The 72,089-nt window shown below is 42.3% G+C and overlaps 1 protein-coding gene across 3 annotated transcripts; it reads right to left on the bottom strand.

The window, feature by feature from the left end:
- Positions 1 to 43,657: 43,657 nt before the first annotated feature.
- LOC149315326 (hemojuvelin-like) lies at positions 43,658 to 52,937 on the bottom strand. 3 transcript variants are annotated; one of them, XM_089522968.1, is made up of 4 exons: positions 52,912 to 52,937; positions 51,389 to 51,554; positions 48,577 to 49,079; positions 43,658 to 46,476 (listed from the first exon to the last, which is right to left on the bottom strand). In XM_089522968.1, exons 2-4 carry the CDS (start codon positions 51,480 to 51,482, stop codon positions 45,853 to 45,855), a joined length of 1,221 nt encoding a protein of 406 aa, XP_089379094.1. In that variant the 5' UTR covers positions 51,483 to 51,554; positions 52,912 to 52,937; the 3' UTR covers positions 43,658 to 45,852. The 3 variants fall into 3 exon arrangements, with proteins under 3 accessions (XP_089379094.1, XP_089379091.1, XP_089379092.1); XM_089522965.1 differs by having other exon boundaries at positions 52,323 to 52,931; XM_089522966.1 differs by having other exon boundaries at positions 52,445 to 52,931.
- Positions 52,938 to 72,089: the final 19,152 nt, after the last annotated feature.

The following is a 72,089-nucleotide window of genomic DNA, read 5'->3' as shown; positions in this document are numbered from 1 at the left end:
AAGAAAACATAAGTTACAAGAGCAAATCAGTTCAGCCAAACCAAGAAAAGAATCAAAATACCCTAATGCAATTGGCTGGTACACTCTCCTCATCTTACTCACAGATCAGATGGGATTTGTAGTTCTTGATGTTCATGGGATAGCTGGAAGCCACGACTCCATTGTCTGGCTTTGACTAGCCTTCACAAATCCAGAGCCAGGGTCAGAAGCCCCTCATGGTCTGGTTAGAGAGAGCCAGAGACAAAGGCAGAAGAAAGTCTCATGGTGCTTTCAGGCTTCATTTAAAAAAAACCCCAGCTTCTGCTCAGAACTACCTTGAAGGTTCACGCTTCTGATCAAGTGCCCATCTCATTGGCCAGTTGCTATCTTGTCAGCTCTGTGATGCTGAAAATAATTCAAATATAACAATACCTCTTCACACATTTTAATCCTTTGTTATCTGGAAAGAAGGTACTGATAAATGGAGGGATTTATCACACCTCCTTGACCCTGACATCTGGTGAATCAGGGTACCTGAAAATAATGTCCATCCCTTGGACCATCTTGTTTACAATTCCTGAAGGAGGTCAAGGAAGAGGCATCCAGGAGTTCACAATGGCATGCCAACAGTGTCCTAGCCAATCTCCTTGCCACCTGTGGGGGTGGGAGGTTGAACTGGGTCACTCCAAGGACCTTCCATCTCTGGGAGTCTTAGCCTACCATAGAATCATAGAATCATAGAATCGTAGAGTTGGAAGAGACCAGTAAGGCCATCTAGTCCAACCCCCTGCCATGCAGGAAATCCAAATCAAAGCATCCCTGACAGATGGCCATCCAGCCTCTGTTTAAAGACCTCCAAGGAAGGAGACTCTAACACCTTCCGAGGAAGTGCATTCCACTGTCGAACAGCCCTTACTGTCAGGAAGTTCCTCCTAATGTTCAGGTGGAATCTCTTTTCCTGTAGCTTGCATCCATTGTTCCGGGTCCTGTTCTCTGGAGCAGCAGAAAACAAGCTTGCTCCCTCTTCAACATGACATCCTTTCAAATATTTAAACAGGGCTATCATATCACCTCTTAACCTTCTTTTCTCCAGGCTAAACATCCCCAGCTCCCTAAGTCGTTCCTCATAGGGCATGGTTTCCAGACCCTTCACCATTTTTGTCGCCCTCCTTTGGACACGCTCCAGTTTCTCAATGTCCTTTTTGAATTGTGGTGCCCAGAACTGGACACAATATTCTAGGTGGGGCCTGACCAAAGCACAATACAGTGGCACTATTACTTCTCTTGATCTAGACACTATACTTCTATTGATGCAGCCTAAAATAGCATTGGCCTTTTTAGCTGCCGCATCACACTGTTCACTCATGTTCAACTTGTGGTCTACTTGGACTCCTAGATCCCTTTCACACGTAGTTTCATTCAGCCAGGTGTCACCCATCCTATATCTGTGCATTTTATTTTTCCGCCCTAAGTGCAATACCTTACATTTCTCCGTGTTGAATTTCATTTTGTTAGCTGTGGCCCAGCTTTCTAGTCTATTCAGGTCATTTTGGATCTTGATCCTATCCTCTGGAGTAATAGCTATTCCTCCTAATTTGGTGTCATCTGCAAATTTGATAAGTATGCTCCCAATTCTGTCATCCAGGTCATTGATAAAGATGTTGAATAGCACTGGGCCCAGGACAGAGCCCTGTGGGACCCCACTGGTCACTTCTCTCCAGGATGAAAAGGAGCCATTGTTGAGCACCCTTTGGGTTCGGCCGGTCAACCAATTACAGATCCATGTAACAGTTCCTTTGTCTAGCCCACATTTTACAAGCTTGTTTGCAAGAATGTCATGGGAAACCTTGTCAAAGGCCTTACTGAAATCAAGATATACTATATCCACAGCATTCCCTTCATCTACCAAGCTGGTAATTTTATCAAAGAAAGAGATTAGATTTGTCTGGCATGACTTGTTTCTCTGAAACCCGTGTTGACTTTTTGTGATTATGGCATTGCCTTCTAGATGTTCACAGACTCTCTGTTTAATGATCTGCTCCAGAATCTTTCCTAGAACTGATGTCAGACTAACTGGACGATAATTGTTGGGATCCTCTTTTTTCCCCTTTTTGAAGATGGGGACAACGTTTGCCCTCCTCCAGTCTGCTGGGATCTCTCCTGTTCTCCAGGAGTTTTCAAATATGATTGCCAATGGCTCCGATATTACTTTTGCCAGTTCTTTGAATACCCTTGGATGGAGTTCATCTGGTCCCGGAGACTTAAATTCATTTAGATTAACAAGGTGTTCCTCTACTATCTCTTTACTTATTCTGTGCTGAAATTCCCCTATTCTGTCCTCTGCTCCATTATCCTCAGGTTGAGCACCCTTTGCCTTTTCTGAGAAGACTGAGGCAAAGAAGGTGTTGAGTAATTCTGCCTTTTCTCTATCTCCTGTTAACATTTTGCCATCTTCTCCACGCAGTGGCCCTACCGTTTCCTTCTTCTTCCTCTTGCTGCGGACATATCCAAAAAAGCCCTTTTTTTCTTTTTAACCTCTCTAGCAAGCCTGAGTTCATTCTGCGCTTTAGCTTTTCTGACTTTACCCTACACATGCCTGCTATTTCTTTGAATTCCTTTTTCGTGATTTCCCCCTTTTTCCATTTCTTATACATCTTCCGTTTCAAACTTTGCTCGGTTGAAAGTTCCTTAGTCATCCATCCTGGTTTCTTGAGACACCTCCCGTTTTTCTTTCTCACTGGAACTGTTTGAGATTGTGCCTTCAGTATCTCTCTTTTGAGAAACTCCCATCCATCCTGAACTCCTTTATCTTTTAGTATTTCTGACCATGGAATCACCCTCAATACTTCTCTAAGTTTACTGAAATCCGCTCTCCTAAAGTCTAGAATGCGTGTCTGACTATGCCTGGCTTCTCCTTTCCACTGTATTACAAACTCCAGGAGAACATGGTCACTTCCACCTAATGATCCCACCACTTGCACCCCATTAACCAAGTCATCCTTGTTGGTTAGGATCAGATCTAAAATAGCTGACCCCCTTGTTGCCTCTTCCACCTTTTGGACCATGAAATAGTCTTCCAGGCAAGTGAGGAATTTGCTAGGCCTTGAGGATTTTGCTGAGTTTGACTTCCAGCAAATATCAGGATAGTTGAAGTCGCCCATCACTACTACATCTCTCTTTTCTGACTGTGTGGTCATCTGTTCTAGAAAGATATCATCCAATTCCTCAGTCTGACTTGGGGGTCTGTAGTAGACTCCCACCATAACATCCTTGTTGTTTCCCTCCCCTTTAATTTTTATCCAGATGCTCTCCATGCTACCCATGGAGAGTTGTGGCAGTACACTGCACATTAGAAGGCAACCTCTTCCCCATCAGTGCACTGGGTGGCACTCCCTCTGTGGCATCACCCAGTGTGGTCTACACTGCCTGCAAACCCCCCCCCCCCCAATGATGTCCTGTGTAGCAGCACACTGACTGTGGAACTCCCTGCAAAGGAAAGTTAGGTGGCTTCAGCTGTTCCAGCTGAACCTCCTGTAACCAACTAAAACTGTGTTCTTTCTCATGGCCTTTGGTGTTCTGTTTAGGTATTTAATTAGCTAAGAGACGATCCATAAATTCCATAAATAAGTGGCATCAATCAATCAGTCAAGTGTATCAGCAATGGTCTATCTGGGTTAGTTCTATCTTCATAAAAACATAAAGGGAGCTCTGAAGAAGGATTTGACCTAAGGTCTCTCTTGGGCAGTGATTTGTTCAAACAGTAACCAACCAGTTTGTCCCAAGAAGAAGCCTACAAGGCTTTTACTTAGAATCACACAGTTGGAAAAGATCCCAAGGGCCATCCAATCCAACCGCATTTTGCCATGCAGGAAGATGCCAGCAAAGCTCTCCCAACAGACAGTCATCCAGCCTCTTTTTAAAATCTTACAAAGAAGGAAAACAACTATGCTCCTCTTAACCATCTCTTCTCCAGGCTAAACATACCCAGCTTCCTAAGTTGCTCCTCAAAAGGCTGGGGAGTTTCCAGACCTTTCACCATTCTGGTCACCCTCTTCTGGGCACACTTCAGCTTCCCAACACTGCTGTTCCACCACCCATGGGGACCTTTCCCTTGATCCTATTCACTGTCACCAAACATGGGGCTCTTGACCTCATGGACCCCATAAGTGACACTTTATTCCTTTAATCTTGCCACTTGGCAGTACAGTGACCCTTTCTTTATGCGGGGGATCCATTCCAGACCCCCTCATGTAAAAGAAAAGCACGTAAGCTCGAGCCCCACTGCACAGTGCCACATGGCCCGTCATGTGCCCCATTACTTCTTCTGGGGCGTGCAAGGCTTTTTTTCCGGCATGACGTGGGCACACTGTACCTTTGAGGCATACATTTGAGAGACTCTGCCACACTGTGGCACCTATAACTTGGTGACTCTTTGTGAATGGATTTCCTCTCTCAAACCCTCCACCAGGCACACAAAATTAAACACCATCATTGAACTACTGCTCCTGACACCATATGTATGAACTTTTTATAGCCACTTTAATAACACTGTGATAGCCTCCCAGAGGGTAACACAATGTAAAGTCCAGGGTATATATCCCTGCTCATCCACAAATATCCAGTTGATGATCTTGTGCAAATCACATTCTCTCCGTCTCAGATGAGGGCAATGGCAAAACAGATCTTGTCAAGAAGACCTTTGGAAAAGGTCTGTCATTGTTAACAATGTGAACATAGTCAACTAGAAGGCATGTGACAACAAAGCCTCCCAAAATATCTGTTTATGCTACTAAAGATTTATTAAATGGAAGATAAACATACAGGTTGAGATTGTTTCATATAAAGAAGCTTATGGTACCAGGGTTTTAAGGCTTAGTGGTTACAGTGGCTTACTTAAATCTAATTATGAAACATTTGATAATTTGATTCCATTGATGGATTAGAAATCCTGGAGACCAATAGTCAAGTCCAATAGTCAAGTCTTCACTCAGCCATGGCAACTCCCAGGGACTGTTTGAGCAAATCACACTCTCTCACCCTCACGGAAAGGCAATGGCAAAACATTTTAGAAGAAATCTCACCAAGAAGACCCTATGGGAGGGGTTCCATAAATAGAAGTCAACTTGAAGGCATGTAACAACAATTGCCTGGACCACTTTTATATTACACCACTAGACTTACGCTGAATAAAACCTGACATCTAACTCCTGCTGAAAACTACCTGGATAAAGAGCTCTCATATTCTTTCTGATCCTGCTCTTTCTCATCTAAACCATAACTCTCATTAACTGATGCTTTTTCTATCTCTTCATAATCTTACCTGAATTCATCTGTTCCTTCAAACTGAGAGAAGGGAGTGAGACACTGAAAATTGCTCACAGCTATGGCTTTTTATATTGGCTGTGTTTACATTCATAGAAACTATAGAATCACAGAGCTGGGAGGGATGGATCCCAAGGACCATCCACTCCAACTCTCTTCTGCCATGCAGGAAGACACAAAGAATGCCCTCCCTGTGACTAATGGCCACCCGTCCTCTGTCTGAAAACCTCCAAAGAAGGAGACTCCACCACTCTCTGAGGGAGTGTGTTCCACTCTTGAACTGCTCTTACCCTCAGGACGTTCTTCCTAATGTTGAGCTGGAATCTCTTCTTTAGTTTGCATCCATTGCTCAGGGCCCTAATCTTTGGAGCAGCAGAAAACAAGCTCGTTCCATCCTCAATATGATAGCTCTTCAGCTAGTTAAACATGGCTATCATGTCACCCCGTAACTTTATCTTCTCCAAACTAAACATATCCATCTCCCTAAGAGTATTATCCTAAGGGCAATTCCCTTGGTCACTTTGCCTGCCCTTTTTCTTTGGATGCCTTAATGGTATTTCTAAATGCTCAAGTGATTTTTTACGTTGCTGCAATGCTCGTAGTTGGGGACTGAAGGTAAATTTTAGGGGGGTTGTTATTCAGGTGGGGCAATGCTGCCATTTTGCCCCCTGCACTTCTGAGAAAGGAGATGCCATTGACATTCCTAGACACATCCCCTGAACTAAGCCATTTTCATAGCAAACCTCTGTATTTGTTGTTTCTGTCATGAGATAAGTGCTGGCAGTCGTGAATACAACATTTTGTGCCTCTCCAATTATGTCCCGTCTCCACCAGAACAAAGCAGAACACCGATCGGTGCGGCTGCAAGACGCTGTCATTAGAAAGCGTTGCTACAAGGGCTGATCTGAGTGCGAGATCTGTGTCAACATGCTGGAAACTGGGGCCCTGAACTGCAGGATGAATCCCACAGTCTGGATAGCAATTAACAGGGCTGTGCATTCATTAGGAACTAAAAGGCCACCAAAAGGCCTCATCTCCCCCAGCAGAGTCGGTCCCACAAATGGGGTGATTTTAAGAAGCCAATTAACTCCCAAAGACTCCCTGGTTCCCTCCATCTGGGTCAATATATCCTCATTTGAGTTAATGAAAAGTACATTGGTTTGGAAACGAGGAATGAGGCGGTGAGCATCCGGAGACGGCGTTCCACGCCGAATGGAAATTAGCCGCTTAATAGCCCCAAACTACTGGCAGCAATAGCCTGACTAATTTATAATCTGCTTTTTAGAAATCACCGCCTGCTTCGTTGGCGCTAGGAAAGGTTGCCCTCTCTGCAAAGGGAAGGGATTAGAATGGGTCATGATCACAGCCAATCGATCCAATCGATTGGATGCCTAATATATTCAAGAAGCATTTGAGAGATCTAATTAAGTCACTCTTAGGCCAAAGGATGGGGTATTTTTCCGCTCCCTTGTTTTCTAGGGCTAGGGATTGAAAAGAATGCAGCTTTCTATGAACACTCTAAAATGAGGCATGGGAGGTAGCCATGGAAAGCCATGCCAAAAGTGCAACTACACTGTAGAAATAATGCAGTTTGATACACACATTTGAGATAAAAGATGAGTATGAAGCAGGCTGGAAGAAAATAACTTTTCAAAAAGAGAGGGGGGAGGGAGATCAAACTCATATGTGCAACACCCAGATTTCTGCTGCTGGAGAAATGAATCCTCCATGCGTTAAGCAGGTGGAGAAGATTGAAGCCTGGAAAGCACCTTAGCACTGATCTGAAAAGAGGATTTTGGTAAATCTCCTCACTCAGGTTGTTGGGAAGGGTATAAGGGAGAGAGTGGGGAATGACACCCTCCAAGGCCCAGTTAATTGATAATCACACTTGTGTTAAATCCCAGAGAGTGAAATCATCAAAGCTGAGCGTGAGAAGAGAAAAACCACACGATCCAAGTCCCTGGAGAAGCAGCTTTGGAGAAGCGCAGGGATTTAATTGTCTGCTTATACCTTAAAGAGAGAGCCAGTGTGGCTTAATGGTTTCAGTGGTTTCAGTGTTGGACCAGGACTCCAGGTCCGAATTCCCACCTGGCCATAGAAACCCAGTGAGTGACCCTGGGCAAGTCACACTCGCTCTGCCTCGGAGGAAATCAATTGCAAACCTCCAAAGACTAATTCTGACCAAGAAAACTCTAGCAGAGATTTGCCATGTAGAGTCAAGTTGAAGGCAATTTCACATTTTATATCTTACAAAAGAGGCAGGTGTCCAGGGTCCTTTTCACACTTCACCATTATAGCATTATAGCACTATGATTCCATCTTAAATGCCATGGCTGCATGCTATGGGATCCTGGGATTTGTAGTTTGGGGAGGTGCTACAGCTCCATGGCTGAGAATTTTAAATATCTCACATCCCAGGGTTCTACAGTACATTGCCATGGCAACAAAACTGGGATTGGACTGCTGTGACTGTGCAGTGTGAATAACACACACACCCAGGTCTCCTGTCTCAGAGCCCTTTCACATGGCCCAGTTATAGTGTTAAAATGTAACTGTCCACTTTAACTGTCATGGTTCCATCCTATGGAAGCCTGGGATTTGTAGTTTAGGGAGAGGCATTTAGAATTAGCAGTCAGAGAGTTCTAGTGCCTTCCCAAACTACAAATCCTAGGATTCCATAGTATGCAGCCATGGCAATTATGATGGCATGATAGTGCTATAATTTTACTCTAAAGGGTCCCAGGTTATTCAGCCTGACTCGCTGGTTCCTGTCCTATGATCTGGAGAAACAGGAAACAAGCGTGTGCCATCTTTTACACACCATCCTTTCAGATCTTTGATGATGCCTATCATGTCTATGAGTCAGCATGGCTGGTGTGGTTTCAGTGTTGGACTACAACTCTGAAGACCCAGTTCCCTAGGCCTCTCCTCATATGGCATGGTTTCCAGACCCTCCACCATTTTAGTTGCCCTCCTCTGGACACACTTCAGTTTCTCAACATCCTTTTTGAATTGTGAGGCCCAGAACTGGCCACAGGATGATTCCAGGTGGGGCCTGACCAGAGCAGAATAGAGTGGCACTATTACTTTCCTTGATCTAGAGACTATATTTCTATTGAAGCAGCCTGGAATTGCATTGGCCTTTTAAGCTGCTACACCACACTCTGGACTCACGTTCAACTTGTGGTCTACTAGACGTAGTCTCATTAAGCCAGGTACCCCATCCTATATCTATGCATTTCATTTTTTCTGCGTAAGTGTAGTACATTACATTTCTCCCTGTTGAAATCCATCTATCTTTCTAATGTATTGAGGTAACTCCAAATTTTTATTCTGCCCTCTGGAGTATTTGCTATTCCTTCTAATTTGGTATCATCTGCAGATTAGATAAGCATGCCCTCTATTCTTCCATCCAAGTCATTGATAAAGTTGTTGAATAATGCTAGGCCCAGGACAGAACCCTGTGGGACCCCACTGGTCACTTCTCTCCAGGATTAGAGACTGCTATAACTGTGTAGTGTAGCTGCCCTCTTGCTTTCACCATTCCATACATGGGCCAATTTTGTCATTTCTGCTAACTAAGTGATTTCCCCGACTGTCAAGTTCAGCCTTGTTCCTCTCCCCCATCCTTTGGCCCTGGCAGCTGCTGCTCAGCCGAATCACTGAGCGTGACGGAAAAATCAACCAGAGACATTTTAAAGAAAATTGGGCTGAAGCAGCTCCGTGCCGCTGACCGGCCAAGAAAGCAAGATTTGCTAGCAGCCTCTCGACTGAAGCGCTCCTAATTGTGGTGTCATCCTGCGCCCGTTTGTTCCCAAGCAGACTGACATCTGTTTCATCGACAGCAGCCGCCTCCCCCAGTATAATTGAAATTACTGTTTTTACTGTACGTTGTCAAGGGGGGAAATGACATTCTTGCTGATATGACAGAAGCAGCTTAGATTCATCGTTGAGCTAGACAGACTATTGTCAGGTGCAAGAAGGTATCTGTTTCCGCCTTGGCAGAGAAAAAAGTCTCATTATCGCCAGCAGTAATGAATTGTTCTCCAAACAGCAACTCATCCTAGCCCAGGTGGAGGGTTGTGATATTGTGGCTGATGTTGTTGTGTGCCTTCAAGTCACCTCTAACTGAACATGGCCCAATCCTAAGGTTTTCTTGGCAAGATTTCTTCAGAGGAGGGTTGCCATTGTCTACCTCCAAGGCTGAGAATGTGTGACATGATGACCAAAGTCACCTAGTGGATTTCCATGGCTAAGCAAGGATTTGAATCTTTTTTCCTGGGTTTCTTTTTGAAACCTCGTCCGAAACCTAATCCATCGTGCCATGCTGGCTCTCATTGGCAAGACTTCTTCAGATGAGTGTGCATTACCCAAAGTCACCCAGTGGGCTTCCATGGCTGAGCAAGGATTGAACCATATTCATTTGTTCGTTCATTCATTGCACTTATATCCTGCCTTTCTCTCAGTGCAGGATCCAAGGTGGCTTACAATTGTTTAATAGGTTTTTTTTAAAAAAAACTGATAATGGTAGATACATTGATTACAAAAGCTAAAAGAAAATAATCTTAGTTTGATACCCAAATCACTCCCACAAACTAGTTCATAGGATTTATCCAGGGAGGGTTTTCCATAGCTTTCTTCTGAGGCCGAGAGAGTGTGAGTTGCCCAAGATCAGCAGTGGATTTTCACAGCTATGCAGAGATTCAAACCATGGTCTCCCATAATTTTAGACCAATACCCAAATCACTACATCATACAGGTTCTCTGATGTTCTGGGCTTCTGTAAAATTGTTGTTTTGTTTTATAATATGTTCCTGTGTTTATTATTATAGAAATAAGTTAATGGTTTTTTTAGGTACAGTCATGTATTTGTGCATTATATGAAATGAGATAAGTGCTGGGAGGAGAACAAGATCATGGAAAGTTGGAGATTATTGGAGATTGGTAGGCTGTCTAAGGCTACATCTGCACTGCAGAATTAAATACTGTTTGATACCACTTTAACTGTCATGCCTAAATGATATGAAATTATGGGAGTTGTAGTTTTTTGGGTTTTTTTTACATTTTATTTAGAAATATACACACATTTAAGACAAAAAAAACCCCCATCCTCATAACATCTCACAAATATCACAATTACAAATTAACAAATAAAACAAATATATATACATAAGATAATAGATATCAGTATCCTTCTAGTTCTACTTCCTTAACAATCCGACATTCCCACAATTTGTAGTTTAGTTGTTTACTCCTAATACCCAATATAAATCATTTGTGATTCCATGGTATTATTTCTATTAAAAAGCAATTCTAATATCTATCACATATTTTAAACAAGTGTGATAGCAAGTATCTATAATATAATATAATTTTAACAGTAATTTAAGTTTGAGTTCAGATTTTTCCAAGACAACTCCATTCTGCTTCTAAATTTTCCTTTGACTTCCCTCTCAAGGATGCAGATAGTATATCCATATTTCTGGCTTCATATAATTTAATCAGCCAGTCTTCAACAGAGGGGATGATCGTAGTTCTCCAAGTTTGGGCAAATAAGATTCTTGCACATGTGACCATATACAAAGCAATTCTGCTGTACTTTGATATTTTTATACTATGGGTCATGTTTAATAAAAACAGCTTTGGATTGAGGGAGATATCTATATCAAAATTGCTTTGCATAATTCCATGAATTTTTTGCCAATATTCTTTAGCTTTCGCACATGTCCACCACATGTGAAAAAAAATTCCCTCGGGCTTTCCACACTTCCAGCATTTAATGTTACCTGTTTTATATATATAGTGAATTTTTGGGGGGGTTAAGTACCACCTGTGGAACATCTTGATATAATTTTCTTTATAATTTTGACATAAAGTAAATTTATTTGTTTCATTCCACGACTTTTCCCATTCTTCTATTGATATAATTAATTAATAATAATAATAATTTGTTTTATTTATATACTGCTATTCCAAAGATCATAGCGGTGAACAGCAAGTAAGCTAATTAGCAAGTAAGCTAATATACTTTGGTTTAGGTCTTGTGCCCATCTTACCATGCTATGTGTCACAACTTCATTTTCTAAATCCCTTTCTTTAAGTAGTTTATAATATTTAGATATATGCTTATCTTTTTTGTCCACCAGAATTTTATCTATTTCGTTGTTATCGATTGTCAGCCCTGGGCTCTTGTTATCTATCTTAAAGCGGCTTTTTAGTTGATTATATAAAAACCAATCCATCCCCTTTCCTTTTAATTCTTCCATTGTTTTCAAAGTATATTTTCCTTCTGAATCTTTATTTATTAATTCTCCATATTTTAACCAATGTGTATTTTTATTTCTAGTTCTATTATAATACGCTTCTTGCACTGAAACCCATGGAGGAATGTTCTTATAAAATTGATATTTCACATTATACCACACTTTAAGTAAAGATCTTCTCATTACATGATGGTTAAAGATATTATTATTTTTTGGTTTTATATACCACATATAAGCATGTATACCATAACTTAAATTCGAGTTCTCTATATTCAATACGCTTAAATTTTCTAAACTAAACCATTCTTCTAACCATTTAAGACATGCGGCATAATAATATAATTTAAAATTCGGCAAGTTACATCCTCCCTTTGATTTTTCCTCAGTCAAAAGTTTCCATTTTGTCCTTGGTTTTTTACCCTCCCATAGAAATCTTATCAAGTCCCTTTGCCATATTGCAAAATATTTATCATTGGAGATGACTGGGATATTGGCAAATAGGTAATTCATTCTGGGTAGGATATTCATTTTTATTATTGCTATCCTTCCTAAAAAGGATAGTTTACATTTAGTCCATTTTTCTAAATCTTTCTTGATTTCTGTCCATGTTTTAACATAATTATTTTGAAATAGTTCAATATTTCTTTTAGTAAAGTAAATACCCAGATATTTCACTTTATTTTCAATGCAAAATCCGGATGTTTCTTTCAGTTCCCTTTCCTCATTTTGGGGAAGGTTTTTAGTAAGGATCATTGTTTTTTCTGCATTGATTCTAAGTCCTGCTAGAAGACCAAATTCATTAATTGTTTGAATCAATTTTTTAATGCTTTTACATGGATCATCTAAGAAAATAACTATATTGTCTGCGAAGATTTTAAGTTTATATTCAAATTCTTTAACTCTCACCCCTCTAATTTCTTCTTCGTTTCTTATCTTGTTGATCAAAACTTCCAAAACAAAAATAAACAATAGTGGAGACACGGGACAACCTTGTCTTGTGCCTCTTCTGACCCTAAATTCTTTTGATTTTTCATTGTTAATCAAAAGGTATGCTTTTTGTCCATTGTATATCTTTTTTATCCAACACGTGAAGTTTTCTCCCATATCAGCTCTGTTAATTGTTTCAGACATAAATTTCCAGTCTACCTGGTCAAAGGCCTTTTCTGCATCTAATAATATACAGGCTAGTTTTCTTTCATTATGCTGTTCATAATATTCCAGTATATTTATAAAGGTTCTAATATTATTTTGGCCGTATCTTCCAGGTAAAAACCCATTTTGGTCTTTGTGTATATATTCAGCTAAGATTTTTTTTAGTCTTTCGGCTAGTATTGATGAAAAAATTTTGTAGTCCACGTTTGTGAGAGAAATGGGCCTATAGTTTTTTATTTCAGATTGGTCTTTTTCACCTTTAGGTATAACTGTTATCAGCGCTTCCTTCCATGTTTCAGGGATCCCATGCATATATATTTCATTAATTGTTTGTTTTAATGGTTTAATCAGTTCTTCCTTTAACTTTTTATAGTAAATGGCTGATAGTCCATCTGGATCCGAGGCCTTCCCCACTTTTTGTCTCTGTATTGCTTCCAAAATTTCTTTATCAGTAATTTCTTTATTTAGTATTTGTTTCTGTGTTTCTTCTAGCTGTTTGATATTCTGTTGTGCCAAATATTGTTTAATTTTCATGTTCTTATTTTCTATTTTTGTATTGTCATCATATAATTCTTCATAATATTTTACAAATTTTTCTATAATCTCATCTTGAGTGTTGTATTGTTTTCCTTTATATTTTATTAGATTGATTAACTTTTTTTCTTTAATTTTTTTTATTTTTTGTGCTAGAAGTTTTCCCGCTTTATTTCCATATTCAAAGTTTTTTTGTTTAATCATTTTCAGTTTAGTAGCAATTTCTTTAATAGCCAATGTTTTAAGTTTTTCTTGTAAAATTTCAACTTCTATTTTTAGTTTTTTATCTCCCTTTTCTCTCCATTCTTTTTCTTTTTGTTTCAGCTCATTCTGTAAGTTCATTTCTTCAAGTTTTGTCTTCTTTCTTAGTTCAATATTTATTTTGATAAGTATCCCCCTTGCTACTGCCTTGCTTGCGTCCCATATCGTTTTCATAGGTAGGTCATCTGTTATATTTTCCTTAAAGTACCATTTCATTTCTTCTTTCATCCGTATTACTATTTTTTCATCCCCTAGTAGATCATCATTTAATCTCCAAGAGTATCCTATTTTCTTTTCTTGCAAATTCATCACAATTGGGTTATGATCTGATAGTGATTTCCCCAATATCTCAGAAGATTGTACATAGGGGAGCAAAGCCTTAGATGCTAAAAATAAGTCTATTCTAGAGAAAGAATTATATACCTCTGAAAAAAAAGGGAATTCTCTTGTCTCTCCATACTTAAATCTCCAAACATCGGAGAGGTTTAGGTCATCCATCATATGAAAAAAGTTCTAGGCAGTTTACCTTGGTGTTTCTTGATATTTCTTCCTGTTATATATTTCCTATCTATACTTGGATTTATTACGGCATTAAAATCGCCTAGAAGTAAAACATTATCATAAGATAACTTTTGAATTTTTTTATGTAAATTGGAGAAAAAGATTTCTTTGTTTTCATGAGGTGCATATATACCTATAGCCAAGACTACAAGATTCCTTAGTTTGATTTCAACTGCTATAATAGATCCATTATCGTCACAAAATATTTCTTTAGAATTAAATTTTTTGCTAGCAAAATTTTGCTAAAAAGAGATTTGGAAAAAGAAATAATAAAAGAAAACATGATAAGGTGGGCGCAAGACATAGGACATAATATAGCATATGAGGAATGGTTAAAAACGTGGGAAAGAACAAATAGCTTCACTGCCTCCCAAGCTCTCAAAGAAAATTTTTTCAAAATCTCTAACAGGTGGTATCTCACACCAGCAAAAATCAAGAAAATTTATAAATTACCAGAAATAAAATGCTGGAGATGTGGGAAATGTGGAGGAACACTACTACATATGTGGTGGACATGTGGAAAGGTTAAAAAATTTTGGCTTAAGGTACATGAGATAATTCAGAAAACATTTTCATTGCAATTCAATTACTCACCTGAATTTTATTTGTTAAATATGTTATCAGCGCTAGACAGAAAGATAGAGAAAAAATACTGGAGAGTATTTTTATATCTGATTACGGCGGCAAGACTCGTGGTTGGAAAAAACTGGAAAAGTAACAAATCTATATTAATAGAAGACTGGATGATAAAAGTACAAGAGCTGAAAGAAATGGACAGACTAACAAAAATCTTAAAAAATAATTCGGATACGGACTTAAAAGAAGAATGGCTCCCTGTTTCTCTGTTCTGGGGAAAGACATTTGACATAAAACAAGATGTATTTTTATAAAAACAGAAAGAGTCAGGGGGGAAAATGTATAGGATTGGAAGATATTGATATAGGGCTCTTTCTTTTTATTTTGGTTTCTGTTTTTCTTGTAGATTAAGAGTTAATTGGTAATTATGTATGACATGTAAAATTTGGTTTATTGCTAAAGATGTAATAAGTGTAAGAATAATAATAAAAAAAAAAAAGCAAAAAAAAAAAAAAAAAGAATTAAATTTTTTGCTAACATATAATGCTACTCCTTTTTTCTTTTTATTTGTAGCTGAAACGTAACATTCCCCCAATTTGGGGTTCCTTAGAAACCTTATTTCTTCAGTTTTAATTTTAGTTTCCTGGATACAAATAATGTCTCCTTTTTGTTTTTCCAATTGGTGAAAGATTATGCTTCTTTTATGCTTGGAATTTATCCCTTTCACATTCCATGATATTATCTTAGTTGTCATTATGGTTGTTGTTGTTATTGTTCCACCCCTTCCACCCCTTTATTTATTTATTTATTTATTTATTTATTTATTTATTTTATTAGGTCTACAATAAAACACAAAGAATAAGCAACGATAGTAATCTTGGTATTTGGGAATCAAGCCAAAAGATCTATTTCCGTTCTTTCTAATGGTTTAAATCTTTCCAGTTCTTTTTCTTCTTCTGATCTTTTCCCTGTCTCTTTATCCTTTTAGTTATTTTTACTCTGTTTCCATTCTCTCATTGGGTAATTCCTTTCTAGTCTCTTTCCTCCGTTTTCTTTATCATCTCGGCTTAGTTTCATTTCCATTTCATTAGCTTTTTCTAAAGTATCTATTTTATATCTCTTTTGCTTGTAAGAAAAAGATAATCCTTCAATCCGTTCCCATCTGAATTCTACATTCATATTCTTCAGAAGTTGCGTTAGTGATTTATATTTTTGTCTATTTAGCATTATTTGTGGAGGAATGTCTTTAAATATTTTAATCTCTGTATCGTCAATCCATAATTTTGATTCATAGCTTCTCTGGATGAATTTATCTCTAATTTTGGTTCTCGTAAAGCAAACTGCTATATCTCTTGGAATGTTTCTATCTTTATTTTGAAAGGATGAGTTTATTCTGAAAGTTTTATCAATTTCCGGTTCCAGTTCTTCTGCTGTTGTTTCAATATACATGGCTAAAGCAGGAATCAGTCTTTCATATAGATCTTCTTTATTTTTCTCCATTAATCCTCTTAATTTAATGCATTTTTCCCTGTACCGTAGTTCATTATTCCATTCCATGCGTCGGTACTCCTCTTGTTGTTGATTGAGGTCTTTAGAAGATTTTTCCAACAAATTAGTCCTTTCTTTTATTTGTTCAACTTCTTTCTGAGTTTTATTTAAGTCTGTTGTTAACTTATCTATTTTTTCCCCAAAGAATTCCAATTCCTTTTTGACGTCTTTCCTTATTTCTGATCTTGTATCTTTTATTTCCTCTCTTAATTCTGCGCATGCAACTCTGATATCTTCCTTAGTTTCTAGTCTTGCGTCTTTAATTTCCTGTTGTAGTTTTCTTATTTCATCCAAAATTCGAATATTTGGGTCAATTATTTTAATTGAGTCTTCCATAGAACCTCTTCTTTGTGTTGTTAATAGAAGCTGAGATTGGGTTGATCCTTTGTTTGTTTTTGCCATGGTTTCTTTTTTTTGTTGCTGTTCTTCCTAATTTACAATTTATGAGTTAAGGTTAAGAATAAGATTAAGAGAGTAAGATCTATAACTAATAACCAATAACAATTAATTCTATACTCAAACAATCAATATAGTGATATCTCTCAAAAGTCTCAGTCAACTCAATCTCTTATTTTACCATACCACATTCAGAATATTACACCTCCATTTCGTTTCCCCTAATTTCTTCTCCTAATTTAAACACTTATCTTCTTATTTTAAACCCAAAATTTGTCAAATTTATAATCTTAGTAAATGTTTTACAAGAATAATTCTAACGTAAGTTATGCAGTTAAGCAGCTTACTTTCATAGTATCTCTAATATTATATTATATTGCATTAATTTAATTTCCAATTCAGTCTTACTCTTTCTTTCTCTTTTCGTCTTGTAGATTCTCTTGTCTCCATATAATTTCTTCAGAAGCACACAAACACTTCTACCTTCGGCAAAACACAAAGTCTAAAGTAAAGCTCCAAAAATCTCTTTCTCCATCTACTTTTCCCTTTGCTTAGTCCACTCCACGTTTTCCTTCCACCTCTGCAGTCTCTTGAGCTTTTCTCCCCTTTATGGGTGTGTTCTGTTTGTTAGAGGCCTCTAGGAATTATAGTCCAGCACTCAAACACTTCTCTTTCCTGCAAAACACAAAGCCTAAAGTAAAGTTCCAAAAATCTCCTTCTCCGTCTGTTGCAAAACACAGAGCCTAAAGTATAGCCCCAGGAAGCTCTTTCTCTGTCTGCTTTTCTCCTTTGCCAAGTCCACGTTTCCCTTCCACCTCTGCAGTCCCTTCAGCTTTATGGGTGTGTTCTGTTTGTTAGAGGCTTCTGGGAGTTGTAGTTCAGCACACAAACGCTTTTGTTTCCAGCGAGACTTGTAAGTCCAAACCAGATCCAAAATAAAGCTCAAAAAAACCTCTTTCTTTCTGTCACCATGGAAAATCCAGGAGTAATTTTTATGGGTTAGATAAATTGTATTCTAGCTTACATGTCCAGCTCTATTGTAGCTTTCTCAGTGTGGGAGACTTCTTCCCCCGTAATAATACGGTTACAGCAATGGGTGTCCACAACTCTTCGGTCTAAGAATAATAACCCACCTGGGCGTTTCCTTAGACCCCCCTTTGAGTTGCCAGGTTATTCTTGTATCCCAACAAGAATATGGACGGTAAATTGTAGCCCCGTTCCACCAAGTACCATTGTTGTGAAGGTTAGGGTTTGGGAGCTCCTCTAACCCATGTCCTTCCTCGGAAGTTCCGGGAGTTGTAGTTTTGTGTGATATTTAACCTTCCCTGTCGGAGAGCTCTGATGCCCCCCAACTACAAATCCCAGAATTCCATAGCATTGAGCCATAGAAATTAAAGTCATGTCAAATCACTTTATTTCTGCAGTGCTGCAGCAGGCTGAATGGGATTTGAATTTAGAGTTTTCATAGAGTTATCACACCAGGTGATGCCAACGCTAGTGATGCCATTGAGGAGAAGCCGTAAGGCTTTTCTTGGCAAGCTGCACAGACTTTGTGGGAAAGCTGCCCATTATCCCGCCATTGCAGGAAAAACTGAGATTTACCATCAGTGGGTTGAAATATGAATGACTTAGAGAATTCAAAGTAGAGTTAGAGCAAGGATAGCAGCTAGAACAGTTAGTTGAAGTCAGAATGAAGTTTGTCAGTTTGGGATATGAATTTAGGAGCAAGAAGAGCAAATAGGTCAGTTAGCAGAGTCTGAGGCCAGTTGACTAGAGCAGAAAGAGGAATCTGTAAAGTGGGGTTGAGGAAGACCAGTTAGAATGAAGATATACAGTTGAGTCTCCCTTATCTGAAACGCCTGGGACCAGAAGTGTTTTGGATTTTGGATTTTTTTTTCCAGATTTTGGAATATTTGCATATACCTAATGAGATATCTTGGAGATGGGACCCAAATCTAAACATGAAATTCATTTCTGTTTCTTATACTGTACAACTTCTACACAAAGCCTGACGGTAATTTTATAGATAATATTTTTAATACTTTTGTGTGTGAAACAAAGTTTGGATACACTGAACCATCAGAAAGCAAAGGTGTCACTATCCCAGCTACCCATGTGGACAATTCTGGATTGTGGGCGTATTTCAGATTTCAAATCCTGGATAAGGGATAAGCACATAAGAGATCCAGCAAGGTTTACTGGTTTGTGTGTTGGGTTCTGACTGTTACTGAGTATGGTTTTATATAAAATTTTGGGTGCCATGCGGTCTGAAGCCGTCATTAACCTAAAGGCGAGTGGACCACGTAGACAGCAGCCTTGCAAAGGCATGGTCTCAAGATTTGAAATTTTCCAGAGGAAGTTTTGGGAGTTGCTAGACCAGATTTGCAGAAACCCATTCACGGAGGACAATAGCTATGGCTCCCTCCTTAATGAGTCAGTGATTAGATTAACGGCTCGACCATCAAGATATTTGCTCCCCCTGTATAAGTGGCAGACCTATGCTTTGTGTATCCATTGTGTAAGTTTCAGCTTAGACAAAGATAAGTCATCAAGCCTTTTGTCCACCAGGCTGCCATAGCCTGAGGTTATGTTTAGCAGTATATAAGGACCCCACTTTTCGCCCTTCAGTGGGCTTGTTGAGCATTCCAAGCCTGAGATTCCAAGAGCATCTTGCTCTGCTGAAATCACTTGAGCGAAGCCAAGCTCATTGTCACCAGGCCTCAAAGTTAGCTTTGCCCGCTGGAACTCAGCTCTTAAGCCACCACGGCTGCTCTTTCCCTTCCCCTTCCCACGACCATGATCCACTATCCATCCTACATCTCATCCGGTTCCTTGGAGAAGATGTCTAAGGTAAATATTCCCAACAGTGCCTCTCTCTTCCTTCCTTTACTCCCCAAACTCACCCCTCCCTTGCTATAGCATTGAATGTGTGTGTGCGTGTGTGATCCCTTTTGTTGTGTGGCTTTAATAAATGTTCATATTTTAATTGCACCTCATTGGCATTCTAGTCTCTGTCTCTTGGGGGTGACTAGGTGACCTCTGGTATACACTAAGGGACAAGATCCTGTGCGTGCGTTGTTAGGACACGCCTCTTGTAATATTTGAGCTAATTAAAATTCCCCTAATTCGATCCTTCCTAACATGACCCTGGGAAAGAGGGTTTGACTCTGCTCATCTATGGAAACTCAGTGGGTGACCTTGGACAAGTTACACTCTCTCAGCTTCAGAGGAAGGCAAAGGCAACCCCCCTTCTGAACAAACCTTGCCAAGAAGACCCCATGATAGAGTTACCATAGGGTCACCATGCGTCAGGAGCAACTTGATGGCACACGGCAATAAATAAGCAGTGCGAGAGTAAATCAAGCCTGAACTCTCCCTAGAAACCATAAAGACTAAAGTGAGGCTATCATACTTTGGACATATCATGAGATAAAATGACTCATTAGAAAAGATAATGATGTTCAATAAAGAAGGAGGCAGTAGTAAGTGAGGAAGATTACACCACATAAGGATGGACTCCCTCAAAGATGCCATGGGTGTCCTGGGTTTGCAAGACCTGATCAGAGCTTTTCTGATTCTGATATACTCCTCTGGGAGAAAACAAAAGGTTGCTGATGGTGCCAGGAGTTGCTAGGTCAACAGAAATGTCATTTGGTTTGTTTGTTTTTTAAATCAATTTTACATATTCTGTACTGTGGACATGATGGTGTCTTCCTGCATGGCAGAAGCATGGAATGAATGGCTCTTGGGGTCTCTTCCAACTCTCGGATCCTACTCTACTTGGAGGACCCCACTGTTTCCTTAAATAGGAAAAGATGATGGTGTTCCAGTTTGCTGACAAAGTCTGTGCGCCCAGCAAAGCACCTGCACGGTTTTCTAAATTTGGCACATAACTTATTTATTAACCCTCTGCTGAGATCAACCAGCTTGTCAGCTCTCTGAAACCTCTCCCCTAGGCTCTCCTTCTTCTGCATCCATTTATTACATCAAAACAGAAAGATAAATAACCGTCTCTTCCTCCATGACAACAGTCAGATCTTTTTAAATGAACAAACTCCCTTTCTCAAAATGAGGTGGCTTTGAAGATGTGATTCTCTTTCTACCGCAAATTGCTCCAAGAATGCGGGAAATCAGGGGCTTGCTATTTCTATCTCTCACACACATACACACACACACTCCTTTTTTGAAATATAAGTCTTGGCCTATTCCAGTATTTTCCTCCCAAGATTTCTTGAAAAGGAATCGTATCTTTTCTTTTTTTTTTTTTTCTTTTTTTTGGATGACTGTGACACTAACACAACTCGACAAAGGACTGACGGATTGAATACTCGAATCCATTACAAACCCTGCACTCCAAAGCAATTGAGAATGTGGAAGCCGGAACATTTGCATGACAATTTTTAATCATTTCTGAGGAAGGGAACCCCCTGGTGGCAATTTCTATCCCATTCTTGGGCCCAGAACATTTGGGGAAAGAGCGAAAAGACTCAGTAAGAACTGCTGATCAAATTGCTCCTGATAGCTGAAAAAGGTGCCATTCTTGAGCATTGTATGATCCTGTGTCGCTCACAGGAAAACCTTCAGACAAGATGTGGCCCCAAAAAACTTTCCTTCCTTTTCTGTTTCTTAGAGAGCCATTTAAATAATTTCTTAAGTTTTCCACAAAATATATTCATAATAATCATTGCTATAAGCCAAATGTGCCCTGGCTCTGCAAGACCTGAGCAGGGCTTTTTTAATGCAGAGTGTGAGGAGGAGGGTATAGACTGGGACTCATATTTCAAAAAAGACTCTCAAGTTTATCACACGGCAAGAATTTCTCTTAATTTCAAATGAAAAGAAAGTAGGGCCAGAACGCATTCACTCAACAATAAGACAGCAGAGTACAGAAGCAAATCTCCAGATATAGGTATTGGCAATGCACTAACCACAAAAGGAGAAGGGAGTAGTGGTGGGGAAGGGGAAGAGGTCCAGCAGTTCCTCTCTACCTCCAAGGCCTGGACCAAGGCAGGTGGACTGGAGGGAGGGCTTGGCTTCTTAATGGATGGTTAATCTTCTTCTTCCTCCTCCTCCCAGCAGAGCCCTCCCTTCATCCCAAAGGGCTCCCTCTCTCTCTCTCTCCAAGGACCCATGGCCCCCTCTGACCCACAGACTGAGGGCAGGGAACCGTCTAATTAAAAAGACTGTATGTAAAGTGCTGTGTAAATTTGCAGCGCTTTATAAATAAAGGTTAATAATAATAATAATAATAATAATAACAACTTGAAGTCGCTAGTTCAGCGAATTTACGTTAATCCGAATTTCATTCGAACTGACTTCCCATTACCCAAAAATAGCTTGCCATTGCCCAAAATTTCAATGGGATCACCTCTCACACAATAATGTGAAACCCCATGATTGCATTCAGATTGCCATTGGATTATGCTTCCAATTTCCCTTGTCTGATAAACTCCTCTCTGTGTGTGTGTGTGTGTGTGTGTGTGAGAGAGAGAGAGAGAGAGAGAGAGAGAGAGAGAGAGAGAGGCAGAAATAGCAAGCCCCTCATTGCCTGCATTCTTATAGCAATTATTGCCACAGACAATGGAAATATCAGAGAGTTGTTATTATTACACTGTAAAGAGCCAACAATTACTGTTAAATGTTCCAAAGCAGTATAGCAGCCAACACAATAACCCTTGGTGGCCCTTGTGATCTCTTCCAACTCTATGATTCTATTAATCTTTCTGTTTTGTTTTTTACCCATCGATGAGTGAGATCTAGCATCAGGGTTGGATAATTTTCCACACACTGAGTTGCAATGAAATCCTTGTGTTGAATGACAACATTGCACAACTGAACCTAGATATTCAATGTGCAACCAAGACACAAACATAACCTTTCCTGGGATTTTTTTGGACAGAATTTGTTGCCCTTGCTTTCCTCTGAGGCTGAGAAAGTGTGACTTGCCCAGGATCACCCAGTGGGTTTCCATGGCTGAATAGATATGCCAACCCTGGTCTCCCAGTATCCTAGTCCAACACTGGTTCTTAGTATTAAAACTCCAGCAATGTAGTATATTCTCAGCTTCTGCAAAGTAGGATCATGCTGCAACAAAGCTCCAATATAGCAGAGAACTCATCTGTTACATGGCAACTAATACCAGCAAGAGCATCTCTGGAGGAGATCTAACCAACACAAAACACTCAGCCCATTAAATACTCCTCAGGTGTATTGAAAAGAAATCAGCCTTAAAGAAACATTATGCCACAAAGCCTAAGGAAATGCATTGCCCCCATTACCCAGGAAGCCACCAGCTTCCACAGGGACAAAGGAAAGAATTATACAAGTTTGAGTCTGAGCTGAGCTTCAGCAGCAACATCCTTTGCATGCAGTCTTCTTTGCATGAGGACTTCCCCTGGAGAATTGCTGATGGAAGGGGAAAAAATGGAGAAAGTCACTTGCATAATTACCTGAACAATTTAAGTAGTTCAGGTGATATTTGGTCCTTGCCCAGATTATTATAGATGCGCTAATGTCAAAGTGACAGCCTCGGAATGAGCCCAAGTGTAGTCTGAATTTCTCCAAATTGCTGAATTATGGGCAAATGCATATTCAATCTTTTACAAGGGACCAAAGGATATTTGCAATTAGTGGCGTTGGCAGAAATCAAAGCTAGATTAGCACAAAAGACATTACGGGCAGAAAGAACTGAAAAGAGGGAAAGTACTTTGATGCAGGTGGAGGAGAAAGAGAGAAAGAAAAGGCACTTTGGCAGAGGATTTGTTCACAGAACTGAACAAATGGCTCCCTTCAATGCAGGATGGTGAATCCGCTTCAGGTTTTAGCTTTAAAAGAGCAGCCCAAGTTATTGTACAAAGCAGGAGAGACAGAGGAAAGGCATGGACTAAAGCTCGAAGTTGATTCAGTACCCACCTGACATGGGATCCATTAACCCCACTGGTTTGAAGCAAATAAAAGTTTCCCAAACTGAAACTTTGAACTCAGGGTTTGGAATAGTTACTTTTTTACAATTATTATGACATCCAGAACTTCTAGCCAGGGATTCTGGAAGTTAAACATTATGATTCCATGCCCTATGAGGGATTATCCTTGTACAGCTTAGGGAGCTGGGTATGTTTAACCTGGGGAAGAGAAGGTTAAGAGGTGACATGATAGCCCTGTTTAAATATTGGAAGGGAGGCTATATTGAGGAGGGAGCAAGCTTGTTTTCTGCTGCTCCAGAGAAGAGGATCCGGAGCAAAGGATGCAAACCACAGGAAAAGAGCTTCCACCTAAACTTAGGAGAAATTTCCTAACAGCAAGTGCAATTTGACAGTAGAAAATGCTGCTGCCTTGGAGTGTGGTAGTCTCTCCTTCTTTGGAGATTTTTAAACAGAGGCTGGATTGCTATCTGCCTGTAGTTCTTAGATTGGGTCTTCATGCATAGTAGGGGGTTGGACTGAATGGATCCAACAACCCCCGACTAGCCCAGTGTAATTTAAAACTGAAAAAGGACTGTTAGCACCGGTCTCAGTATGTCTGTTCTTTGTGCCTTCTATGCAAACCAATGGCTCTCAAACTCTAGTCATCCAAGTGTTTTGGACTTTAGGACTCCTGCCTCCCAAACACCTTGTATGGCTACAATCAATGCCTTTGCAAGAGGTGACCATTGGAGAATGCCACTCAGACCCTGATCCTGGTGAATATCCTCGTACAGTTTCAGACTCTTGAACTGGGCATTGTCTACATGGAGGATTCACCCGGAGTTCCCTCCAGGGTCACTAAGTCCTACTTACACAATTCAGGATGATAACCCTGATTTGGGTCTGGTTTGTCTTCACATCTGCACACAATCCAAGGCTTCTTCTCCCTAACAGGAGCCCTGGTGGCGCAGTGGTTAAATGCCTGTACTGCAGCCACTCATTCAGAAACCACAGGGTTGTGAGCTCAATACCGTCCAGGGGCTCAGGGTCGACTCAGCCTGGCATCCTTCGAAGGTCACTAAAATGAGTACCCAGCTTGTTGGGAGCAATTAGCTTACACATGGTAAACTGCTTAGGGAGTGCTTAGGTGCACTGATAAGCAGTATAGAAATGTACTTGCTACTTGCCAACTCACATTTAAATAACTTACCATTTGCTGTGGGGTTTTGGTGGGGTTTCAGAAATAATGGAGGCTGCCTTCCCCCTGTGAGTTGCCCAGTGCCACCGCTGTGGGCATGAGTCACTTTGAGGTCAGAACAAGAGGCCCAGCATTGATAGCATGGCTGCCATTCTGATCTCAGCAGCAGTGCTGGGCAATTAATGGGGACCACATGGGTAAGCAGTCACCCATTGTTGATGAGGAGGGGAGATAAACTACTTCCAAGGTAAGAAAAGAATTCAGGGGGAAATTGCAGCCAGAATACTCCAGAGGCAGCCCAAAGTATTCTGAAAAATGTTGACTCTGTTACCCCAAGTTCTAGCCCCCTGTACCCCTCCTCTTTTTCAATATCAAGTTGAAATCAAAGGAATGCTTTAGGCACGTAACCAACAGGGCACCCACAGTGCCATATAAGGAGATCTGTGACCATGTAAGGAATTCCAACTGGATCAGCATGGGAGAAGCTCAAGAGCACATGGCCAGAATAGATCAGTCAAGATCAGAATCTGCATAATCCCATTATTGATAGGAGGGATGGTGAGTAATAGACCTGGTGTTTGCAAAAGAGCGAAAGTCCAAGTACATTTCCCTCTGGAGGTCCAGAGACATTTGCACTGATTGTCTAGTCATTTACATGTTCCTCTCTCCTGGAAACTTCATTTTAATCCCAAAATCTTCCCCGGGATGCATTTTTCCCTATATTCCCAATTCCCCCCTTTGGGCAGGACAGAAAAAAAGGCAGTCCAGGGAAATTTGAAGGGGCTGAGAGTAAAAAAATATAGCTTTGGGTCCACATGCAGCCCCAGAGGTAACGTTTGCCCACCCATGAAATATATAGACAATGATCTTACAAGAAAAAAGATTCCACCTAAACATTAGGAAGGAGTTCCTGATGGTAAGAACCATTCAATATTACAATACACTGCTTCAGAGAGTGGTGAACTCACCTTCTCTGGAGGTTTTAAAACAGAAGCTGGATGGTCATCTGCTGGGAAGGCTTTGGTTGTGTCTTCCTGAATGTCAGGACGGGTTGGACCTGATGGTCCTTGTGACTCATTCTGACTTAGGATGTGTGGGAAGAAGCTGTAGAATCATAGAACTGGAAGAGACACCAAAGCCATCCATTCTAACCCCATTCTGCCATGCAAGAAGAGGCAATCCAAGCACAGCCAACAGATGACCATCCAGCCTCTGTTTGAAAACCTCCAGAAAATGAGACTCCACTGTTGAACAGCTCTTACTGTCAGGAAAGTCTTTCTAATGTTCAGGTGGAATCTCTTTTCCTATGGCTTGAATCCATTGCTGCATGTCCTATTCTCTAGAGCAGCAGAAAACAAGCTTGCTCCATCCACAATATGGCATCCCTTCATTTATTTAAATATGGCTATCATGTCACCCCTTAACCTTCTCTTCTCCAGGCTAAACATACTCAGCTCCCTAGGCCTCTCCTTATAGGGCTTGGTGGTTTCCAAACCTATCAGTGTTTTGGTCACCCTCCTTTGGACACTTTTCAGCATGTCAATATTTTTCCAACTCTGCTATTCCATGATTCTGTAAAAGAGCATCCCTCTTTTCTTTCTTGGAGAATTAACACCCAGTACATCAGGACCTCTAGTCTTTCTGAAGGAAGATGGCCTTCTGGCAGAAAGATGGCAGGATGGACAGAGGAAGAGGACAGAAATTGGTGCTATGTGGCTGAAACAGGAACATGCATGACACTCATTCCCTTTCTGGTTCACAGGAAGGCAGTGGCATACTCATTTTCCCCTCCTCTCCACTTCCATTAAATTAGTTCCTGTTTACCATCACCGTCATCTAAATTTCCACAGTGTACCAGGTCTACTTGACTGGCGCTTTGGACCATCAATGAGTCGGATCCTATCCACGATATTTTTTAGATAACGTGGTACATTCCAACCAGTGTCACCAGGGACATAGCCAGGATTTTGGGAAGGGGTGTGTGTTCCAGACTAAGTGCCACCATTATAATGGGGCTTGGGCTCGACAGTGCGGCAGCACGCACCATTCATTGTATCTAATGGAAGGGGGGGTCCGGACCCCACAGACCCCTCCCCTTGGCTACGTCCCTGGTGTCACCTTCCTGTAATTGTGCTTTTGTGATCCCATGGTACCTCTCCCCACTGATAGGTGGTGATGATAACAATGACTGGTGATTGTTGTCATTGTTGTTGCATGAGAGCTTTGCAGCAAAACGCCACCAGTCCTCATGATATCTCACAACAATCATCCATGGAGGGGTGCAATGTCTCTTTTTCTCTTTCCCCCCCTCTTTCTCTGTCTCTCTTTCTCTCCTTAATTAAAAAAAGTGAACTGTTCCCCAGCCAGCAGCACCTCGCAGCCATCTGCTAGAGTGCTTCATTTCTCAAAGCAAATAGCTTATTACCAACACGCACAAAAGGGGGTTTATTTGAAGCAATTAAATAACAACCAAAAAAATTATACAGCTGTGGGCTTCGAAACATGGTTAATTAAATGACTTTTTTTCCCCTCCTGTAAATGGAGGGGGAAATCTGGCTGAAATGGTACAGGAATAAGCTCATTTTACAGCTCTGAAAAGTTTCCAGCCACTGACGGGTTTTCTGAATTTTTAAAAATAATCTACTAATATAACAGGGTCAGTTTCATATCAGTTACAAACACACTAGGCCTTGTATGCAACACACAACTGGAAAGGGCATAGGGCAGGGGTCGGCAACCACCGGCCCGCGGGCTGGTTGTGGCCCGCGGGCGCCTTTCTGCCGGCCCCCGCTCCCTCCTGCCGCCGAAATCGCCGCCGATTTCGGCTGCTCCGGCCGCCATTTTGCCTTTTAAAATGGCGGCAAAGTCTCGCACGACCATAAAGGCCGCGCGAGACTTCGCCGCCATTTTGAAGGGCAAAATGGCGGCGCCCATTGGGAGGCCCGATGCGGCCTCTGGAGCCCTGAAACGGGGCTTCAGCAGCCTCACCGGGCCCCTGGGAGGCCTGATGCGGCCTCTGGAGCCCTGAATCGGGGCTCCAGGAGCCGCACCGGGCCTTCAAATGGGCCCCGCCCACCTCCCTCCTGGCCCCGCCCTCCTATAATTGGAGGGGCGGGGGGGAAGGAGGAGGAGGCAGAGAGAGAGAGAGGGAGGGAGGGGAGGAGGAGAGAGAGAGAGAGTGGGAGGGAGAGAAGAGAGAGGGAGGGAGGGGAGGAGAGAGAGAGAGAGAGAGAGAGAAAGGGTGGGTGGGTGGGAGGGAGAGGGTGGGAGGGAGGGGAGAAGAGAGAGAGAAAAGGTGAGAGGGAGAGGAGAGGGAGGGAGGGAGGGAGAGGAGAAGAGAGAGAGAGAAAAGGTGAGAAGGTGGGAGTGATAGGGAGGGAGGAAGGGAGAGAAAGAAAGTGGGTTGAGACAGTGGCATGCATTTTTTGCTGTTTTGTGGCCTTGCCGAGTTGCTTCCATTCTTGCAAATATTGCTCTTATTATTGTTGTTGTTATCCTTTGGTATTCTTTTTGCAAAATCCCTCCACATGGACTTGCTTGCTCTTTTGTGGGTTGAGACAGTGGCATGCATTTTTTGCTGTTTTGTGGCCTTGCCTAGTTGCTTCCATTCTTGCAAATATTGCTCTTATTATTGTTGTTGTTCTCCTTTGGTATTGTCTTTGTAAAATCCCCCCACATGGACTTGCTTGCTCTTTTGTGGGTTGAGACAGTGGCATGCATTTTTTGCTGTTTTGTGGCCTTGCCTAGTCGCTTCCATTCTTGCAAATATTGCTCTTATTATTGTTGTTGTTCTCCTTTGGTATTCTCTTTGTAAAATCCCCCCACATGGACTTGCTTGCTCTTTTGTGGGTTGAGACAGTGTGCATGCGTTTTTCCTGTGTTATGGCATTGCCGGCCCTAGTAGCTTCTTGCAAATATTATGCGGCTCTGCCCCTGGAGGGTGGAAACTCCGCCCCTGACATGTGGCTCCGCCCCTGGATAGTGGAAGCTCCGCCCTGGCATGTGGCTCCGCCCCAGAGGGTGGAAGCTCCACCCCCATGTGCGGCTCCGCCCCCGGAGGGTGGAGGCTCCGCCCCAGAGGGTGGAAGCTCCACCCTCCGGCTTCGGCCCCCCAGTTGTCTGAGGGACAGCAACCCGGCCCCCGACTCAAAAAGGTTGCCTACCCCTGGCATAGGGTATGCTTTAGATTCCAACAGAAGATATATGTTAGATTGCAAATATCAGAAGATGGAATTGGTACATTGGGATAATAGAATTTGAAGATCCATCCATTGCAGCCCTCTGCCATGAAGGAATAGGAAACTAAAGCACCCCTGAAAGACAGCCATCCATCATCTGTTTAAAGACCTCCAAAGATGAAGGATCCACCATTCTCTCCAAGGCACTGGTTAAATGCCTGTACTGCAGCCACTCTTTCAAAACTATAAGGTTGCGAGTTCAATGCCAGCAAAAGGGCTCAAGCTCAACTAAGGCTTGCATCCTTCTGAGGAGGTCGCTAAAATGAGTCCCCAGATTGTTGGGGGCAATTAGCTTACAGTTGTAAACTGCTTAGACACGACTAGTTCGGTATGAAGCTGTATATAAATGAAGCTGTTTGTTTGTTTGTTTTTGTTTGTTTGTTTATGAGGAAATCCATCAGCCCAGGACATCAGGTTTGAGGCTTTGTACATTGAGCTGGGCCAGAGAGAAAGAACAGGGATGTTGCTGTGTCCCACCCACCCTGTTGCTCAGCATAATCCTCCATCTGCTCAGTGACAAAACCCAGATATCGGAGATGCCATGCCTCATGTGCTGGACCATGAGCTGGAAGAGGTGGTTTTAGAGGTTGTCTTGGAAAACCTTACAACTGTAGTTATGGAATATTTCAACAAACATGCTGAGGCTATCATCACAGGGCCAGCTCAGGAGTTCATGGCTAACAAGACAACCACGAGGCTGTTTCAGCATGTCATTGGCCCAATACATGAGGCATGGCAGATGCTATCTGGCAGATGGAGGATGGCCTGATTTTAAGGAGAATGTCAACCGCCCTGTTGTCATAGTCAGATCATTCCCTTGCAAAGTTTAGTTTGGTGGTAGTGGATCTTTCTGAAGGCAGGAGACCTATTAAGATGGCAGAGACTTATGGAATCTGGAGGATTCTGAAACTTCTGAGGGATTTTCCAATTATCAGGGCTGGTGATTCTATCTATCAAGACCTTGGTTGCACTGTGGAATAAAAGCAAAGGCTATTAATACCCACAAGTCCATAAGTGCCCAGTCCAGTGCCATAGAGCCTGCAATTCATCTTGGTTTACACAAGACCTGTAGGCAATAAAGAAGGCTAGAAAATGTTCTAGAGTGTAGGTGGCATAGGCCTCAAGGTGAATGCAACTGGAAATCGGCAAAGATTCTTCATTGTGCCTACTATAAAGCAATGAGGCAGGCCCAAAAATCATATTACATCTCCAGGATTGTATCCTCAATCTCTCACCCAGTAGGATTTATCCAAGTGGCAAGGAATCTTTTGGATACAGACCCAGAGAGTTCATGTATGCAACTCATGGCTACCTGCTGTGAAAAATTGGCTAGGTGCCTAGAGGGAAAAGCTACATCTGATGAAGTAGACTTAAGTTTACAAAAGCTTATGCTACCAATGTCTTTCCCTCAGTCTCAAAGGTTCTACAAGATCCCTTTGCAAATAGGAACAGATTAGTCATGGAATCAAAGAATTGGAAGGGCTACTCCTCCCCTGTAAGAATACACAACTCCTAAAAAATGTTCATACAATCTGTCTAATTTTGTCTATGCTTTCTATATTTGTTAAAAGTAATTCTAACTTGAAACATAGAAAACTGATCATTTTTCTTATTACTGCTGCCAGATTAGAATTGGTCTAGAGTTTGGGGTATGGGGTTGATGGAGAAACTGTCTGCTACAACGAGGTTTTGCACTGGCCACAAAAGGTCTGACACATTTCAAGAAGACTGGATGATCTTTATTGACTATGTTAACTGAAGCGGGCTGTCATTCAGTGGAATGCACTGCTTGGACGCGGGCCCTAAAGTACTGGCTGAAACTTTTTTATGCGGGCCCTGATTCAGGATTTTTGCAACTCGTAAGAAAAGATAGCTATACTACCCTCTGGTCTAAAAGTATCCAGGAGAAATTGCTGAGAGTGGGCTTCTCAAGTAATTTTCTTATTACACAAGATCTATCGAGAGCCCAGCAGATTATCACACGTCGTATAAAAGACATTGATACTCAATATTCCTTATCCTCTGCCCGTACTACCTGTTCTCCCATTAGTTTAGGGCTACAGTTCAATTCTGAGAGGGAGTCATTTTATTTGCAAAACCTGACTATTTCAAAGTATCGAGCCGTGTTCTCTAAAGCTAGATTTAATGTAATTCCCTCAGCGGTGCTAGAGGGTCGCTTCAAGGGAACCCCCTCCCATGAACGGGTTTGCCCTTGTGGTGAAGGCTCTGTTGCGTCTTTAGAACACGTTCTATTTTTTTGTACTTTCTATAAAGATGAGAGGTCAAGATTCATTTTTCCCCTCCTGCTCAAGTTCCCAGGTAGACCAAACAGCTGGTACACGGAGTACCTGTTAAATGATTTTAAGAAAAGCATAACAGAAACAGTGGCTAAGTTTCTTTTTTCTGCTGTTAAAATACGTAAGATCATGTGTCAAACTAAATGAACAGTCTTGTTTTTTGCATTTTGTATATCCAAAGAAATACCCACCTTGGTTTTGTGTTCTATGGTTTAGTATCATTCAATATATCTGTGAGTGTTTTTGTATATACATAAATGTACATTCCATGAGCATGTTATGAACATCTATTTTATAGTCTTATTTTAACAAGTTCATGTGTTTTAAATGTTTTATATGTTTTATATACATTTTGTTGTTTAATGGCCTGTTGGCTGAAATAAAGTTGAAATGAAATGAAAATGAAATGACTGTGTTAATCATCACTCCCCCTGGATCCAACCTCCTGCTTCACAGATGCGTCTTTGGATGGACGCTCTACACCTTGACAAGCCGGACTTTCTGGCACTTGCTGAGAACTGCAGAATAACTATCATACTGCATCTGAGGAAGTAGACTGAAGTCTACGAAAGCTCATGCTGCCAATTTCTTCATTTCAGTTAGTCTCAAAGGTGCTACAAGGTTTTTCTAACTATTCATCAGATATATACCCTTGACCCTTGTAGTTAGTTGTTGCTGTTGTTGTTGTCATTGTTCTACAGACTTTATGTGTTTGATTGTAAAAACTCAATAAAAATTTAATTAGAAAAAAAAATGTTCAGCCAACCTCTGCTTAATGACCTCCAAAACAGGAGAGTCCACCACTTACCAAGGCAGTCTTTTCCACTTTTGAATGATCCTTACCATCAAGAAGGTCATCCTAATATCCAGGTGGAATCCCCTTTCTTGTAATGGAATGCACTGGTTCATTTTCTAGACAACAAGTTCACTCCATCCTCCACATGACGTCCCATCAGATACCAAAGATGGCTAGCATATCACTCTCCATCTTCTCTGTCCTCTGGAAAGGTACAAAACCTGGAAATGTTATTTTCATCAGACTACAACTCCCATAATTCTGGAGGTTGTAGTCCAAACAACTACCTTTTTCCAAGCTCATGGGTGGGAGCATCAGTTAACAATGAGGATGCAGAGAAGATGAAGTTGGCTACCAATATTAGCAGAGCCAGCATGGCATAGCGGTTTAAGTGTTGGACTGCAACTCTGGAGATTGGGGGTTGACTCCCAACTCAGCCATGAAACTGACTGGGTGACCTTGGGCAGGTCACACTCTCTCGGCCTCAGGGGAAGGACATGGCAAACCTCCTCTGAAACAATCTTGTCAAGAAAACCCCATGATAGAATTGCTTTAGGTTTGGAAGCAACTTGAAAACACACAACAACAACAACAACCCAATATTAGACTCACATACATTTTGGATCTCAAAAATCTTCACTCCTGTTGCAGTGCTCTAGAACATCAAATACTAGCTTCAAGTGGCAAGCCCCACATACACAAAGTAAAAGTTATTTTATTCCCCATCCCAGCCAGAAGAAAAAACATGATGGTGTGAAAACAGATGGCTGAGGTATGATTGGGAGGGCAAGCGCAGAGAAATTGTGGGTTCTCGGTGATACCTGTCACAGTGATTCCACCACGCAACATGCCACATTTTTCGCCAGCCGTGAGCTGAATCCCATTTTGCAGCCAGGCAAGCGTTAAATCTGCAATTTCACAGAGCAGGCCTCGATCGTATCCAAATCGTGTGTTTGAACAGGGCTTCTAAATTGCGCTCTCAAGCTGATACATTTGTTCAGCAAAGGTCACCCAGCACCAGGGATGTCTCCTCTCACCAAGATTTAACAAAGTGAGAAATTAATCTGTCAGTGAGCAAGAATGAGATAGCGACAGAATAAAAGGGAGGGGGAAATATGAAAACCCCACACTCACAGCAGCAAGATAGGAGATGCCCAAGGTGCTGAACCCTATCCCCAAAATAGGATCAGCACATTTAAATTTTGAACTAAAACCCAGAGTAGATTCATGAGAACTACCATTGACCAAGGGCTAGTGGCAAAAGCCAAAGGAGCATGCCTTACTACAGCCCAAAGGGGCCATGAGTTGAGGAGGATTGGTGGGAAATGCAGGACAAGGAAAAAGAAATCATTTTTCATACAGTATACAGTTTAACTGTGGAACTCACTGACACAAGATTGCAGTGATGGCCACCAACTTGGATGGCTTTAAAGGGGGGCTGTGATCCACTATCTTCATACAGTATACAGTGTAACTGTGGAAATCTTTGCCCCAAGATTGCAGTGATGGCCACCAACCTAGGTGGATTTTAAAAGGGGACTAAGATCCCCTATCTTCATACAGTATACAGCATAACTGTGGAATTCTCTGCCACCAGGCTGAAGTGATGGCACCAACTTGGATGGTTTTTAAAAGGGAACTGCGATCCCCTCTATCAACGGTGGGCCATTGACAGGGGTCAAGGTGCCACATTGCACCCCCAGGAGACTTTGAAGAGTTGCAGCTCCCTCTGGCAAAGGAGACCTCGCAAAAACTGTGTGCCAGGAGACCTTGTTTTAGTTGTTTATTCCTCCCCAAGGCATTAAAGGTTTGGAGATATGTAGCTCTAAAATTCTGATTCTCTGAACATCTTGGTGGTTGTCCCCTAACTCAGAAAGCTGTGCCCCTCTATAAGTGTGACATGCTCTGAGCATGTAAAAGGTAAAGGTAGAGATAGTCCCTTGACATGAATGTCTAGTCGTAACTGACTGTAGGGTGGCAGTGCTCACTCCGTTTCTAAGCTGAAGAGCCAGTGTTGTCTGAGGACTGCTCTGGTGGCATGACTGCATTGAACGCTGTTACCTTCCCACCAAAGTGGTACCTATTTATCTACTTGCATTTGCATGCTTTCAAACTGCTATGCTGGCAGAAGCTGAGACTAGTGACAAGAGCTCACCCCATCATGCAGCACTCAGGCCTCGAACTGCTGACCTTCTGATCTTCTGCTGGACTGGCATCTTAACCACTAAGCCACATGTGTAGAATATTATTAGAAGGAACCTCTTGACAATAAGAGTTATTCAACAGTGGTAACAACCGCCTAAAGAGGTGATGGGGTCTCGTTCTCTAGGATCTCTTAAAAAAAAAGGCCAGACAGCTCCCTGCTGAGGATGCTTTAGCTGGAGATCCTGCACTGAGCAGCGGGTTGAACTCCATGGCCTCTAGACGCCCTTTCCCAGCAATGATTCTATAAGTAGCTTTCACAACCAGTGAAAGGCCTCTTTTTAAATTTAGATTCATGGCTGGTAACAAGCTGGTTTTCTAAAAATGACTTTTCTTACTGGCTGTTAGCACTGTTATTTTTAGCTGTTTTGCAAAGATTAGCATAACGTTATTTAAAAGTTTTAGCTTTTTTGATAAACACCAAGAATTAAGAATTCAGAGACATAGCCCTCTTAGTCTGGAATATCAGTAGGCAAAGGGAGGGCAAAGGGATCTTGTAGAACCTTTGAGACTAACTGAGCAAAAGGAGTTGTAGCATAAACTTTTATAGACATGGTCTATTTCCTCAGATGCATGGAGTCCATGGGTGCTGTTCATTCAGTGCACCCAAGGAAATAGATCAAGGCTACAAATGCTTAGGCTACAACTTCTTATGCTCAGCTAGTCTCAAAGGTGCTGCAAGATCCCCTTGTTTGCTGAAAAGTGTTGCCCATGCTGGTTCTACATCTTTTCAGCAGGCTTCATGAAACTGTGTGTGTGTGTGTGTGTGTGTGTGTGTGTGTGTGTGTGTGTGTGTAGATGTACAGATATATATACACTTGTCCTTCCACATTTGCTGGGGTTAGAGGCATAGAACCCCGTGAATGTGGAAAAACCACGAATAACAAAAACACTATGTTTTTACCTGAGAGAACACCTTTCTAGGAATCTCTAAATCCTCCAGTGCAACTCTGATCAACATCTGCCAGACATTGACCATAGAGTTGCACTGGAGGAGCTATAAATGCCTAGTGGAGTGATCTCTCTGGGAATCTCTAGGTCCTTCGGTGTGACTTTTGGTTAAAGCTGACTGGAGAGTTGTGCTGGAGGACCTAGAGATTCTAAGAGAGAAAATATTAGTAAAATCCTTGAATAATCAAAACCGGAAAAGTCAAAGCCACAAAGGTGGAGGAGGGACAAGGGTATATGCATAGCTGGCTATCCACATTTGCGGCTTTGATTTTTGCAGATTTGATCACTCACAGATTTGACTAATATGTTCTTTCTAAGAATCTTTAAGTCCTCCAGCACCACTCTATTGTCAGCTCCTGCCAAAAGTCACACTGAAGGACCTAGAGGTTCCTAGAGAGAACACTTCTCTAGCCATTTGTAGGTCCTCCAGCCCAATTTCATGGTCAACCTCTGGGACCACAGAATTGCCCTGGCGGACCTAGAGATTCCTAGAGTTGTTCTCTCAAGTAAAAAATAGTGGTTCATTTGCCAGTGAATGTGGAGGAGCCACTGTGTGTGGGGGGGGGGGGGGGATAAGAGCCATGGGTGACCTTGGGCAAGTCACACTCTCTCAGCTTAAGAGGATGCTAATGGCAAATCTTGCCTGAACAAATCTGGTTAAGAAAACTCCATGAGTTTTCACCTTATGGTTGCCATAAGTCTGAAATGACTTGAAGGCACACAAATTTCCATAATACGTGCACATTTTCTCCCTATTCATGTTTTGTATTGGGCTGTGAGACTTTGGCCAGAATTGCCATGGAGTCTTACAGATACATAATGGAAGAGATTGGACAGTTTTGTCTGATGCAGAATGACTGTATTTGGTTTAAGGTTGCAAATGCTAACTGTCTGTGTGGTGCCATTTAGTTGTGCGTTCAATGGCACATTTGGCATCTTGGTTTGGTTGTGCAAAATTGCTATTCAACAGAAAAGCTGCACAACATAAGTAATGCACAGTCACCTTCAGTCCTGGTTTTCGGGAAAGGCAGTCTGAAATCTCCTTAGAAACCTAAATGACGAAGCAAGCCTGTCATACGTTGGACATATCATGAGCCAATGTAACTCATTAGAAAATTTGATAATACTGCAGAAAGTGGGAAGCAGTAACATAAGAGGAAGACCGCACTATAGATGGATCAACTCAGTCAATACAAGCCATGACTGCCCTGAGTTTGAAAGACTTGAGCAGGGAATTGGACTCTTGAATGTCCCTCTTGCATAGGGTCACCATAAGATCATAGTATATCTTGATGGTACATAACCAGAAGCAGATTTAATAATCAGTCATAGTGGCTTGAGTGTTGAACTACAACTCTGTAGGACTGGGTTCAGTTCTCAACTCAGCCATGAAACCCAGTGAGTGACCTTGCTTGAGTGACATACTCTCAGCTTTCAGGAAGGCAATGGCAAAATCTCCTCTGAAGGAACTTGCCAAGAAAACCTCATGACAGGGTTGTCTTACGGTCACCGTAAGTCAGAAATGACTTGAAGGCATACAACACACAATTTAAACAGTGAATCAGCTATTGATTTTACCTTCTCCATCCATCCAGAGCAGTTCTCCCCTTCTCTTTCCTCCACCTCTCCCCTTCTTTTTTTATCTCACTCTGTTTTCCTGCCATCTCTTTTCTCTCCTTTCTCATTCCAAAATACAACAGTATGTTGGACCATCTTAGGTAAGGCTGAAATCCACCAAACAGCTTGGATGACATATCTTCAGGGATTAAGCCATCCTCCGCCTCCCCAAATGCTTCAGAAGAAAAGTGGCAAAGCCTTCTGTGAAATAAATACACTCTACTCTTGGTCTTTGAAAATGTCCACTCCATCTCTCTTCCCTCCCTTCACCTGCCCTAGCCCTAGAGATCTTACCCAATTAACCGTAGCAAGCTGGTACCTCCATCTGAAGGCCTTAAATGTTCTCTGCCACGCTACATTAACCAAGACTGACTGAAGCTACTTCCCAGTGGTCTATCTGGCTGACCTGGTTTGCAGCTCAACAAAGTTCTGCCGTCAACCTAAAGAGAGGTGTTTCACTTTTCTCTTCACAGGAAGAGAATTTTGGAGAGACATCCAAAGTACAACCCAGCTTTTGAACACCAAAAACCCAGAATTACTCACTTGCAAAAACAAAAAAAAAGTGCAAGAGGATTGCAGTTCATGTGAGTGATAGTCATCTGAAGATGGCTGTAAAAGTGTGTGTGTGTGTGTGTGTCTTCTCTCTTTCTCTCTTTCTCGCTCTCTGGCTGCATCCACACTCAGAAATAATCCAGTTTGACACCACTTTCACTGCCATGGCTCAATGTTATGGAATTGTGGCACCAGAGCGTTGCTACCATTCTCAGAATTTCTTAGAACTGAGCCATGACAGTGAAAGTGGTATCAAACCAGATTATTTCTGCTATGTGGAAGAAGCCCCCTTCTCTCTCTCTCTCTCTCTCTCTGAATACAGAATTTAGGCTCAGATCCTACATCATGCTATAAATCTACACTCCTGCAGTTATACAGTGGTTGAGCTACACCAATCTATTGTTGAATAACAACAACATTGTGTGATGGGTTGTGCATCTGCCAATGTGCTTCTTCTCCCCATGTGTAATTTTTCTGCAATCCCAGTGAATAAAGTGGCACACCGAAGACACTACAGATATTTATGCACCATCCAAGAATGATCCACTGTGTGTCTGGAATCCTGTTGGTTAATCTCATCAAATTGGTTGTTGAGAGGTGAATGAACGCTCAGCGAAATCTGACTGAGAGTCCAGATGGGACCAATGATAGAATTTAGACCCACATTGAAAGGGTTACACCTGCGGAATACCACTTATGCAACCATGATGCGAGTTCCTCCATTGCACAACAGCTCAAGAAGTACAACCCACACATGTAAGGGAACTTACACAGTATTCCAGCCACAAATCCACAGTCTTGAAACGCCTCAGTTTTCTCCCTAGCGTTGCAGTGAGTAAAGCATGGCCTTGAGGCAGCCCTTGACACACACCCAGATTCCTGCCCATTTTCTGACCCAAAAAAGGGAGGGTGAATTCTCTCTCCTAGAAGCCTCTAAAGCCCATTTAGATCAGGGTTGGGCAAGGTGTTGCCCCCAGGCATAAAAATGCTCCAAAATTAGGATTGTGGAGGACATTTCCACCAATTTAAGTACCTCAAGGGTAAAAACATTTTTTACAAAATTTAGCAATGCACACACACACACACAGAGTCAGCCCACCCCATTTGTGTCATTGACTTTTGCAGATTTGATTATTCACAGATTTGATTAATACGTTCCCTCTAGGAATCTCTAGCTCCTCCAATACAACTCTGTGGAGATTATCAGATGGCTGATGAAACATCCTTGTCCCATCCTTCTCCCGTTGTTCTTATAGCATGATCACGAGAAGATTTTCATAAGACCTCTCACTTATCCTGCCATTATCCTGTCCAAAAAGTGTGACTGACCGTGATCGCACGGAAGACTTTCAAATGATATCACAGAGATCCCATCATTGTCCTGTCATTTTCCCGTTATTGAAGCAACATTGCCTGGCATTTTGCACTAATGGGAGTTCATGTTAATGCAATGCCACTTCAGTGACGGGACAACGGCACTGCAATCTGAAAGCCTTTTGCAGGATCGCAGACAAAGACAGGATAAGAACCGGGGAGCAATCTTGTCCTTATCCCGTCTGTGTGCGATAATCTCCACAAGTCAGCATCAGCCACAGGTCAGGTACAATAGAGTCCAAGCAGGTACAACTGCATATGCAGCCCTCCTGGGACACTAATGTGCCCCCCTAGCCTTCCACAGTTGTCCATCCCAGTTTAGACAGTTCATGGGAGAGTGCAAAGAATCGTCTCTACCATTCATTTCCTAGTTCAAAAATGCATTTGTGAAACCTTAACAGGAAGGATAATACCATAGCAAAACATATACATACACAGTTTGTTGTGAAAGTCCTGAAGCGTCCTGGAATATTTTTCTGCTCAGAGAAAGACATGGCTTGTTCATGCAAAGCAGAGGAAATATTTTCATGCAGGAAATGCATTTCTATGCAGGAAGCAGTGTTTTCTGGACTGGAAATAGGGTTCTTCTGTAGAAAAAAACTGTTTTGTGTATGTGTGTAAAATCTCACATGTTTTCCTGCACAGAAATATCCTTCAGAATACCTCAGGATGCCCAATACAGGAAAAAATACTGCACAAAAATTACTTATCTTCTCCCAAAGTGAGGAGAAAACAACATTAACTGTTTTTCCTTGCATGCGAAATATTTCCTTGCGTATGAAATATTCAAGGATTTGCAGTCCTAGTTCACAGGGGCTCCCTCTACTGTTTTAACATCAAAAATACAAAAAAGAAAGTATACTTATCAAGGAACATGTTATGGATAGTTTAAGTATGGCTCTGCTTTTCCTCTACCATCTAAGAGTTAAGCAGCATGTTAAGGAAAATGCACATTCCCTATAAATAAGCCAGTTCTCTTCCACACTTGCTAAAGAAGTTCATGTTTAATGTGAAGTCGAAGGCTTTCATGGTCGGCATCCATAGTATTTTGTGGGTTGTTTGCACAATGTGGCCATGTTCTAGAAGAGTTTCTTCCTGACGTTTCGCCAGCATCTGTAGCTGGCATCTTCAGAGAATGTTGGCATAGAAGATGCCAGCCACAGATGCTGGTGAAATGCCAGGAAGAAACTCTTCTAGAACATGGCCACATAGCCCCAAAAAACCCACCAAAAACTAAGTTCATGTTTACCTTGCAATGGCCAATCACAGAACAAAGCACACTAAATGCAAGATATCTGGGTGAAGAAAAGGTACTCCAGATCACCTTCATTCAAGTCTTTCATCACTTGAGAAACCAACTCTTACATAAACTTGCTAAACATATTGTCTAGTTCAATCCTACATCATCACATATTTTGTGAATTTAGATTTCTCACCCAGGAGCATAAAGAGTCATCTTATACTGAATCAGTGTAGCATTACAAAAATCCAAGATTTCAGGCAGGAGTATTTCCACATCTCTCTGGAGAAATAACTCAGTTTGACCCCACTTACCTGCCCAGTGCTAAGGAAGTCTGGAAAACTGTAGTTTAATTAGACAATTAGCCTTCTCTGTCATTGAGTTCTGGGGCCATAACAAACTACCATTCAAAGAATTACCAAACCATTGAGCCATGGCAGTTAAAATGGTATCAAACTGGATTATTTCTGCAGTGCAGATGCAGCCAGAGACTCCGCCACAGAAATACAGTTGTCTAATAGATGACCAGGGTTCTTCTACTGAGCATCTGTTCAGTCTGAGCAAATCCTAAGTGAACCAAGACGGCTAAATCTTAAATGACTATTATTACTTGAAATAAGAACCCTGTACCACTTGCATTGCTTCATTTTTTTTTCCTTGAAGGAGATCATAGAACTGCATTCGTCATAGACTCTTTGAGCTGGAAGGAACCCAAGGGCCATCTACTCCCACCCGTTGTCACAACTAAACTGCTTTTGAGAGAAACCCATCCCACATCTGTTTAAAGACCTCCGAAGATGGAGAATTCCCCTCTTGCACAGTTCTAAGTTGTTCCTAAAGTTTCAATTGAATCTTTTGTCTTGTAGAGGCATGCCCCAGTTAACAAAATCTCTAACAAAAGAAGCTCCTTTTTTACAAAGTCCTTTTATGCCCCCTTTTTCTCCCTTGTCCTCTGTCTAGCTGGACATATTTCGCAGCAGGAGAAACAAAGACTTTTAGTGTCAGGCTAGAGGAGCATGTCTGCTGTAAATGATGCAATAAAAGGGGTGCATCAACACTGAAGGTGCATATAAACTGTACAAATAATGGAGTTTGACACCACTTTAAGTGCTGTAGCTCCATCCTATGGCATCCTGGGTTTGTAGTTTTGCAAGGTCTTTAGCCTTCTCTGCTAAAGTGCTGGCACCTCACAAAATGACAAAATCTGTAGGATGGAGCCTTGGCTGTTAAAGTGGTATCGAACAGCATTTATTTCTACAGTGTAGATGCACCGTGAGCTAGGTAACAACGGGACTCTGCCTAACTGTTGACAACAGGCAACAACAGCTGTCTCCAGAATGTACTACGAAAAAGAGAGGAAAGGGGGAAGCAGATCAGCCCACCTCACCAGCCATTATATTAAAGAAGCATAAATCTATATATTTCACCATCAAAATGGAGAACATAAGGAGTGGAGGCCAAAGAAAGAAAAAAAAACATTGCTGGATACATTTTGGAAGAAGCTTTCAAGTAGTCTCTCAAGGATTCAAAATGTTTTCCTTTACTTCTGCGAAGTTTACCTGACCTGATTCTTTCATTTCACATGTGCATATTGTTAGCTTTAGATGCAGTTTGCTGAAACACAGAGGCAGAATTCAGAGACATTGCTGTGTCAGTCTGATATATCAGTCTGCAAAGCCATCTTGTAGCACCTTTGAGACAGAGCAAAAGAAGTTACTGCATGAGCTTTCATAGACTTGGTCCACACATCTGAGAAAACAGACCAAAAATGCATCTACACTGTAGAAATGATGCAGTTTGGCACCATTTTAAGTGCTGCAGCTCCTCCTATGGAATCCTGAGACTAGTAGTTTTAGCAATAGCATTTACATTTCTATACCGCTTCATGAACTCAGCACTCTCTAAGCGGTTTACAATATGTAAACCAATTTCCCCCAACATTTTACTCATTTTACTGACCTACGAAAGGATGGAAGGCTGAATCTACCTTGGAGCCTTGCAGGGATCGAACTCACAACTTGTGGCTGCAGGACCTACATTTAATCACCAGGGCTCCTGTCTGGTTTTTTGCAGGGTTTTACAAGGTCTTTAGTCATGTCTGCCAAAGAGGGTGAGTGTCTCACCAAACTACAAATCCTCAAATTCTGTAGGACAGAACCATGACAATAAAAGAGTGTCAAACTGCATTGTGACTACAGTATTGATGTACATTAAATCTACCAAAGCTTATGCTAGAACGTCTTTTGCTCGGTCAGTCTCAAAGGTGCGACAAGATCCCTTTGTGTGCTAAAACGTGTTCAGCTGCTCTTCTTTTTTGTGGCGCAGGAACCCAACCGTATTTTTTCCATGTTATTTCTGCCTCTGGTGCCAAATTTTCGGTAAAAGAAGGAATGCCCAGAAATGTGTCTACTTTGTTAACGGAGGCATACCTGCAATTTGGATCCTTTGTTTCATGCTCTTGTATTTGAAACAGCAGAAAACAAGACTGCTCCATCTTCTACAAGACATCTTTTCAAATATTTAAAGGTAGCTATCAGTTTTCTCTTCTCGAGGCTAAACATTCCCAGCTTCCCTAACTCCTTTCTTGTAGGACTTGGATTTTAGACCGTGGATCATCTTGGCTGCCTTTCTCTGGATGATCCAAGACCCCAAAGTAAGAGAAGCTTTTGAGACCACACTCTGGACTCTGCAACTGCTCCTATAGAAGCCAAAGCAAACAACCACACTTCTATACAATTTGCAACCTCTGCATTTCCCAGGTCAAAACTTTCGAAAATCTGAATTCAGTTTAGAGAAGGTCAACCTAGTGGTTAATTAAAGAGAACAAAACTGCAACCTTAGTAAACAAAAGGCCTGAGCTCCTATGGGGAATATACAGTGTTCTACAGCTGGCCCTCCACATTTGCAGCTTTGACATTTGCGGCTTTGTTCTCTCTAGGAATTGCTAGGTCCTCCAGTGCCAGAGGTTAGACACAGAGTTGTGTTGGAGAGCCTAGACGTTCCTAGAGAAAACATGTCTCTGGGCATTTGCAGGTCCTCCAGCATGATTCTTTGATCCACCTCTGGCAGATGTTGACCACAGGAGTGTTCTCTCAGGTAAAAAGAAGAGTGTGTTTATATTTGTGGTTTTTCTACATTCATGGGGGTCCAAGGTCTTTAAACAGAGGATTGATGGCCATCTGTCAGGAATGCTTTGATTGTGATTTCCTGCATGGCAGGGGGTTGGACTGGATGGCCCTTGGGGTCTCTTCCAACTCTGTGAGTCTATGATTCTATGATTCATCCCAACGCCAGCAAATGTGGAGGGAACACTATATTTTATGATGGACAGTTTTCTCTTTCCTATTCACATGTGTAGGGCTGGGAAGGGGAAGCTGTGACCCATGGGCTGCATGAGCTACCCTCTGAGGCATTTTGACTTAAGGATTATTTGCTAAAAGAGCCCAAGGGGACTGAATATATGGCGGAATAGCTCCCATTCCCCAAGGGATGGTAGGTAGCATTTGGGGACCCAAAAGCTCCTCGAACCATGATGCCCAAGTTGGTTTTACTTCATAGTATGTTGCTACTGTTGTGTGCCTTCAAGTCATTTCCAACTTATGGTAACTCTAAAATGAACCTTGGTTTTCTTGTCAAGATTTCTTCAGTGTTACATTGGCTGTCTTTAAAAAAAAGCAATGACTACTAACCAATACGACTGCTAGACATCTTCAACTTTAATATAACAAACATCTAACTTTTTATTTCCATTCCTTAACCATTTTCCAAAGCCAGCCATAAATTCAGAGGTCTCTTTCACACTCTGCAATTATAGCCCTTGGATACAACTTTCAACTACCAGGAGTTCAAACTATGTAATCCTGAGATTTGTAATTAGGTGAGGCACTAGAGCTCTCAGGCAGACAATAAAGAACACCTACAAAACTATAAATCCCAATATTCCATTGGAGTGAGTCATGGTAGTAAAAAGTGAATCAAAGCACTATAGCTGTGTAGTGTGGAAGAAACCAAGAGATTCTACAATCCACTGTTCTGCAAAAAGCCACCTACTTCAGTAGCGTTTCTACTTCAATGGAGTAAATCGACTACAGATTCAAGTTACAATTCAGAAGGAAAAATGTACCATAGAAGTGGGAACCATGCATCCCTCCAGATGAGGTTGAACCCCAGGATTCCTCCTGAATGCTGAGAGGTGCAGTCCAACCTCTTCTGGAGGGGCCAAACTGTTCCCATTCCAATGTACCATGTGAACAACAGTGACCTGGATGGAATCTGAGCAGGAGACCTTCTTGTTTCTCGAGGAAATTCCAGAAAAAGCTCAAGCCTGGCAGAAAAAGACAACTCAAAGGTTTTCCAGAGATTTAAACATAGGTACTGGCATTCTGCTTGGGAGCTATCTCTTCCTAAATGGCCTTATGCATGTGTTAAATTGAACTGAGTAGTTCTGCAACATCCATATTCACCTATGGGCTGCCATGATGTTATAACATACAAGCATCCAATGCACAATGGTTGAGTGACCAGTGCACAATGGCCAAATGGGTAATGGGCACATCACAGTATTCCCTGATGTGCATTTGGACATTGGCTCGGAAGGAAGTGTCACAGTAGTGCCTGATGCGCATCAGAAGTTCCTGTTGTGCATTTGATCACCCTGGATGCACATCTTTGCAATGCACTAACAGGGTTTCACTGTGTTTCTGCACTTTGCTACGCATTCATAAAGTTTGTGTTTCATGACAGCTATGTAGGATTTTAACCCATGGTTGAATGAGAAAGCAATGGTATGAGAAGTATGCTTCTCCCTGTTTTTGCCTCTGATTAAACAGGTAGTGCAGGGTTTTGTAGTGGTGCCAAAAACCTGCACAGTCTGCTTGGAGATGAAGCGTCAAGACAACCAGGTGCAAAGTGTCTCCCAATCCAATTACAGTTCCTTTATCAAATGCTCTCCATATCTGGTATTAAATAATGGAGCTATCCTACCACAAATGCATTTTGTAAAGTGCTATTCAAGTTTCACTCTGTGGACTCTACATTCTTAGCTGTCAAAAGGAAGCAGAAAATGAGAACATCAAGTTTCCCTAAAGAAAAATAAGCATTGGGAAAAAGTGGGTTTTTCTTTCTTCCTCTTATTGAATTTACAGTTCAGACATTCAAAGCAATTGTCGCTGAGTAGGCCTTACAGTATTCGATGAGTTTCTGATTCCTTTTTCACAACAAATGGGCCGTTACAGTGCGTCTTCCAAAAAAAGAACCCACTGACTTTGCAAAATGAAATGTAATAAAAGTGGCAATTCTGTCTTTCTGTGTGTTGTTATTTCTGCTGGCGGCTTTGGATTACAATCGCTGGGAAGAATGAAATAAACCAGAAATTGTGGTGGACGAAACACAGCTTCTGGGAACAAATGATGACTTAACGGTACTCAGTGTATCATTGTCAAGAGTTTTTTCAGGCTATCTGAAAATGTTCACCAGCCATTGGTACATCTCCCTCAACGGATCAGCCAACGCTCTAGTATAACTTTGCCCACCCTGGTCCCCAAAAAGGCCTCCCAGGCCATTCCAAGCCACCTCTTCCTGCTATAGCTTCTTAAGCACTGTCCTCACTTTTGCAACAGTGAATTTGTTGGAGGTTGGCAGGAAAACCGAGTGAAAAGGTTCCCCGTGTGTACTCACATTCAAAGGTTCCTTGATAAATTCTCAGTGGAAAAGAACATACAGTATAAGGGAAATGTCAGTCAAACTGGGAAATGTTTGCCCCTCTCTCTTTGCAAAAACAACAACAACAACAACAAACCTGAGTTGGCTCATAGATGCCATCCTGAAAAGCCCACCACACCTGCTGACCTCTTTGACTCACAGAAAAGAACTAGCCACTGCCCAAGGGAGAGCTTTAAAAGCACACTTCAAGTGCTGACACAACTAGTAAGAAAACAAGGAGCAATGATGAACTCTGTGAACATGAGGATCTATCCATTTGGAAAATGTGAAGTTTCTTGGCATCTGGATGGAATGCCTTGGCATCCTCCAGTGCACCATGTGCAGCCTGAGTCAAGTTGGCATCACCAGAAGCCATCACGTCAAAGACACACGACTGGAAGTAAACATCATCTATGGGCAGTTTCTCTTTGCACAGGCGGTGGGCCACCTCTCTGGTGATGTTGCCACCCTGGGGGCAGCATGTGCTCCGAGAGACACGCTGGCTGAGTGGGCAGCTGAACACACAGAGCTGCAAGTCTTGTTCATCCGTGAAAGAGAGGACCACCTCCTCAGGTGCTCGGATGGAGAATGACAGGTGCCTGGCGGCCTGGCGCACAGCAATGGTAGTGCCAATGTACACGGCCTGGAGCTCCACGTGCTGCCCAGGTATATGTTCATGAATGGTCAAGGTACTCCCTCCAGGCCTCTCACCACCATTCACTGAGCCATCAATGAAAGCTGCTGGGAGGTTGTCTGCTTCAGCCTGGTAGATCTTTTCCTCGATGCACTCTTTCATGTTCTTAAAGATGATGGTGAGCTGAAAAGAAAGCATAGATCTTAAGCTCAAGGAAGACACAACCACCCTAAACCAAGGATTGAGGTCTGTTTCCAGAGCCCTTCCTTGCATCCCTCCAGACTCCAGAGAGTTTGATTCATGCTGTGTGAGGATGTGGAAGAAGGGCCTTTTCAGTTGTGGCACCCCATTTATGGAAACCCATCTCCCAAACACTGGTTTCATTTAGGCGCCAAGTGAAAACCATCTTAAAGCCCTTGGTTTATCTCAAAATGCTAATGCACATGGTTTGAAAAGAGTTTTAATCTCTTAAGAGCCTTTCTAACTGGTTAGTCATATTTAATATGCCTTTAATCTACTTATTGTTAATGTTTTAACAAGGTTGGCTGGTTTAAACCACATTGGTTAAATCTTGGTTTAAACCAAATGACTTAAAAAAACATTCCTGTTTTTCTTTTTGTTTTTAATTGAGTAGTCTTTTTTTACAAAGCCTGGCTATTATTACTATTTCCCAACCCTCTTACTGGAACAATGCCTGTTTGAATTTAAACATTTTAACTTTAAGAGTTTATTGACAGTTATTCATTGTTAGACCAGTATCCAGTGTCAGTTGCTTCTTTAATTTACAGTGCAAGAAATGCCATTCAGAAATCAATTCTTCAGTTAACCTAAGTTCAACCAAAACTCTAACTTCAAAACTTCCCCTGTCTCTCAATTGAGCTGAGCTACAGCTCTTTAACATGTCTTGTCCTTTTCTGTTCTTCTGTCCCAGTTGAGCTGAGCTACAGCTCCTCAATATGACTTGGCCTTCCCTGTTCTCCTATTCCAGCTGAGCTCGGCTACATCTCCTTAACATCTTGTCTTTCCCTGTTCCTCTATCCCAGTTGAGTTGAGCTACAGCTCCTCCATATGATGTCCTTCTCAGTTCCACTATTACAGCTGAGCTCAGCTACAGCTCTTCAACATGTCATCCTTCCCTGTTTCTCTATCTCAGTTGAGTTGAAGTACAGTTCTTCGATGTCTTGTCCCTCTTTCCTGATCCTCTATCCCAGTTGAGCTCAGCTATGGCTCATCAATGTTACTTCGAATCATAGAATCATAGAGCTGGAAGAGACCGCACGGGCCATCCAGTCCAACCCCCTGCCATGCAGGAAATCCAAATCAAAGCATCCCCAGCAGATGGCCATCTAGCCTCTGCTTAAACACCTCCAAGGAAGGAGACTCCACTACACTCCAAGGAAGGAGTGTATTCCACTGTCGAACAGCCCTTACTGTCAGGAAGTTCCTCCTAATGTTGAGGTGGAATCTCTTTTCCTGCAGCTTGCATCCATTGTTCCGGGTCCTGTTCTCTGGAGCAGCAGAAAACAAGCTTGCTCCCTCCTCAATATGACATCCTTTCAAATATTTAAACAGGGCTATCATATCACCTCTTAACCTTCTCTTCTCCAGGCTCCCCAGCTCCCTGAGTCGTTCCTCATAGGGCAAGATTTCCAGACCTTTCACCATTTTAGTCGCCCTCCTCAGGACACGCTCCAGTTTCTCAATGTCCTTTTTGAATTGTGGTGCCCAGAACTGGACACAATATTCCAGGTGGGGCCTGACCAGAGCAGAATACAGTCGCACTATTACTTCTCTTGATCTAGACTTGTCCTCCTCCCTATTCTTCTATCCCAGTTAAGCAGAGCTACAGCTCCTTGACACGACTCCTCTTCCTTCCCAGGCCAGATCCATTGGGCCTAGCCCAAAGTAAGTTGAAGAGCCTTCCCTCCAGCCCATCTGCTATGGCCATGGCCCCAGAGGGAGAGTTGAACCAATGAACCTGATCTCTTCCCCACCACCATTCCCTTATCCTTTTGTATCATGTCTTTCTGATGGCAGCTGCTCTGAGATCCTTTGTGGCTGAAGAGCAGGGTATAAATACTCAAAATAAATAAATATCCCAGTTGAGCTGAGCTACAGCTCCTCGGCATGACTTGTCCTTCCCTATTCCTCTATCTCAGCTGAGCTGAACTACAGCTGCTTGATGTGACTTATCCTTCCCAGTTCCCCTGCTGGGTACTGAGAGTTGTTCTCACTTTGGCTGACTTCTTTTAACAGGAGTCCTTTGGAAGGATCTCTTCTTACCTTGCCAATGCCAGTGGCACTTGACCCTTCCAAAATGGAAGAACTAGTGGCCTGGACAAACAAATAATGGTTGTCTAGGAGAGGCCAAGATCCTTCTACTCGGCAGGTGTGGAATTCATCACTGAAGGTCCGGATGTGTGGGTCTCCAAAGGTGGCACAGTGCTGGTACACAGGGGACTGCCTGTGCTTATGGGCAAAGTTCTTCTCATAGTCACAGATATCTGGGGATGCAAAGCCCGGCTGGTTGGGCACTGGGGCTGGAGGTCGTGGTGGTGAGGTGGGTCCTTCTTTGGAGCAATTGTTCTGAATCATGAGGTCTTCAATGCCGTAGACTGCCGAGTGGTAGGCCAGGTTGCCACGACAAGTGTGGGCCGTCTTCCGGGTACAGCTGGAATAGGAACGCAAAGCTTCACAGAGCATGGCATTGTGGTTGGGACCCTGCAAATTCTCCGTGGCAGTCAGGTAGGCAGAGTTGCAGCGGGAAATCTTGCAGTGGGAGCCAACTGTGGGAGGATAAAAAAGGATCTACCATAAGTACCTGCCCATGGATGGGTAGGAGGGGTTTCCACCTTTAGCAACAAACTCCTCCCAAGGATTAGGCTCCAGAAATGGAAGCCAATCTGGTCCTCCACAGCTGGAGAGGGTCGCAAGGTTGCCCCAGTTGCCAATGCCCCTGAAACCCTAGACCAGTGTTACCCAAACTTTGGTCTTCTGGGTATCTTGAAATTCAACTCCCTGAAGCCCCGGCCAACTTGGTCAACAGTCAAGAATTCTGGGAACTGAAGTCCAAAACATCTGGAGAAACAAAGTTTAGAAACCATTTCCCTAGAAGATGGATGGGCAAAGCACAGTCCAGGGATCTAAACAAATTGCCTCTAAGTGCCTGTTAGGAAACATCTGGTGCTATGTTTTAGGCCCAGGAGAGGCCTTTTTTATAGATCACAAAGTAAACAAGAACTGACTTCTGGTCATTTTCTGTTGCTAAAATGGAACCAAAAACATGGCCCATAGGCCATAGAGGACATTTGGGACAAAAAAACTGGTTTTGTGGGTGTGTGAGGTGTGAAACCCCAAGTTCTCCTGGGAGGCTAATGCATCCCTCCAGCCACTTCTAGTTGCTCACTGCTGCCCTAGACCAAAAGTGGGCACCTGACAGCAAAGACATGTTTACAGCTTCATGGCGCTGTGTAGCTTAAGGACAGAAGAAGTTGTGGGACAGGTAGTATCTGTGTTCAACAGAAGAGCCACATCCTCATGCCTGGGAAAGATCGAAGTGGGTGTTGTGGGGACAACCAGTAGCTCATAGGACTCTGAGTCTTTGAGGAGATGCTAATCCTTCAAGTCTGAAGGACTTGGAAACAAAATGTCCTAGGGACTAGCATCCTTGTAGTATCTGTCAAAACTGCACTTCCATACAATATGAACTGAGGATTACAAGTACAACATCTTGACCAAATGCAGGGCTGTGACTAACATCTTTTTCCCCCTGTATCATTTTTGCCTGATTAAGAAGCCAGTGGAGCTATGAAGGCTTGCAACATGTATAGTATGCATTTTGCTTGGCCCAATAAAGATACCATTGTTTTGTAGATTTTGGATGATGCTATTCTTTGCTATATGGCCAACATGTCTACCCCGGGTATGCACTGGCAGGGGTTAACCAAGCAACCAACCACCTCTGGGACCTTAAAAACCCATCATCTGTCCCCCACCCCGGGATTATTTTGTATTTTACAAGATGAATCTTCTTTATCCAAAATGCTTGGGACCAGAGGTTGGGGGGGGGGGGGTTGGGGGGCTCTAGAAGTTGAAATATTTGCATACAGCATTCATAATGAGATATCTTGGAGTACAGGCCCATGTTTAGACATGATATTTATGTTTCGTATGTACCATATACACTCCCTAGCCTGAAGGTAATTTTATACACAATATTTTAAATAATTTTGTGCTTGAAACAAAGTTTGTACTTTGAATCAGCAGAAAGAAAAGGTGTCACTATCTCAGCCACCCATGTGGACAATTTTGGATGTTGGAGTATTTTGGATTTCGGAATTCTGGATAAGGGAGATTCAACCTGTGTTTTGAAATTCTATAGTGTCAAAATGTCTTCTAGGTTTGTAAGGAAATAATTCTCAAGGGATGAATTAGGCCAAAGGCTGCAATGCCTTCTCTGTCCAGCCTTCCCCACAGAATTGCTCAGCCATGGAATCCAATTATGTTTTTTCTTTCAGGAAGAACAGATACAGATATTCCAATATATAAGTGTCTTTCCAAACTGTTAAAAAGTACCGTTGAAGTGGGAGTTGTCACCCAAAAAAGTAAGGTTTCCAAACTCTAGTAGCTGACTTAGAACATTGAATTACATTGATAGTGTAACTATTGTCATGTGCTTTTCCAACTCCTAGTGACCTTAAGGCGAATCTATCACAGGGTTTTTTGGCAACATTTCCCCAGAGAAGGTTTGCCTCTGAGGCTGAGAGAGTGTGACTTGCCCAAAATGGTCCAGTGGGTTCCCATGGCAGAGCAAAAATTCAGACCCTGGTCTCTACCATTGTAATCCATCACCCAAACCATTTCACCACAGTGGCTCTGTAGTTTAATTAGGTTTTAACCTCTCTTTTTTTGGTCTGCTTTTCTGCTGGTCATGTGTTGTTATCTGAACTTGTTTTAATTTTGGCAAGCCAGCTGAGTCCCAGGGCTAGGGAAAGGGTGGGCGATACAGATATCCCAGCCTTCCCACATTTCTGTCCCAACCACCGCCATCACATCACTTCCTCTACTTTAACAACCTTGACATTGTGTCCCTTACCTTGCCTACACAACAGGAGAAGGATACAGATTTTAACGAAGAAAGACGGATTTGCTAGGTGGCATGGCCTCACAGACCCAACCGATTTCACCATCCTGCTCCATCCAGCGATTACGGAAGTCAGGCACACAAGCTTCTAGTCCTCACCCTTTTGCCGGCTGCCTTGCTGAGAAGACAAATCACCCTTTTAAGACTCTCCAGAGAAACTCCATGCATCTGAATCCATGCATCATCCAACCTAGTCTACAGAACATTTGCTCAGACTCTCAGTCTTCTATTTAAAGAGAAAACTAACAAATTTCTAGTCCTTACTCTGACTTTTGCATTTTGCAACATTCTGGTATATAAAGCTTTTCTGTTCTGAGCTTCAAGATCAAACTATACTGAGACTAGAACTTAGAAACATTGCCCTTTTTTGGACTACAGCTCCCATGATTCTTCAGCAAGCACAGAGACATTGCTTGGGGGATTCAGAGTGCAGCAGTCCAAAAAGTAAGCTTTGGCCAAAAACATTATAATTATTACTACATATATTATGTATTTATACAAATTATCATCATCATCATATTTATGGGACTCAGAGTGGCTTATCATTGAACACTACAATTAAAAACATGCAAAAGTGATGCATTAAAATAGAACTAAATTATTACAATATTAAAACAGATTATGCATTAAAAATAAAATACAGTTTAAAAAGATAAACATTATTATTATTATTATTATTATTATTATTATTATTATTATTTGATTCTAGCATGGTGATTCCATTCCAACTGCCATGCCTGCATCCTATGGAATCCTGGGATTTGTAGTCTGGGGAGGGACTGGAGCGCTCTGGCAGAGAATTCAAAATACCTTCCAAAACTACAAATCTCAGGATTCCACTAAAGTTAAACAGGAAGCAATGTGATTCAAAGAGAATTTGAAATACCTTCCAAAACTACAAATCCCAGGGTTCCACAAAAGTTAAACAGGGATCAAAGTGCTAAAATGGTCCAGTGTGAAAAGGGAGTGGAATCTCCTCTTATCCTGCCTCTGCCGGATACTGTTTACCTGAAGAAGCCGAAGGGGAGATTCTTTCCCACCAAAAGCGCCTGAAAGATTTAAAAGCCTTTGCTGAACAGTTGCATCCCCCCTTGAGTTCTTCCCCTCATAATCCCAAGTGTCCTCTGTGCCAACTCAAGAAGATGCATTCTCAAACAGAAAACCATCTCAAATGGGCTTTTTCCCTCTTTTTTCAGATGAGATGGAAGGCCCTTGGCTCCCCCAAAGGCAAAGTATTTTCTCCTCCTCTGGGGCTTCCAAAATCCATAAAAGCAGAAGAAAGTAGAGCAGGAAGACAGCTAGCAAACACTTTTCACAGCTGCCAAGAGCCAGTTTCACATCATGCCTTTCTCCACCATGTTGATGGTGCATCCAGCACCAACATCTTCTGCTTCATATTCTGGCGTTCTTGAGACCTTGACTCATACATCCAGCAAGACCTCTGCTTCCAATCTTCCTTTCTTTCCCAGACCTACATATTTCACTCCATCCTCCATGTCCATCACCGGTTTTGGGATAACCTTCCCAAGCCACGAGTGTCTCAATAGTCTGTGTGCATTTGGTGTGAGACCATGACCTTTCCCTAAAGTCAGCAAACAGTGACACAAACTTTGTCCCAGCTTCTGGACACATAACAAGAGCTAATGATCAACTGACTGAGCCTGGGTTGTATGCAATGCCCCTTGTGCCAGTTGGCTCCAGAACTGAACCATTCATCTTTGTTGTTGTTGCCCCTCGAGTCATCCCCAACTCATGTTGGCCCTATGGATCAGACCTCTCCAGGACCCCCTAGCCTTCACTGCTCTGCTCAACTCCTGTAAATTCATACCCATGGCCTCCCCGATTGAGTCTATCCTTCTGGCAGAGGGTCTTCCTCTCCTTCTTCTTCCTTCCACCTTTCCTAGCATTATTGTTTTTTCCAATGAGTTGTGCCTTCTCATGATGTGGCCAAAGTATAACAGCCTCAGTTTGATCATCTTGGCTTCCAAGGGGACTTCTGGCTTGATCTGTATTACGAGTATGTTATGAATATTTGTATTATAGTGCTATCTTAACATGTTTTATATGTTTTATATATATTCTGTTGCCTAATGGCCTATTGGCTGAAATAAAGGTATGTTGTTGTTGATCTGCTCTAGGACCTATTTGTTGTTGGGGGGTTTTGGCCATCCACAGGATCCTCAGCACTCTTCTCCAGCACCACATCTCAAATGAGCTGATTTTCTTCCTATCCGTGTTCTTCACTGTCCAGTTCTCACATCCATACATAATGATGGGGAATACCATGGCTTGGATGATTCTATCTTTCCTGCTCAGATGTATATCTTTACATTTTGGGATCTCTTCTAGTTCTTTCATGGCTGCCTTTCCCATTCCTAGCCTTCTTTTGATTTCTTGACTGCAGCCTCTATTCTTATCGATGTTTGATCCATGACACCGGAACACTTTTACTATTTCAGGGATAGTATCATACCTTAGGAATACCTCTGTGAGATCTTCTTACTCCCACCCTCTTAGTCCCACCCCCTTCCCAGGCATGACTGGTAGGGAATCCCAGGGGTGCCACTAGGAAGGGGCAGGAAGTGCGGACTGCACCAGGTGACCCCAAACATCAACATCTGGGCAGAAATGGGCTGTGGCTTTCACCTGCATCCCTTTAAAATGCAGTGAGTGGGGCAAAGCTCAGTAGGAGAAGAAAAGAGAAGCCCTGGGGTTTTTAAAAAAAACATTAAATTTGAAATTCAAATTAATAAAAAAATTAATTTTGCATTCTTTTAAAATATCACATCTTACCAAATTTCCCCTTTCACCACATGAAACTATGTACCTGTAAATACGTTTAGTCTGTGTGTCTGATACTGTAATGCAGTGTTATAATTTTAATGTTGCTAGTTGTTGATGTCACAACTCTTACCGTTACATTCAGTGATATAAAGGAATATTTGTGAGTGAGTAACATTGGTACAAAAAACATGACTACGGATTCTGTATGGGGTGGCATGGGAGGAAATCAATGGGGTTTGACACCATGCATTACCACGCCATGTGACGCCAACCCTAGTGCCACCAAGGGCCTAATCCCATCACTGATCAGCAGGGCTTTTTTAAACTAGGCTTTGGGCCATATGTGGTCTGGGTCCTGATTTAAGAACTAGAAACACTCAGACAGGGACAATTTCCTAAGGTTTGGCTGGGCTCTGGAAACTGAGTCTGGGGAGGAGGAAAAGGAGGGCTGAGGGATGCATAACTACCTTCCCACTGCTGCCTTTTGAAATGAGTTTAGAGCCATAAATGGCCCATCTGCACTTTCAGAGCTAGGAAAAGTCAGGGAGAATTCTATGCAACTTTGCTAAGGACTAGAATTCACAATGCATCCTTTGTAATACTGGGGCTACATCAGCACTGCAGAAATAATCCAGTTTGACACCACTTTAACTGTCATGGCTCAATGCTATGGAATTCTGGGAAGTGTAGTTTCGTGAGGCACCCAAGTCCTCCTACAGAGAAGGCTAATTATCTCACAAAACTACAAATCCCAGAATTCAAAAGCACTGAGCTATGGCAGTTAACGTGCTGTCAAACTGGGTTATTTCTGCAGTGTGGATGCAGCCTGGCTCAGCAAGATGCCATGGAAACTGTCACAGGGACAAAAACGCATACACAGCTTCCAGTGCTCTTGGGAAGCTTTTTAGATACAGGTTCTCTTTCCTTTGGCATGAAGGACTGGACTCTCTAGTCCTCAGGGTTCCTCTTCAAATCTAGATGAGCCTCTCCTGTCCAGCTACAAACTTTGATGAGCCTGCAGCCTTTCTGAGCAGTTTGCCAGCCAACCATTTGCAACTTAAAGAAAGCAAGCATCTCTTTGTAAAGGATACTGCAAACCTGATTATCATTCAGCCCTCAAAGATGTAACTGAGGCCTGTTACAGACAGGCCAAAATAAAGCTGCTTCGAGTCACTTTGGAGATATGGTATTTCAATGATGCATGAGTCCTAAGAGTCCAAAAGCCACACCAAAGCTGCACTCCAATCCTTAGGACCAGAGCGTGGCTTTGGTGCGGCGTTTGGACTCTTAGGATGCATGCATCATTGAAATACCATACCTCCAAAGTGACTCGAAGCAGCTTTATTTTGGCCTGTCTGTAACAGGCCTGAATTGCACCTCCTAGCATTATTCACCATTGGCAATGCTGGCTAGGGCTGCTGGGGTTTGCAGTCCAAAAACAGGTGTAGGGCTGAAGGACTGACACCTTGCTTTAGAAGAGAAGTCCTATAGTTATATATAGAAGTCCAAGTGGGAATGGAAGTGGATAATGTTGTTTTTGACAAAATCATACTTGATGAACAAGATTAAAATCTACAGTATGTGTCGAAATAAGAATTATTATAAAATGCAAAATTGGTGGTACCTCACACCAACAAAATTGACAAAAATTTATAATAATCATAAAACATTGTGTTGGAAATGTGAAAAACTACCAGGGCCCTTTATAGACATGCGGTGGCACTGTGACTGTGCAAAAAAATATTGGACCCAAATTCATGGTAAAATACAAAGTATACTAGGATGTCGAATTAAACTAGAACCAAATGTTTCTTATTAAACATGATCACCTATACTAATATAGAAAATAAATTTGGCATACTTTTGTTCTATATGATTTCAGTAGCCCGGATAATATGGGCATCCCATTGGAAAGGGAAAAAACACCCAACATGGGAAGATTGGTCACTGAAATTACTGAAGTTTATGGAATTGGATACACTTACCTAGCTGATCAGAGAAAGAAATTGGAACAATAGAAGGAAATGTTGGGAACCATTAATAAACTATATTAAGGTGGAAAAAATCACACCTAACTTTATTTGGTAAAATTATGAATTTACTTTTATAGAAAATATATCAGAGTATTATTTGTGTGGAATAACAGAAAGATGAGAAGGATAAAGAACGTAAAACAGCGAGTAGAGAATAAAACAAAAAGATTTATGTATTAATGTAGAGACCGTTTATATATCACAAACTATGGGACTTTAGAAGGAAGCCAAGGTTATGTATGTACTGTAATGTATTGTATGTATTATTGTATTGTTTTGTATATGTATCTGTTTTTGTAACATCTATTTGTTTTTAATAAATAAAAATTAATGGGGGAAAAAAGAGAAGTCCTATAGAGCATATGTGGCAGGGGCAGGAGTCACTCTGCCCTCCAGTTGTACTTGAACAGCAATTCCCCACATACCTTGCCAATGGCTATGCTGGCTAAGACCTCTGGGAACTGAAGTCTGCAGGGGAACATGGTTCACGTCTAGATACTCCCAAAAACTCTTTTTGAAGATAGGCTCTCCACGTACAATGTGTCTGTGTATGCGCCTTCAAATTGCCTGTCAACTTATGGCGGCCTCCTCAATTTCATAGGATTTTCTAAGGTAAGTAGTCCTCAGAGGTGGTTTTGCTAGTTCCTTCCTCTGATACAGAGCCTCCAGCTCCTAGTCTTTGTTGGTGGTCTCCCATCCAAGAACTAACAGGGCTGGCCCTGCTTAGCTTCCAAGATCAGACCAGATCTGCTGCCTTCAGGGTACAAGGCCAGTGTGGTGTGATGGTTCCAGTACTGAACAAGGACCAGGGTTCAAATCCCAGTTCAGACATGGAAATCCACTGGGTCACAAGTCACACTCTCTCAGCCTCAGAGTATTGCAATGGCAAACCCCCTCTAAAGAATCTTGCCAAGAAAACCCCATAATAGGGTAGCCTTGAAAGCAACCAATAACAACAACAAACCTGTAATGGGCTCACAGTTGTTGTTACACATTTTGAAGGTATTTCTGACCCTAAAATGGCAGAGTTTTTCTGGCAAGATTTGTTCCAAGGGGATTTGCCCTTGCCTTCCTCTTTGGCTGAGAGAGTGTGACATGCCCACGTTCACTCAGTTGACTTCCATGGCCAAGTAGGGATTCAAATTCTGGTCTTCCAGAGCCCTAGGCAACATTCAAACTAAAACAACCATGCTGCCTCTTCATGGGTTCACAGGCGGGGGATACATTTCTCTATGAATTCAACATGAATTATGTGAATTATATGAATGGTTAGCTCAAAAGCTCTTAGGTTCACCACCATCCCAAGGGAAACTCTAATGCATATCATAACCCACCCTCCTCCAAGCTGCCAACCATCAGTATTCCTTCCCTCCAAACCAAACACCTGAAAGAGCTTTACAGATTTGCAGGAGCCAGGAGGAGTCAATATTTTAACCCCAGAAAATTGGAACAAATCCACACCTCCCTCCTTCATGTCTTTGGGGAGAGGGTCAGATTTACCATAAATCCCACAGAAGCACTTGAAGCTCAGCAACCTACAGCTTCTCTTGCAAGGAGACAGCCAGAAGTGGAAGGCCCTTCTGCTAAGAGATCACCTGCTGCTACTCTCTACCCAACTCAACCAGAGTTTGAGTAACGTGAAAGTGAAACTACTTAGCTCTCCTCCTGCAGCTGGAGACTGCAGGCTTACCAATGCCTCCTTTAATTCTGACTGACTCGCTTTAAAGGGAAAAAAATAGAGTGGCATTCTCTTTAAGACCTATCCAAGGGGAGTAGTGTTGACCATACAGCAAAGGAGAATAGCATCCAAAATCCACAAAACAGTGATACCTTTATTGGACCAACCAAAAGGCACAAAATACACAATGCAAGATTTCAAGGCTCCACTGGCTTCTTCATCAGGCAAAGCTTGCATCGTGTACTTTGTGCATTTTGCTTGTTCCAATAAAAGTATCACTATTTTGTGGATTTGGGATGTTTTTCCCTTTAAAGAGAGCCAGGGTGAGCTGGTGCTTTGAATGTTGGACTAGGGGTGCATCTACAATGTCGAAATGTTGGTGGCCTTTGTGGCCTCTTCCAGCTCTATGATTCTATGCTAAAACTAGAGACTGGGACTTAAATTGTGATTGTATTTGCAATATTCAGTTTTAATTGGCCCCATGGAACCCAGAAAGTGGTAGAACAGTATCCTCCTTATCTGCAGGGGAGATGTTCCAAGTGGATACCTGAAAACATGGACACTACCAAATCCTACTGTAGTAGCATTTTCAGATTGCAGTGAACTGAAACTGCAAAGAGCAAAACTGTGGGTAAAGGGGAACTACATAATATTGTCGGACTGTGGCTGATCACAGGTAACTGAAACTGCAGAAAGTGAACCTGTGGATGCCAATGTTAAGCATTGGCATTGAGCAGAAGAGTGGAGCAACTCAGTCTCCATCTAATTATATGAGTGTTTATTTGTAGATTGTCAGCCATTGTTTTGAATTAATTGTCCACCCCCTTAAGGTCCTGTTTGGGTTATTGTAGTTCTGTACCTTCACATCAATTCTGATTTATGGAGACCATCTGTTATGGTTTTCTTGGCAAGATTTGTTCAGTTTGCCATTGCCTTCCTCTGAGGCTGAGAGAGTGTGACTTGAGCAAGTTCACCCAGTGGGCTTCTGTACTCAGTGAAGATGCAAACCATAGTCTCCTGATGTAATCCAGTGCTCAAAGACATAATAATTCAATGCTCAAACCATGACAATGCTGCATGGTGTAGGGGGTTTTCTAATTTTCAAGATTTTATTCTGAGGAGTTTTGCCCCTTACCTTTCTCTAAGGCTAAGAGAGTGTGACTTAGAAACATAGAATCATAGAATTGTATGTGAATTACCAGAGTTCTCCCAATAGGTTTCCATGATTGAGGAGCAATTTGAACCCTGGTCTCCCAGAGTCCTGGTCCAACAGTTAAACCACTACACCATGCTGACTCTCTTGTTTTGTACCTTGAAGTTAATTCTGGCTTATGATGACCCTCTCCTAGGATTTTCTTGACAGGATCTATTATTCAAAGGAGGGGCCATTGGCTTCCTCTGAGGTTGAAAAAGTGAAAATTTCCTAAGGTTACCCAGTGAGTTTCCAAGGATGAGTTATTTGAACCCTCATCTCCCAGAGTCCTAGTCCAACATCCAAACCATAGCAATAGCAAGTACATTTCTATACCGCTTATCAGTCCACTTAAGCACTCCCTAAGTGGTTTACAATGTGTAAGCTAACTGCCCCCAACAAACTGAGCACTCATTTTAGCGACCTACAGAAAAATGCAAGGCTGAGTCGACCCTGAGCCCCTGGCTGGAATCGAACTCACAGTCTTGTGGTTTGTGAGTGGCTGCAGTACAGGCATTTAACCACTGCATCACCATTACGCCCTGATGGCTCAAGATTTATTCGGAGATGGTTTGCCATTGCCTTCTTCTATGTCTGGAAGAGTAGGACTGGCCAAAAGTCACCCAGTGGGTTTCCATGGCTAAGCAAGGATTCAAACTCAAGTCTTCCAGAGTCCTAGACCACTCTGCTGGTTCTTACAAGATGGAATATAAATGTTTTTTATAAATAAAATACATTGTGAGACAACTGAAAAAGCTAGGAGCTGGTTCTGCAATGTGTATAGGACACGGCGAACACTGCAAGTGAACATTGCTGCTCAGCTTTCATTTACGAGCTGAAAGACTCGGAAGGACTTCATTTCTGCAACTGCAGTTCTGCTAGGACAGAGTGAACAGTTGGCTAGCCACCTGCCCTCTTAATTCCAGCCAAAGGAAACCGTCGCTGAGCCTGTCGGCACCCAGCAGAGGCAAAGACGCCAGGCAGCTGGCAAAACTGCCATGACTGACCTTGACGCTGGACCTGATCCAAAGTATGAGAGAAATTCTAAAAAGTATCCTCCTCCTTGGTCAAACAACACTTTCTCCAAGGAGTTGTGACTTTTGCTACAACAAGATGGGAAGGGTACTTGGATGCCCTTGGTGATCAAAGACGTCTAGCTGGAAGAGGAGGATTATACATTTGGACTTGAGATTGTAATGAGCTTTTAGCAATGATCAAAAAGGATCTGCCTCAGAGTCCTGGACTTGGAATTGGTGTGGCCAGGCCATGAGCATCACAGAGCCTGAGATTTCATGGCCAAACTCTGAAACCTAGGGGCAGTGTCTGGTATTTTGGTCAGACCTGACCTGGCATATTGTGTCCAGTTCTGAGCACCACAATTCAAGAAGGATGTTGAGAAGCTGGAGTGTGTCCAGAGGAGGGTGACCAAAATGGGGAACGGTCTGGAAACCACGAAGCCGTGTCAGAAGAGGCTAAGGGAGCTGGGTATGTTTAGCCTGGACAAGAGAAGATGAAGGGGTGACATGAGAGCCATGTTTAAATGTTTGAAGAGGGTGGAGCAAGCTTGTTTTCTGCTGCTCCAGAGACAAGGACACAGAGCAATGGGTGCAAGCTAGAGGTTCCAGCTCAAAATTAGGAGAACTTCCTGACAGTAAGGGCTGTCAACAGTGGAACAAATTCCCTCGGAGAGTGGTGGGATTTCCTTCTTTGGAGGCCTTTAAACAGAGGCTGGATGGCCATCTGTCAGGGATGCTTTGATTGTGAATTCCTGCATGGCAGGGTTGGACTGGATGGTCTTTGTTGTCTCTTTCAACTATATGATTTTATTAATGTATGATTTATGATATTACAAGGGCCAGGGCCTGGTGATGTCATTAAGCATTGACTACAGTTGCTCAGGTTAAGCTATCCTAGGGTTTGTTTGTTTGTTTGTCACGGTTTTTTCAGAAGGGGTTACTTTTGTCATCCTATCTAAGACTGAGAGAGTATGACTTGCCCAAGGTTACCTAGTGGTTACCTAGGGACTGGAACCCTGATCTCCAAAGTCATAGTGCAATGCTCAAACCACTGCACCACACAGGCTTATATTTTCATATATCTTATATATCTCATATATCTTATTTATCGTATATCTATGTAAAATCTATATAAGATCAATATATAAATCTGGAAGCCATCTTTGGTCTACTCTGGGAGAAAGGCGGCCTGTAAATGAAGCAAATAAATAAATATAATAAAGTCATTTGTCCCCAAAGGTTTTGTATAAAGCCAAGTTTTAACTTCGTGCCAAAATGAGTCCACTGTTGTTGCCCCTTGGGCTTCCAAAGAAAAGTACAGTCTTCATGGGGGGATCCATTCTGGACACACACACCCTGCAAAAACGGAGGCTTGCACATATTCAAGCTTCATGGGTGTGCCACGTGGGGGGGGCACCCCATTGAGGATAATGGAGGTTTTGCCTCCATGAATAATCAAGAACACGGATCTCAAGTCCTCAAGAAAGAAGGGGCGACTGTAATGCCACAAACGGGGTGCCACAGCTGAGAAGGCCTTCTACCATTCCTCCTGTGGTGAGTTGTTCCCACAATAGGACACAGATCTCAGCAGATCTCAGTCCTTGCACAGGGATATAAGGGAGAGACACCTCTTCAAATATCGAGGTCCCAAGCTATTTAGGGCTTTAAATGTCGTTAGAAGCAACTTTGATCCAAGTTCAAGTTCAAGTTTATTCTGCATTAGTCAACCAGGCTTTTGCCTACAACCATAAAAACCAACCACTCTCATACTCAAATATAATTAAGATAAAATAGTTGAACAGGTAATAAAAACATACAAAATAGGCCTTAGATTATATCTTTTTCATCAGACAGGTTAGAAATTTCTCTCTTTATCAAGGCTAACTTGACATACTTGGCCGTTCAATAGGACACATAAAAGTCAGTTCCTGCTAATAAAAATGTCAGGTTCTTTGAGGGGATAGCATCTCTAATATGAAAAATAAGAGGATTAAGCCAAGGTATTGAGTTCTTAAATCTAAATACAAAGAACATTCCAGGTGAAATAACATAAATCCTCTGTCTTTCTACAGAAATATTGGCACTGTATTGGGCATGCCATCATATCGCCCTTTGGCTTCCATCACATGCAAAGTATTCAGTCTGCACTTAGTTAAAAGGGTCTTAAGGTCATGTAGGTAAATAGAGGCTAAATAAGAGGGCAATTTTCCAGGATAAATAGTAAAGTTCTTAGATAACATAACAGTTAACTCTGGTGCAGCATTTTCCTGGAGATCAATATCAACTAAATGCCTTGCAACTTCTAGCTGGGCACTGCTATAACCTTTTGCAACCAAGTAGCTCACCAAGAATCTCAAATTAGATACAACGGGACAAACTGGAGCCCATGATTCTGGGCCCATTTCTTCATATATCGTTAAAATTAAAGGGGAAACTAGCTGGAAAATTATCTTGAGTCAATACTGAAAGGCTGCTTTCTTGGCCAAGGTTTTAACTGAGCGTCCTGCCGAAACGATACCTATGATGGCCTTGGAGAAAGATTTGGAAATTCCCAGGGCTCCCACAGCAACTGGGGCAATAGCTTGCTCTTACAGAGCACAAGAAGTATCTATTGTATACCAAATGATATATTGGCTGATGCTACAATGGCTTTCAAGGCCAATGCGATTTTAGGCTGCATCAATAGAAGTATAGTGTCTAGAGTAAGGGACGTAATAGTGCCACTCTATTCTATTTTGGTCAGGCCCCACCTGGAATTCTGTATCCAGTTCTGGGCACCACAATTCAAAAAGGAAACTGGAGCGTGTGCAAAGGAGTGCGATTAACATGGTGAAGGGTCTGGAAACCATGCCCTATGAGGAATGACTTAGGGAGCTGGGGATGTTTAGCCTGGAGAAGAAAAGGTTAAGATGTGATATGATAGCCCTGTTTAAATATTTGAAGGGATGTCATATTGAGGAGGGAGCAACTTGTTTTTGCTGCTGCAGAGACTAGGACCCAGAGCAATGGATGCAAGCTGCAGGAAAAGAGATTCCAGCTCAACATTAGGAGGAACTTCCTGACAGTAAGGGTAGTTTGACAGTGGAACACACTCCCTCAGAGAGTGGTGGAGTCTCTTTCCTTGTAGGTCTTTAAACAGACCTGGATGGCCATCTGTTGGGGATGCTTTGATTGAGATTTCCTGCATGGCAAAAGGGGGTTGGACTGGATATCCCTTGGGGTCTCTTCCAACTCTATGATTCTATGATTCTATAAGTGTGTCGACCAGAGTCCTTACATGTATTTATACCAGGTATTTATAGTTGCTGACTTGCACCTGTTGTTGGTTATTAAGCTACCATCAGTATTTCTGCCTTCTCCTTCCAAACACCATGCATTTGGTTTTTGAATAGTTTTTGTTGTTAACTGTCCTCTAGTCAACTTGGACTCTGGCGACCCTATGAATGAGGCACCAAGGGACCTGCTCTGTTCCTCCAGACTTAGGACCATCTCCTCTTTGCTTGAGTTTATCCATCTGGTGTGTGGTCATCAGGGCGGCCTGGTGGGCGGTGTTGGGTGTGCGTTGTAAGGATGCTATGCCCCGACTCTGCTCCCATGCCAGCCCAAAGTGCCGGTCTTTATAGTACCAGAGTCAAAAGCTGCTCTGAATTTGAAAAAGCCCACAAAAAGAGAGTGGAAAGGTGGAAGGATTTTTTTCCAGTAAATGATTTAAAAGAAAATAGTGGTCAACTACTGATTTGCCATGATAAAAGCCAGCTTGCTTCTCAGCTTTAAGATTTTCTAAGGACACACAAGTTTCAGATCTGTCCAAAAGATATCTAGTGTATAGCTTACTAATCACATCTAAAAGGCCTATTGGCCAATATTTCTTCGATCAGATCAGATCTTCTTGTGCATAAGAACCAGTATTGCCATTGACCAAAGATTAGGGAAATTTCCAGTTCTGTCACTGAATGTAAACATGGCGGCTAACGCTAGCATCCAACAATCAGCTTTCTCTACTAAAAAGTCAAGTGGAGTGCCATTCATACTAGCTTCTTCCCCCTTTGCAAGCCTTTTTTAATAATGACACAATCTCATCACAGGAAACTGGAGGCCAATCTGATAAGGTCAAGTCTTTTTAGATTGTAAGCCTGAGGGCAGGTAACCGTCTAATTAAAAAGATTGTATGTACAGCGCTGTGTAAATTTACAGCGCTTTATAAATAAAGGTTAATAATAATAATAATAATAATAATAATAATTCAGATATTGGCAAAGATCCAATTGCTTCATTGTAAAAGATAGAATGATAATGCTTTTCCCATTCATGTGTAGACACTGCATTGTCCATATAAGGATTCCTTGAGTATCGTATAGAAGAAGCAGTAGGCCAGAATTTGGATCTGTCCTTACATACCAAAGACCATTTCAGCTCAGACTATTGTGTTAAAAAAAATAAGCATCTTTCTTCCTTTGAATCAACTTTTTATAGGATTTCCACAATTCTAAAAAAAACCAAAAACGCTAGGAAGTGTAGCTACATTTAAATTCTTGAGTATTTTGTGCTGCTTTTCTCATTGCTTTTTTGTTTGTCTACATTCATCATCAAACTATGATTAAAATTTCTATGTTTGCACAATTTCTTATTCTATCACACTTCATGAAATAGAATAGCTTGGAGTGCAGAAATTATTGGAGAACAGCTGTCGATTGCCTTCTCAGCATCAGTTGATTGTAATAATGTGTCTTTCAATACTCAAAGTTGTTAAGATTTCAGCAAAGAGACTAAGGCTGCCAGATTCACATTTACCCTTTTGATATGATACCTTGAATTCAGACCAGAAAGGAACTGGCAGCCAATGCAATTCCTTTAAGAAGTAGTGTTAAGTAGTCTCTAAAAGCTTTTCCTCTCCTGTGTCCAACTGTTCCATTTTCCACTAGCTGCAGCTTCTAAGTTGCCTTCAAGGGCAGCCCTGCATAACTACATTGTGGTAGTCTACTAGAGCAACAATTGATTCAATTGGTCTGATTGATAGGATTCACACCCAAGACGCAGGCTAAAGCCTAAGATGGTAAATCCATAAGATGACAATGTATGGTCAAATCCATTTGTCATTCATGTTGCATGGCTTAATGGCACCCAAAATCAAGGATCCTAAATCATAGAATCATAGAGTTGGAAGAGACCCCAAGGGCCATCCAGTCCAATCCCCTGCCATGCAGGAACTCACAGTTAAAGCTCCCTGACAGATGGCCATCCAGCCTCTGCTTAAAGACCGCCAAAGAAGGAGAGTCCACTCCACTCCGAGGAAGGAGTGTGTTCCACTGTCAAACAGCCCTAACTGTCAGGAAGTTCCTCCTAATGTTGAGGTGGAATCTCTTTTCCTGGAGCTTGCATGCATTGCTCCAGGTCCTGTTCTCTGGAGCAGCAGAAAACAAGCTTGCTCCATCCTCAACATGACATCCCTTCAAATACTTAAACAGGCCTATCATATCACCTCTTAACCTTTTCTTCTCCAGGCTAAACGCACCCAGCTCCCTAAGTCTCTCCTCATAAAGCATGGTTTCCAGACCCTTCACCATTTTGATCTCCTTCCTCTAGACATGCTCCACAGCTTGTCAACATCCTTTTTGAATGTTTGAAGTTGTCACCATCTTGATTACAACAAAGTCCCTTTTGCCAAAATCTGATTTTTCAGTACAGTCAGCCCTCTGTATCCATGGATTCTGCATCCATGTATTCAACCACCCACAGCTTGAAAATATTGTTTTAATCCAAAGAGCAAACTTGATTTTGCCATTTTATATAAGCGATACCACTTTACTACACCATTGTATACAAGCAGATTTGAGCATCCACGCGTCCTAGAAACAGACCGCAGCAGATACCAAGGGCCCACTGTACATCCTCAATGAGGGGGAGGGCAACATGTACAACAACTTCTAGCCAACATCAGTAATGGTGTTAAATGCTGGGAGTTACAATCCAAGAACATCTGGAGGGTTTCAGGATTCCCACCCATGGCCTGAACTCTTCTACTACCGCCACCTCTTTTAAATAACTGGCCATTGAAAGAACTTGCCATGAGTAACAGCAACATTTTGTGGTTGTGATCAGCCAGTTTTATACAGGAGGAATTAAATAACATCTCATTATAGTTTGGTTTGGAACATGCAGCTGGATGCAAAGAATGAAGCCATTAAACACCCCACGCACACCCCACAACAGCTGTAATGGACAAGTGTACATTTCTTTTGCTGCTAATGAATTTTTCCCCTCAAATATTTCCATGAGGCTGTTCGCAGGCCATCTGTTCAGTTCCCATTCTGGTGGCTGAAAGATGGTTCTGAGCAAAGCAGAGACTTAGCTGGAAAGCCTTGTAATGCCATTGGCAAAAGTGTGTGTGCGGGTGTGTGCGTTGTGGATTGGAAGAGGCGGGTTGGATAAAAGTGAAGCACCGTGTGCTAGAGAATTATATTTTAAGTTGAGGAAACAGGCACTATAAACATAAACTGGGTTTAAATAATGTATTTTAATTGCTACTTATTAAAAACAAGCATGGGAGATGGTGCAGACTGGCTAGGATCCAAAGCATGAGTGGATCTACTCACAGGAAGCAAAGACAGCTTGCCAGGGGTACAGGAAAGATTTTAGGAGAGTATTAGGCCAACCCATGGAGGAGAAAGTACTGGCCAATAGCTACCAGTAGTCATCTTGAAGATGAGATGAAACTTCTGGATTCAAAGAACGTATCTCCAGTTGCCATATCCAGCCAGGGTCTCCTCCTTCAGGTTCTAAGAAGTGTGAGATTAGGAGTTTCTCACTTGAAAAGGTGGGGGGACATAACCATGTTAGTCTGGAATATCAGTATGCAAAGGGATCTCACAGAACCTCTGAGACAAACTGAGAGAAAGAAGCTGTAGCATAAGCTTTTGTAGACTTGGGCTACTGCCACACTGCAAAAGACATGTGGCACCATTTTAACTGTCATGGCTCAATACTATGGCATGCAGGGGTTTGTAGTTTGGTGGGACACCAGACCTCTCTGACAAGGAAGGCTAAATATCTCACAAAATTACAGTTCCCAGAATTCCATAGCACTGAGCTACGGAAGCTAAAGTGGAGTCAAACTGGGTTATTTCTGCAGTGTAGCAACAGCCTTGGTCCACTTCCTCAGACACATTTGACAAAGTAGACCAGCAGTCCATAATCTTGTTTAATACTGCTTTAACTGCCATTGCGGAGGGGGGGGGGGTTGCATTGGATGGGCCTGGAGGTTCTCTAGGATTCTGTTATTCATATCGGATAATATGGTCCTTCCCTTGTTGGCCTAACAGATGCCACAATGGGAAGACACAAAACAGAAGCACAGCTCCCCTGTTCGCTGATCCAGAAGACAAGATAGTCCTCATCTTCATCCTCCTCATCCAATCAGAACTGGCCCATTACAGAAAAGCTGTCTCTGGTTCAAAGTTGCAGAAGTGGGTGTGAATTGCACACAGATGCATGAAGCACATGGATGCTCATTGAACATTGCACATAGATATGCATGAATGTGCATTTCACATGCAGATGTGCATGTGCATTAGGTATAGCAACTCATAGCAAGATGGCACTGTAGAATTCCCTGACTGTAAATTTCCACTCCATCTCCACAATGCAGTCTCAGCCAAGATCAATATTATCATTCTATTAAGCTATACACTAAGCAGTTCAAATTAATAGACCTAGCAGTAAGGTTGCTCACTCAAACATACACCTGGCACAATTGGGAGAGCAATTCAGCTCAGTGTTAATATGCACAGGACAGGAGCAGGCCCTGGAATGCACAGTATATCACACTGACTTATAGGCATCTCTGCCAAGTCCTCTTGCACCTAGGAAAAACCTTTTTAAAAGATATAGTGCTCTCTCTCTCTCTTAACTATATTGGAGAGGAGGGTGGAAGGAGTTATGAGTGTCTATTGAATAAGAGTATTGAGTAAGAGAGATGATGATACATTTCCTCACGCAAGATAAAAGTAGGATTCAAATGGTAAGAAAAGAGAATCCACCTAAACATCAGGAAGAACTACATGAGTGTAAGAGCTATTTAACAGTGGAAGACACTGCTGTCTCGGAACATGATGAGGTCCTTTGGAAGTCTTGGACGTTGGATGATCATCTTTCAGATCTAATCTGCATGGAAGAGTTAATGCAGTTTGACACCGCTGTAACCTTCATGGCTCCATCCTATGAAATCCTGGGCTTTGTAGTTTGTTGTGGCACCAGAGCTCCAGAGAAGGCTAAATATCTCACACAACCACAAATCCCAGGATTCCATAGCATTGAGCCATTTCAGTGAAAGTGGTGTCAAACTGCTTTATTCCTGCAGTGTAAATTAGACCTCAGAAGTGCTTTCACTGTGTATCCCTGTATGGCAGAGGATTGTAGTACATGGCCCTTGTGGTGTCTTCCAACTCTGATTTTTCTGCCACCGTGCATAAATAAAGCAATTGGACACCACTTCAACTTCCATGGCTCAAAGCTATGGTATTCTGGGATTTGTAGTTTTGTGAATTATTTAGCCTTCCCTGTCAGAGAGCTCTGATGTCCCACCCAACTACAAATCTCAGGATCCCATAGCACTGAGCGGTGTCAAACTGCTTTCTTTCTTCAGTGTGGCAGCAGCCTAAGATTCTGTGATTCTATCATGCATTTCTGCATACATTTCAAGTTAGACCTATTAAATGGATGTGGACAAATTTGTGGTGGCATCGATGGAGGAGATCACATGTGGCCAAGGGGAGCATAATTGCTCCACATGCAGAACTCTAGCAGAGTTCCCTTATCACCACCTCAAGACTCACCACTGCAATACAAAATTTTGTTGCTGATGGAGAACAGAGAGGACTTAAGAGCTATCTGGCTCTCTGTCCCCAGAGCCAGACACAGATGGAGGTCACTTTCCCCTGAGATCCCCCAGGGTCCTCCACAGGTCTTAGCAGATGGCATCTTCAGTTTGCATCTGACTATGGGGAGATTTGTTGTTTGTTGCTAACTGCCCCCGAGTTGACCCTGGCTCATGATAGACTTGAGGTTGAGACATCTCCAAGACCCCCTATCCTCCATTGCTCTGCTTGGCTCCTGCAAATTCATACCAGTGGCCTCACAAATTGAGCCTATCCATCTGGCATGTGGTCTTCCTCTCTTTCTTCTGCCCTCTAACTTTCCTAGAATTATTGTCTTTTCTAATGAGTCGTGCCTTCTCATGAAATGGCCAACGTACAACAGCCTCAATTTGGTCATCTTGGCTTCTAGGGAGAGCTCAGGCTTGATCTGTTCAAAGACCCATTTGTCTGTCTTTTTGGCTCTCTACAGTATCCTCAGCACTCTTCTCCAGTATCACATCTCTCTCTTATCCATTCTACTTCTCACTAGCAACAGAATGGCTGTGAGCAAGTGAGCTTTCACAATACAGCAGTGAGTCCTTGGGAGGCTTTAGACAGTGCAGAGGAAGGAAGAAAATAGCAACCACTGCAGAGACCAAAAAAATAAAGCTTATGCAGGTATACATTGGACTTATGCTTGCAAATATCACTAAAATGATGCCATCCGAAGATGTGATTCAAATGAAGATGATTTAAATGGAAGCCTCTTTCTCATGCAGATGCTTGACTATCTGTTTTGTCTCATTAATCATCATACAGTTGAGTCTCCCTTTCCTGGAACTCTGAAATCCAAAATATTCCAAGATCCAAAATTGTCAACATGAGTGGCTGAGATAGTGACATCATTGCTTTCTAATACAGTCACCCCTCTGTTTTTGCAGGGGATCTGTTCCAGTTCCTTTTTGCACCCTCCAAGGGGCACCATAGTTGTGGCAGCGCGGCTTTATGACGGCCATTTGGCACTGCATCATGTGGACCGGCGCACGCCATCATGGTGCCATGGGGGCAAAGTTAGGGAGTCCAGCATCAGGACACTGCACCCTGACTCCACCCACAAGCCACCACTTTCTGCCAGTCTGTATAGGGCCTAAGCCTGTATTTCCAAAACTATTCACACAAACACCTAGATCCAGCTAATGAAGATCGAATTAATCAATGGAACTTACATAAGAAGTGACTTATCAAGTTCCTGATGATGTCATGACAGCATAGGCATTGTGCAGGCTTCCACATATCATTGCACTACAACTCCCAGCATCCCCAATGAACATATCCAGTGGTGAGGAATGATGAAGTTTGCAGTCCAATGTCATCTGGAGGGCTGCCTGATTCCCACCCCTAATGCAATGGGTCTACTCAAGATGGGGCGATGAACTGAATTTCAGCCAAGGTTTCCTAAGACAGCACAGGATTTGACCCTTCTTGAACCATCCCAAGTCATTTTGCATAATGTTCCTGAGCTATTGTAGTTTGGGAAATGCTGTTTTGCTTGGCAGTGGCTGTTTTGGGGTTTTGCTTCCTAATCTTCCTGCTCTTCTGTTCAAAATCTGTCCAGCAAATGCTCTCATGTGCTGGTGTCAAACTGCATGGAAGTGATCCATCGGACTGAAATCAAGGAGAACCACAGCAGCCTCCTAAAAACAATTGCAGTTTTATTTCTGCATGTGTGCATATGTACCTGTCAAGGTAACAGAAAGACTTGAGGAAGAAACGTCCATCTCCCTGGATTCACAGGATCCCACCACTTCCCTCGGCACCCAGACAGCTATACTTGGAGCAAGGGTGGGGATGCTTGGAGATTAAGTCCAGATGCAGGTGAAGGTCTGCCTAATTCCCACCATGTCTGAAGATGCAGGTTGAGATCCTACCGAGAGTGTAGCATGAATATCCAAACATGGAGTTTTACACTGAATGTGCAACCATGACATTAAATGTGAACATTGTACAACTGAAGGCACATCCAAAAATACAGCTGAAAGCACAGTCGAATGCATATGTCCCTTGTATCTGCAGGCACAATGTCTCCACATGTGCAACTCCAGCTCTGCTGCCTTGAACTGAATCCAGACATCCCTGGAAGCATCGACTGTTCATAAGAGAACTTGTGCCTGTAGGACACCAACTGGATTCCTATCTCGTGCGTTTCTTCCAGCAAATGCAAAGATAAGATATGAAGGCTGAGAACTGGAGGAAGGGAGGGTGAACTCTTCTCTGTTGCTCACCTGCTTGCACATTGCCCAGAGCTATAGGGGAAAGAGATGGATCATGCTCACACACTTTTCCTTTGTTTGCTTCTGCTCTGTGTAACCCTTCGGTGTCCGTCCTCTATTGACCTTGCCCTGGGTGGGGATGCATCAGTCCAGGGACCCCATTGAGCCAGTGATGGCAACTGAATTAAATCACTGGCCAGGAACAGACTGGGTAGAATCAGTCATTTAAGTGGCCAGGTTTACCATTGAATCATAGAACCATAGGAGATTATCAAACAGGAAAAGGACGTCCCTGTCCTGTCTTTTTCTCACCCTTTTCCTGTCTTTCCCATGCGATTGTGGAAAGGACTTTCACACGATGTCACCCTTATCCAGACATTGTCCCATCCAGGAAGCATGTGTGACAACAACTGTGCAAAAGCCTTTCATATGACGTCGTGCTGATCCTGTCATTGTCCCATCATTGAAGTGGAATTGTCCTGGCATTTTGTATTAACAGGAATTTGCGTTAATACAATTCCACTTCAGTGACAGGATAATGACAGGATCAGCACTATGTTATGAAAGTCTTTCACAGAATGGATGAGGACAGGAGAGCAATCCTGACCCTGTTTTGTTCCTGTATGATATCTCCATAGACCTGGAAGAGACTTCAAGGGTCCTGCCATGCAGGAACACAGAATCAAAACACCCCTGTGACATATGGCCATCCAGCCTCTGTTTAATACCCCACAAAGAAGGAGACTCTACTACCCTCCAAGGGAGTGTGTTCAACTGTTGAACAGCTCTTACTTTCAGGAAGTTCTTCCTAATGTTTAGGTAGGATCC

This window comes from Sceloporus occidentalis, unplaced genomic scaffold (genome assembly GCF_023333645.1).
Source record: "Sceloporus occidentalis isolate IW3139 unplaced genomic scaffold, rSceOcc1.0.p SCAF_4, whole genome shotgun sequence".
Taxonomy (NCBI): domain Eukaryota; kingdom Metazoa; phylum Chordata; class Lepidosauria; order Squamata; family Phrynosomatidae; genus Sceloporus; species Sceloporus occidentalis.
The sequence above is the reverse complement of the archived record's forward strand: the minus strand, read 5'-3'. Positions and strand labels throughout refer to the sequence as shown.

What these genes read in the sequence shown, in the direction of transcription:
- LOC149315326 (XM_089522968.1), bottom strand. Translation starts at nt 51,482, where the DNA reads ATGGTGAAATCGGTTGGGTCTGTGAGGCCATGCCACCTAGCAAATCCG. An exon ending in TCTCCTGTTGTGTAGGCAAG is followed by an intron (nt 49,080 to 51,388) that starts GTAAGGGACACA and finishes ATCCTCCCACAG; the next exon opens with TTGGCTCCCACTGCAAGATT. An exon ending in GTGCCACTGGCATTGGCAAG is followed by an intron (nt 46,477 to 48,576) that starts GTAAGAAGAGAT and finishes CTTTCTTTTCAG; the next exon opens with CTCACCATCATCTTTAAGAA.